This window comes from Mytilus galloprovincialis, chromosome 4, assembly GCF_965363235.1.
Source record: "Mytilus galloprovincialis chromosome 4, xbMytGall1.hap1.1, whole genome shotgun sequence".
NCBI classification, from domain to species: Eukaryota; Metazoa; Mollusca; class Bivalvia; order Mytilida; family Mytilidae; genus Mytilus; species Mytilus galloprovincialis.
Genome location: NC_134841.1, coordinates 29,834,145 through 29,891,463, shown reverse-complemented (window position 1 = coordinate 29,891,463; position 57,319 = coordinate 29,834,145). Strand labels below are relative to the sequence as shown.

Genomic DNA, 57,319 nt, shown 5'->3' with positions numbered 1-57,319 from the left:
GCGGCCTTCACGTGATTTTACTATTTTTAGAATAATTGCATAGTAACCAAATGCACTAGATTCAACCTTTACTAATTATGCATTATTTTTGACCTTGTCTTGATTAATGTCCTATAATAAGAACCCATGCAGCTTACACCTGATTCTCTATTTATAGAAAAATGTCAGAGTAACCTGTCCATATTAGTACGGTGACCAGACCCAATATTTTTTAGATTTAATCGTCAAACATACTATATGGCTATATTATATATCATTGGATTCGGAAAAATTAGTACTTTTGAAATATCGATGTCGTCAAAAAGAAATGTGGTGACAGTTTTGCTTAAAATAAGGTCAAAGATCAAATTCTGTTTTTCTTTTTTCTTCTTCCATACTTTTAAAATTTGAAGATATATACAGCAATTAAGTTTAAATTTCAGATACAGACATTTTTTTCAAATCAATTAACAATGAATTACCTCGAAAAAGTAAAAAAAAAAAGAATTAGGAAATCGATTTATTCTGGAAATTGGCGTTTTTCAAACACTTGATCTGTTATACACATATTCTGTTAAAGTTACAGAAGTTATCTTGCTGGTTGACATTCAACGTCAGCAATAAAGGATAACTATTATTATTTAAACTGAAGCCTACTATCATGAAGGCGTATTTTGCCTAAGCTCATTCATGTAATTCATTAAAACTAAAAAGCACTCAATACCTCGAAAACAGTTGCAATCAAAAATCCAATCAAAGAGATTCACACAACAGAATTATGCCAGAAGTATCTTTTGGTTCATCTGTCAAGGAACATGATTTGAAATGTCTACATAATTCTGAACTTTCCAGGAGCAAAGCTCCGGACATGTAGGGTGTTGATGTGAACAAACACATGACTATTGAACATGGAGATTTTCCTTTCAATGAAAACACAAGATCCTGTAAGAATTCTGCTGACATATGTCCTTTACAATACACGGAGTGTAATGAATCATTTAACTATTGCCAGTCGTATTGTTAAATTGACGTAATAGGGGGTTTAGCAATGTGTTATGCGGTCCAAATTTTTAGTTTGAAACGAAGTACGTAAAACGTGCTGTTCCAGTGCCGCCTCACAGAGAGGTAATCTGACTAAACTTACATCTTTACTAGCGGCAAGCTTGACGCGCATTGGATAATAATTATAATAGAATGGTTTTAAAGAGATTTTTCTGATCATAGAGCTTTGAAATTATTTTTTTATGAACAAGCAAGGGCTTTATCTTTGGCAATATTATCGAAACTCTAAAAACCACTGAAGTAGTCGTGCGTGTCCTTCAAAGTCTGATTGTTTACCTACTCCAAACAGAGACAAAGTTGTGTCGCATCCGGTAGGGCATGTACAGCAGTTAGTAGTTTACAAGTTGTTGGGGAAAACAGACACATAGTTAGTGAATTGGTGAAAATCTCCGTCCATCCTTTACACTACTAATGCTTCCCATCTGCACCCACAACTGGCTTGAATGTGTCATATATTTATAGTAGTGAACACGAACACACAGAACAAACACATTTGTGTTAGAGGTCTGTATGCTTGTTCTTTCGCCTTTTCCCATTTCTTTAAACTTCGTGTCAAAGTTTAAGGCATTGAGTATCAGCCTAGGTCTCCTTTTGAGTGCTAAGCAAGTTACTACAGCCATTAATAGTGTTGGTATAAATAACTTTGACAATTTCGGAATTTACAAACGTTCTGGCTTTGTAAAGCTCACATCAGGTGGAATCATAAGGGATTTGTCAAAGTTTTGCAGTCAGGAATACTTCTCCCCTCAATAATCTTATACACTTTGTGGAAGCTGTAGTCTTTGTGCAGCGTTCCCTATCGGGAGACTTTATAGAGTTGTTCATGTCGTAGCGGTCAAAAACATCTGCTACTGCACATGTGTGCGTTATAGAAATTCATCAGAACATATGTTTTAATAGTCAGCTGCAAGGTCACCGAATGTTTTACCTTTCTTAATATCAATACATTGAACCAATACCATACCATCTATGATGTAATTTGAAAGTGATGGTACAAAGAAGGGTATGGAAAGTGCACCAGAGACTCAGATTCTAATTGCTTCGCCAAATCAGATTTGAATGATTTTCTCATGGTGCCGTCATCTTGAAAAAAGGAATTTGGAATGGAACCTACAGGGTGCGACAGAACATGTTCTATGGTAAAATCATCTCTACATTTTGCCAAAATCAGTGCACGTCTATTTACAAGTTATTGATTTATTTGAGCTAACAGTATTTCCTCCGATTTATATCTAATGTTTGTTTTTGTGGTCATGTTGTAAAACGTTTTTAGTTTTGACTGATATTGGACTATAAAGACTTCTTGCCTGGATCTAAAGAAAGATCACTAGTGATAAAAATGTTAGACATTTTCAAGCCTTCCTATACAGCTGTGAGCAAAGAATCTCGAATATCTCGTGTAGCATGCATTCTAGAAGAGATGTTAATAAGACACGGAGGATGGGATTCTACATCAAAGGGAGCAGTCATGGATCATTCAGATGGTCCACAATGGCAATAACATGTTCATCTCTTTTCATTGCTTTTAGCTCTGTTTCCCCTTGTGATAATGCATTATTTGCAGCAATTCCAGCCCTTTTCAGCGTTACACAATTAAGAGATTCTTAGAAATGTCTAGAAAGGGTCCATCTAACAAGCGCAAACTTTTGATTTGTTATGCCTACAGTGCCACCTGATCCCCTTGAGGCTTCTAGAACGGTCTTTCTGTTGCCATGTCTTTCCTTGAATCGTTGAAATGTCCAGGAGTCTGTCTGAAAGCAAAGTAGCCATCTATTAAATTCTCAGAAAGTTGAAGCATATCGAGTATGTAAACTTGCATACACCTTCAATAATTGGTACGGTTGGTTACAAAAACATGAGGTTACATTTGAGATGACGATCTCAAGGAAGTGACAAATTTCCCTCTCGTTCTACTCTAACATTTGACAGCAAATGTCTACTGCTTCAAGGAACACATCCTAGTATTTGAATGTAGTTGATACAGCACATTTCCTTTGCTTATATGTATCTATAATAGACTGTATATGATCTAGCTCCGTCGTATGAGCGTTAAAACTTATATCTGGCTTGAATTGCTGAAATAATGCTTCTGATATAAATGAATTTGATATTATTGATTAATTAAGGTATTAAATATCATATAAATGTGAATTATTTTACATTTTGCGTTAAAAAAAAATTATGAAATTAAATAGAAACGTACTCTATTCATTGCAAACTATTCGTAGTGTTAATCTTTTCCATAAACTCTTAAATAACGTATTAATTTTGCTAAACTTTATTTGAAATCATTAAAATAAGGTGTAACAACAATGTATATAATAACAGAAATCATATCACGGATGTTATTTTACAACTTAGACCTCAAAACTTTTCTATGTCGATTTTGTGTTCAAGTTAACTAACGTATTTCAAAGCCCATTTTACAAAAATTGCACCGTACGATTTTTTGACGACAAGTCAAAATGTTAAGATTGACCTTTCAACTACCAATACTGTGATTTATAGCCGTATAGTCCGAATGACAATTAAACTCCTTAAATAAGCGACTTTTCCTTACTCGGTCACCGTACTATATGAACTTGATTGATTCTTATCATGTTATTTATAAGGAGCGCCTAAATAAATATCTTATTAACAGAATTTGTAGTGTCAGAAGTTATATTAATTTATTTATGGCATCTTAAACTGTAAATGCATACTATACGCTGTTATACCCCAATATAAAAAATAGAGGCTAATAGGGTGGTAAAGTATAAAGAAATTTAAACAAAATAATTAAACAAAAATAAAGAATACAGACCAATGACATGATAATGGGAAGAATACAGAAATTCGCGACTTCCATCGAAACACTCTTTAAGCAACAGTTGCTATTAGCTCATTGGTGAAGGTCGAAAATGCTTCATTTTACATATTTTTTAAAGCAACTTCTAAATATAATGCATTTGGTTTCGCTCATTGTTGAAGGCCGTAAATGCTTCACTTTTCATATTTTTTAAACAAATTCTAACTAAATATAATGCATTTGATTTTTCTCATTGTTGAAGGACCGTAAATGCTTCACTTTTCAAATTTTGCTGTGTCCATATCAACGGCAGCCATTTCGACCTTTTTCAAAAGAAATGTCAAAAACATTTCACTTAAGTCTAATATTCTGTCAGAACATGCTACTTTTACGTTGTTCCCCCAAAGGTTTCACTTTTTTTTGCTGCATGCAAACTCCAAGCAGCCTTCACTTGATTTTCAGAATTTTGAGATTGAAAAATCCCGATGTGTCCGAGTATTTAAGAACAATCCCGAAACAACCGAATGAACTTTCGTCAGGCTTTATTATATATCAATCATATCAATATACTAAATAAATAAATGATTGGGAATACGTTAAAGTAATAAAAAGTCAAGAGAATTTCAGAACGCAATTTGGTTCCGAACAATATCTATCACGCTTTGTGCATGCAGACTCCACGCGGCCTTAACGTGATTTTACTATTTTTAGAATAATTGCATAGTAACCAAATGCACTAGATTCAACCTTTACTAATTATGCAACATTTTCGAATAATTCTCTAGAAAATATTTCAATAGGTTCTAAAATTTATATTGTAAATATACACACTGCAGTTATTAATAGATAAATAAAAAAATAACTTGTACCCTTTAATACATCCAATCACAGCGTTCTTAAGTTGACTTCCTACGCCCTGTCTTGGGTACACAAAAGGCCAACCTAATGCTGGGAAAATGTAATACTACCGTTTTCCCTATACATCAAACATCATGAAATTGAATATTTTGTCCAGAACTATACGAATGAAAATTATAATAGATCCAAATTTTATTCAGATTGTACTATAAAGAAACCAAAGTTTTTTTTTCCGATTTATTTACATAAACTTATTAAATCAGCTGCAGCATTACTATTATATGTAGACCTTCATTACATAAAACAATGGAAATAACATTGTATATTGATATAAACGATAAAACTTGTAAATAAATAAATAAATAGTCTGATTTATTTTCTGTATTAAACTTAAAAAGGGGCATAACAATGTAGCTACGAGATATAAAAAAAAATATTAGAATATGATTTCTTTTTAGTTCATTTACTAATTAGAATGACATAGTGAAATAGCCATTCGCTTTAAGCAGCCAGTTTTGTCAAAATAAGCTACGGCTGATAGATTTTACACTTGCAAGTGAATTATTTCACCTCATTGAATCCGTATTCATATAACTTTTAATTTAGCGCCCTGGATATAGATGTGTTTGACACAATCAAGGCGTGTTCAGCTATAAAAAGGAAAAGAATGTCAACATTGAAAGTGAAATACCGGTAGTTGGTTGACTGCATGATTCGATTTACACAGATAACACATTCTTATATGTAGGAAAAACGATGATTACTAAGTAACATTTTTAACCTCTAATTTAGAATCAAACATACCTAGAAAATCCCATTGCACGTGTTTGCTATCTACTTATATCTATATTTATGTTGATATCGGGTTACATAACATTTGACAGTCTTCGAAGATCACCTCGATTGTTAATTGGATGGCGACCAACTGAAATCATAAGAAATGCTAATTAATACATATTATGGAGTAAATAGATATAGGAAGATGTGGTATGAGTGCCAATGAGACAACTCTCCATCCAAATAACAATTTATAAAAGTAAACCATTATAGGTCAATGTACGGCCTTCAACACGGAGCCTTGGATTACACCGAATAACAAGCTATAAAGGGCCCAAAAAATACTAGTGTAAACCCATTCAAACGGGAAAACCAAAGTTCTAATCTATATAAAAAAAACAAGAAACGAGAAACACGTATAAATTACATAAACAAACGACAACTACTGTACATCAGATTCCTGACTTAGGACAGGTGCAAACATTTGCAGCGGGATTAAATGTTTTAATGAAGCCAAACCTTCTCCCTTTTTCTGAAACAATAGTATAACACCACAACATAGAAACACACACGATAAAATATCAATTTGAAATATGAGAATCGGTGAACATGTATGTGACAGCTAATACTCCTTTAAAGAAATGCTGTGATACGATATTTGTAATATGTTAAAGAGACGGCATGGTAAAACTTGTTTAATATATAATGATAGTCAAATAACGTCGCTTCAGAAACACGGTAACGTCACAAGTATTGACATAGCAATACTGTGAAAGTGTTCGGAGCCATGAGCAGTGGGGGAAATGGCAACTGGTGGAAACGATAAAAACGTTCTATCAAAAAGATGTAGCACAGGTTATAAAGATCGTCTTTTACAGAGAAGGTTTCATGAAAGGAGCGTGTCCGCCGAATTGGTTAGAAAGGAAAGCACAAAATCTGTGTGCAACTTGTCTGACACTATACTTAACGGGTTCGAAGTCTTATGGCGACAGAATTTATTGTGTGATCTTGTTTTAACCTCACAGACAAAATCTTTCCCGGTTCACAAAATTCTGTTAGTCACGTGTTCGGATTATTTCTATGATTTATTTGTCGAGAGGAATTATTCAACACTGGAAATAGATTTTTCTGATATTAAACCAGACGTTCTTGGAGGAATTCTAGAATGTATGTACACAGGAAAAGTCCATTTAACAGACTGTAATACCGAAAGTGTTTTGTCGGCTGCTTCAAAGCTAGGATTTTTTATAGTAAAAGATGTCTGTGAAGAGTTTCTCGTATCCACAGTTACTCTGAAGAACTGTCTACGAATGTTAAACATTGGCTTTAAATTTAACTTAAACAGCCTATGCGACGCAAGCCTTGAAATCTCAGCTAAAAGTTTTAAATTAATCTCCAGAAGATCGAGATATAAGGAAATACCAGTCGACCAAATGATACAGCTGCTTAAGGTATCCGATAGAAATTTTAATTTACTGTATATATATGAAAACGAAATAAAACAACACGAATACAATGCTTTTGCCCTGTTGGTACATCACTACGTATTAATATACTGAATATTTTTTAAACCCGAAAAAGGAAATTGGTCAACTAGAAATGTATCAAACACGGTTCTATGAAAAAGGAAAGTCCAAATTCACGAGCAAAAGATGGTTAAATACACAGCATACTTTAACAGTTCTAATAAGTTGCATTAAGGTTTTTGCATAAAATACCCTTTTCATTTTTCAAAAAAAAAAACCAGTTTGTTTTAAGTTTCAAGATAAAATAAAGGGTTATAAATTATTAAAAAGAAAAAAAAAGTCCTTATCTACGTGTAAGAAAAGGCTCAACTAAATCTCACATTTTTTTGAACACTTTAACTCATGATATCGCTTGATCATGAAATACTAATAATCCTACTGGCTCACAGACGGATCAGCGTTTTTTTTTAGAGAGAAAAAAGGGGGAGGGGTTAAAAAGTCACAAAATTGTTTGCATATATTTTTGTTGTTTCATGTATTAAAACAGATATTTTACATTTTCTGTTTTAGAGAGATGACTTGGCCGCCGATGATGAGTTGGATGTGTTTAGATCCATGCTTATATGGATTGACCATGAACGTGTAGAAAGATTGGAACATGCAGCCAATCTAATGACTGCGATCCGACTTCCTCTTCTCCCAGCTTCTGTTATTGTAGATTCTGTTGAGTCTGTAGAATATCTAATGAATATACCAGAATGTCAAACTCTTGTTAAAGAAGCCCTTCACTATCACTGTATGCCCGCTAGGCAGAGTGTTCTACAGGTTCGTAATTATTGTAACTTACCAGTGGCGGATCCAGGGGGGGGGGGGGGGTGTTCCGGGGGTGTGCACCCCCCTTTATTTTTGCCGATCAATGCATTTGTATCGGGACATATGTTTTGCACCCCCCCCCCCCCCTTTGCCCTGGGTTAGCACCCCCCCTTTCGAAAATTCCTGCATCCGCCCCTGCTTACCGGGAAAATGTTCAAACCTTCATGCAACATCTGATCGTCATATCACTTATACTAGTTAGAACGTTGCAGATATCTTCGTTTACCCCTGTACACAATACAATTATTTTTGTTTTCTTAAAAAAATTACGAAGACAAAATATTTCTATGGAATCAAATTTTGACATTTAAAGCAATTTATTTTTGACCCAACTTGACTCATATTCCCATGAATTTGATGGCTTGAAGACCTCTTACTTTTGTAATTTCAGCATCCAAATTGTGAAACTGATCATACCCTGCTCTTTTGGATTGTATCTTGGAGTATAAATGCTTATCTCGACGGTATTTAGATACTTTTCAACAAGTTTGCAATGTTCATTAAATTTCATTAATATTCCAAATACTACCAAGAATAAAAATAACACTTTATCAATTTAAAATTTCACCAGGAACACTTAATTCAAAATTTCACCAGGAACACTTAATTCAAAATTTCACCAGGAACACTAAATCCGAAATTTCACCAATCTTGAACGCTAAATCCCAAATTTTCAAAAACCTAGAAAGAAGCAAACACGTGAAGAGTTATATTACCCAAAGGTATCTAAAAAAATCACCCAAGGTCAACTATGTCATGGGGGAGACAAATACGTATGCTTTGAATTTCCAAAATGACTGTACCTGTATGTTTTAGAGTGTGTACTTTTATAAACATATGAAAAATTGACACATAGCTAAGTTTATATATATATTTGAATCATAAAAATTTTGTTTAGCTATATATGTAAAATTAATCAATGTTGCGGAAACTACCATAAAGAAGAGCAATTAACTCCATTCTCCTTCCTCCTAAAACAATAAAGAACTAAGATTAAAAAAATTAATCTTTCAGTCAGCAAGAACTTTGCCACGTAAATCTGTTCACCAGCCATGCTTACTGATTTCTGGTGGAGCTCCGAGATTAATGAGGGAATCAGTCAGTGATGAAATCTACAAATATAACTTCTTCGAGGAACGGTGGGAGACAGTCAGTACCATACCAGGACAGCGACACCATCATGCTGGTATGACATTTTTTTTTTTCATTATTAGCTTAATTTGACAAAATTGAACCATACTGGCTACTAATCGTTCTTATACAAGTAATCTTTCAGTCAGCACGTACTTTGCGACGTAAATCTGTTGAACATCCATGCTTTACATTGATAAATCCCTTCTATGAAATTCGTATTCATGTGAACTTTTATTTAACCCTTTACCTAAAGATAAATAACGCATGAAGTGTGTGTTTGGTTATTCAAAGGAAAAGAATATTATCATTGAAGGTGAAACAAAGGTACCGTAAATTATTAAGCAGTCAGTATGGTTCAATTTTTTGAAATTAATCTAATAAACATTGATGATGAATTATTCACTTGCAATTTAAAACGTTACACATAATGTTCCTACATGTAAGAAGGGATTTTTCAATTTTAGGCAAAATATGAATTGGTTCTGCCATTCACATGCACCTGATAGCCCGCACGTAGATAATATAATATTAAATTAAACAGACCTAGAAAAATCCAATTGCACGAGTTCTATTTATATCTTTATTTATGTTTATATTGCTTATATGGCCATCGGAGGTCTTTTGAGGTCAACTCGATAGTTAATTAGATGGCGTTAAGACTAAAATACACACGAAACGAAGCTACATAATATCGAGCCCATGCCCTGTAAACTGTTTATTTTGGACTTCTCAAGTTATGATTTGGACAAATGTTTTACATGGTTATTAATCAAATATGAGAATTTTAGTCAAATGAGTGGACACGAATTTGACAGCTAGTGCCCCTTTCTACCTTTTTGTTTATGAGACGCATATCGATTTTCTTTTTTGAAATATTTATTTTTTATGGTTCGGGCTCTTCAGTATCGTTGAAAGCGGGTTGGCAATTTGTTCCTATTCTCGACTATACTTTATCTAAGTCGAATCGCGTAGTTTCTCTTGTATATAAAGTTTTTTTTAACAAAAAAACAGTGACGGGAAAACATTTGAAAATATTGACTGGGAGTGTTATTCAGTAATTTTCTTTTTTTTAGTTGCTGTACTGGGTGGCTTCTTGTATGTTGCGGGTGGAGAAAGAACAAACGATCACAAATCTCCAGAAAATAGTGTCTACAGATATGATCCTCGAACTAACACATGGCTTGCTGTTGCCAGTATGAAATACAAACGACAAAGTTTTCAACTGGTGGCTCTGAACGGACTGCTTTATGCTATAGGTAAATATAACGGATTGTTATAAACGGACTGCTTTATGCTATAGGTGAATCCAACGGGTGGTTATAAACAGACTGCTTTATGCTATAGATAAATATAATGGATTGTTATAAACGGACTGCTTTATGCTATAGGTGAATCCAACGGGTGGTTATAAACAGACTGCTTTATGCTATAGATAAATATAATGGATTGTTATAAACGGACTGCTTTATGCTATAGGTGAATCCAACGGGTGGTTATAAACAGACTGCTTTATGCTATAGGTAAATACAACGGGGGGTTATAAAAAGACGAAGTTATGCAATAGGTAAATACAACGGGTGGCTCTGAATGGACTGCTTTATGTTAAAGCTAAATAGAACTGGTTGGTATAAACGGACAGCTTTATGTTATAGGTAAACACAACGGGTGGCTCTTGGCGGACTGCTTTATGTTATAGGTAAATACAACGGGTGGCTCTTGACGGACTGATTCATGCTATAGGTAAATACAACGGGTGGTTATGAACGTACTGCTATATGCTATAATAAAAGATAAATACAACGAGTGGCTCTAGACGGACTGATTCATGCTATAGGTAAATACAACGGGTGGTTATGAACGTACTACTTTATGTTATAGATAAATACAACGGGTGGCTCTTGACGGACTGCTTTATGTTATAGATAAATACAACGGGTGGCTCTTGACGGACTGCTTTATGTTATAGGTAAATACAACGGGTAGTTATGAACGTACTGCTATATGCTATAATAAAAGATAAATACAACAAGTGGCTCTAGACGGACTGATTCATGCTATAGGTAAATACAACGAGTGGCTCTAGACGGACTGATTCATGCTATAGGTAAATACAACGGGTGGTTATGAACGTACTGCTTTATGTTATAGATAAATACAACGGGTGGATCTAGACGGACTGCTTTATGCTATAGGTAAAAACATCGATTGATTCTGGACGGACTGGACTGCTTTATGCTATACGTTCATACAACGGGTGGCTCTGAACGGACTGATGTATGCTATACGTTAATACAACGGGTAACTCTGAACGGACTGATGTATGCTATAGGTTAATACAACTGTTGGCTCTGAACGGACTTATGTATGCTATAGGTTAATACAACTGTTGACTCTGAACGGACTGATGTATACTATAGGTTAATACAACGGGTGGCTCTGAACGGACTTATGTATGCTATAGGTTAATACAACAGTTGGCTCTGAACGGATTTATGTATGCTATAGGTTAATACAACAGTTGGCTCTGAACGGACTGATGTATACTATAGGTTAATACAACGGGTGGCTCTGAATGGACTTATGTATGCTATAGGTTAATACAACTGTTGACTCTGAACGGACTTATGTATGCTATAGGTTAATACAACTGTTGACTCTGAACGGACTGATGTATGCTATAGGTTAATACAACGGGTGGCTCTGAACGGACTTTTGTATGCTATAGGTTAATACAACTGTTGGCTCTGAACGGACTGATGTATGCTATAGGTTAATACAACTGTTGGCTCTGAACGGACTTTTGTATGCTATAGGTTAATACAACGGGTGGCTCTGAACGAACTTTTGTATGCTATAGGTTAATACAACTGTTGACTCTGAACGGACTGATGTATGCAATAGGTTAATACAACTGTTGACTCTGAACGGACTGATGTATGCTATAGGTTAATACAACTGTTGACTCTGAACGGACTGATGTATGCTATAGGTTAATACAACTGTTGGCTCTGAACGGACTTTTGTATGCTATAGGTTAATACAACGGGTGGCTCTGAACGGACTTATGTATGCTATAGGTCAATACAACTGTTGACTCTGAACGGACTGATGTATGCTATACGTTAATACAACGGGTGGCTCTGAACGGACTGATGTATGCTATACGTTAATACAATTGGTGGCTCTGAACGGACTGATGTATGCTATAGGTTAATACAACTGTTGGCTCTGAACGGACTGATGTATGCTATAGGTTAATACAACGGGTGGCTCTGAACGGACTTTTGTATGCTATAGGTTAATACAACTGTTGACTCTGAACGGACTGATGTATGCTATAGGTTAATACAACGGGTGGCTCTGAACGGACTTTTGTATGCTATAGGTTAATACAACTGTTGGCTCTGAACGGACTTATGTATGCTATAGGTTAATACAACGGGTGGCTCTGAACGAACTTTTGTATGCTATAGGTTAATACAACTGTTGACTCTGAACGGACTGATGTATGCTATAGGTTAATACAACGGGTGGCTCTGAACGGACTTTTGTATGCTATAGGTTAATACAACTGTTGGCTCTGAACGGACTGATGTATGCTATAGGTTAATACAACTGTTGGCTCTGAACGGACTTTTGTATGCTATAGGTTAATACAACTGTTGACTCTGAACGGACTGATGTATGCTATAGGTTAATACAACTGTTGACTACAACTGTTGACTCTGAACGGACTGATGTATGCTATAGGTCAATACAACTGTTGACTCTGAACGGACTGATGTATGCTATAGGTTAATACAACTGTTGGCTCTGAACGGACTTATGTATGCTATAGGTTAATACAACTGTTGGCTCTGAACGGACTTATGTACTAGTATGCTATAGGTTAATACAACTGTTGGCTCTGAACGGACTGATGTATGCTATAGGTTAATATAACGGGTGACTCTGAACGGACTTATGTATGCTTTAGCTTAATACAACTGTTGGCTCTGAACGGACTTATGTATGCTATAGATTAATACAACTGTTGGCTCTGAACGGACTGATGTATGCTATAGGTTAATACAACTGTTGGCTCTGAACGGACTGATGTATACTATAGGTTAATACAACGGGTGGCTCTGAATGGACTGATGTATACTATAGGTTAATACAACGGGTGGCTCTGAACGGACTGATGTATGCTATAGGTTAATACAACTGTTGACTCTGAACGGACTGATGTATGCTATAGGTTAATACAACAGTTGGCTCTGAACGGACTGATGTATGCTATAGGTTAATACAACTGTTGGCTCTGAACGGACTTATGTATGCTATAGGTTAATACAACTGTTGGCTCTGAACAAACTGGTTAAATATTATAGGCAGATATATATTCACTGTGTTCTCTAAACTAACTGCTTTATGCAATCTCCTCCGTTTGAAACATTGAGTTGGTTATCTCGGTTTACTGATCGTTTGAAACATTGAGTTGGTTATCTCGGTTAACTGATCGTTTGAAACATTGAGTTGGTTATCTCGGTATACTGATCGTTTGAAGAATTGAGTTGGTTATCTCGGTATACTGATCGTTTGAAACATTGAGTTGGTTATCTCGGTTTACTGATCGTTTGAAACATTGAGTTGGTTATCTCGGTTTACTGATCGTTTGAAACATTGAGTTGGTTATCTCGGTATACTGATCGTTTGAAGAATTGAGTTGGTTATCTCGGTATACTGATCGTTTGAAACATTGAGTTGGTTATCTCGGTTTACTGATCGTTTGAAACATTGAGTTGGTTATCTCGGTTTACTGATCGTTTGAAACATTGAGTTGTTTATCTCGGTTTACTGATCGTTTGAAACATTGAGTTGGTTATCTCGGTATACTGATCGTTTGAAGAATTGAGTTGGTTATCTCGGTATACTGATCGTTTGAAACATTGAGTTGGTTATCTCGGTATACTGATCGTTTGAAACATTGAGTTGGTTATCTCGGTATACTGATCGTTTGAAACATTGAGTTGGTTATCTCGGTATACTGATCGTTTGAAGAATTGAGTTGGTTATCTCGGTATACTGATCGTTTGAAGAATTGAGTTGGTTATCTCGGTATACTGATCGTCTGAAACATTGAGTTGGTTATCTCGGTATACTGATCGTCTGAAACATTGAGTTGGTTATCTCGGTATACTGATCGTTTGAAACATTGAGTTGGTTATCTCGGTATAATGATCGTTTGAAACATTGAGTTGGTTATATAGGTATACTGATCGTTTGAAACATTGAGTTGGTTATCTCGGTATACTGATCGTTTGAAACATTGAGTTGGTTATCTCGGTATACTGATCGTGATCGTTTGAAACATTGAGTTGGTTATCTAGGTATACTGATCGTTTGAATCATTGAGTTGGTTATCTCGGTATTCTGATCGTTTGATACATTGAGTTGGTTATCTCGGTATACTGATTGCTTACTAGTTACTATCACGGTATTCTTAACACACCCACATATATAGATACAAATGTATTGATATTATTTATGTTTTATAATATAATTTTGTCAGATATCAAATTTTTGTTGAAATTCTTAAAATTCGAAATTATGTCTTGTGCTCCGAAAATTAAAATTGAATAGCATGATACTTAACTTACCCAAACATTTTGGGGGAATTGGCTCTGCTCATGGTTGAAGTCCGTACGGTGACCTATAGTTGTTAATTTCTGTGTCATTTTGGTATCGTGGAGAGTTGTCTCACTGGCAATCAAACCACATCTTCTTTTTTTATATTCCGGCCAATACCCATAGTTGTTTTGTTTTTTTTTTTAATTATGAATGATAATATTGCGTAAGACAGCATTGCTATGAGACTGATTTCTTGTGTTCAGATTCGGTCCTTTTGTGTTCTCTAATTTTGCTGTCTTACGCAATATTATCATTCATAATTAAAAAAAAACAACTATGGGTGGTATTTAATTTAGATGTACCATGTTTTACAGGTGGAAGGATGGACAAGGATGAATCTCTTGATAAAGTTGAAAGATACAACCCAAACACAGATAAATGGGAAGAAGTGGCCCCACTTTGTAGTCCTAAAAGATGTGTAGCGGCAGCAGTATTGAATGGACGTATTTATGTCGTGGGTGGTTCAGGTTTGTGTTTTTTTTTTACTCAAATTAAAACTAACAATACTTTTATACAGTTCATGGATGGTCATCACTCATACAAAGTGTGTCAAATCGTTATGTTGTTTAAAAATGGGTAAATATTTTGGTTTATGAACCTATATAAGCGATAGCACGTACTCAAATTCAAACATGATTATCAAAGAGGAATTTGTCTGCGAGATGACTTTTCGTCTTGCCATTATGACCTTCCAGCGTTTTGAAAAAGGAGAGAAGTTACCGGAGTTTCTTAATTTAGGGGAGTGCGGGGCAATTTAAAAAAAAAAAAAACACGAGACAGCAGCTGTACCATAGCAAACAAACATAAAATAAATTAAATTATAAAACTATTGGTTACGGTATGAGACAAATATCTAAATTGTGCATTATTCAAAGGAGTATAAAAAAGGTTAATACATAATATTTTATAATAATACAAGTCTTTTTAAATAAAATTGAGAATGGAAATGAGGAATGTGTCATAGAGACAACAACCCGACCATAGAACAGACAACAGCAGAAGGTCACCGATAAGTCTTCAATAGGTCTTCAATGCAACGAGAAACTTCCGCACCCGGATAACCAACTCAATGTTTCAAACGATCAGTATACCTAGATAACCAACTCAATTCTTCAAACGATCAGTATACCGAGATAACCAACTCAATGTTTCAAACGATCAGTATACCGAGATAACCAACTCAATGTTTCAAACGATCAGTAAACCGAGATAACCAACTCAATGTTTCAAACGATCAGTAAACCGAGATAACCAACTCAATGTTTCAAACGATCAGTAAACCGAGATAACCAACTCAATGTTTCAAACGATCAGTAAACCGAGATAACCAACTCAATGTTTCAAACGACCAGTAAACCGAGATAACCAACTCAATGTTTCAAACGATCAGTAAACCGAGATAACCAACTCAATGTTTCAAACGATCAGTATACCGAGATAACCAACTCAATGTTTCAAACGATCAGTAAACCGAGATAACCAACTCAATGTTTCAAACCGAGGAGATTGCATAAAGCAGTTAGTTTAGAGAACACAGTGAATATATATTTGCCTATAATATTTAACCAGTCCGTTCAGAGTCAACAGTTGTATTAATCTATAGCATTCATAAGTCCGTTCAGAGTCAACAGTTGTATTAATCTATAGCATACATAAGTCCGTTCAGAGCCAACAGTTGTATTAACCTATAGCATATATAAGTCCGTTCAGAGCCAACAGTTGTATTAACCTATAGCATACAAAAGTCCGTTCAGAGCCAACAGCTGTATTAACCTATAGCATACATAAGTCCGTTCAGAGCCAACAGCTGTATTAACCTATAGCATACATAAGTCCGTTCAGAGCCAACAGTTGTATTAACCTATAGCATACATCAGTCCGTTCAGAGTCAACAGTTGTATTAACCTATAGCATACAAAAGTCCGTTCAGAGCCAACAGTTGTATTAACCTATAGCATACATAAGTCCGTTCAGAGCCAACAGTTGTATTAACCTATAGCATATATAAGTCCGTTCAGAGTCACCCGTTGTATTAACCTATAGCATACATCAGTCCGTTCAGAGCCAACAGTTGTATTAACCTATAGCATACATAAGTCCGTTCAGAGCCAACAGCTGTATTAACCTATAGCATACATAAGTCCGTTCAGAGCCAACAGTTGTATTAACCTATAGCATACATCAGTCCGTTCAGAGTCAACAGTTGTATTAACCTATAGCATACAAAAGTCCGTTCAGAGCCAACAGTTGTATTAACCTATAGCATACATAAGTCCGTTCAGAGCCAACAGTTGTATTAACCTATAGCATACATCAGTCCGTTCAGAGCCAACTGTTGTATTAACCTATAGCATACAAAAGTCCGTTCAGAGCCACCCGTTGTATTAACCTATAGCATACATCAGTCCGTTCAGAGTCAACAGTTGTATTAACCTATAGCATACATAAGTCCGTTCAGAGCCACCCGTTGTATTAACCTATAGCATACATAAGTCCGTTCAGAGCCACCCGTTGTATTAACCTATAGTATACATCAGTCCGTTCAGAGTCAACAGTTGTATTAACCTATAGCATACATAAGTCCGTTCAGAGCCACCCGTTGTATTAACCGATAGCATAAAGCAGTCCGTTCAGAGTCAACAGTTGTATTAACCTATAGCATACATAAGTCCGTTCAGAGCCACCCGTTGTATTAACCTATAGCATACATCAGTCCGTTCAGAGCCAACAGTTGTATTAACCTATAGCATACATAAGTCCGTTCAGAGCCAACAGTTGTATTAACCTATAGCATACATCAGTCCGTTCAGAGCCAACAGTTGTATTAACGTAAAGCATACAAAAGTCCGTTCAGAGCCACCCGTTGTATTAACCGATAGCATAAAGCAGTCCGTTCAGAGTCAACAGTTGTATTAACCTATAGCATACATAAGTCCGTTCAGAGCCACCCGTTGTATTAACCTATAGCATACATAAGTCTGTTCAGAGCCAACAGTTGTATTAACCTATAGCATACATCAGTCCGTTCAGAGCCAACAGTTGTATTAACGTATAGCATACAAAAGTCCGTTCAGAGCCACCCGTTGTATTGACCTATAGCATAAAGCAGTCCGTTCAGAGTCAACAGTTGTATTAACCTATAGCATACATAAGTCCGTTCAGAGCCACCCGTTGTATTAACCTATAGCATACATAAGTCCGTTCAGAGCCAACAGTTGTATTAACCTATAGCATACATAAGTCCGTTCAGAGCCACCCGTTGTATTAACCTATAGCATACATCAGTCCGTTCAGAGCCAACAGTTGTATTAACCTATAGCATACATAAGTCCGTTCAGAGCCAACAGTTGTATTAACCTATAGCATACATCAGTCCGTTCAGAGCCAACAGTTGTATTAACGTAAAGCATACAAAAGTCCGTTCAGAGCCACCCGTTGTATTAACCGATAGCATAAAGCAGTCCGTTCAGAGTCAACAGTTGTATTAACCTATAGCATACATAAGTCCGTTCAGAGCCACCCGTTGTATTAACCTATAGCATACATAAGTCCGTTCAGAGCCAACAGTTGTATTAACCTATAGCATACATCAGTCCGTTCAGAGCCAACAGTTGTATTAACGTATAGCATACAAAAGTCCGTTCAGAGTCAACAGTTGTATTGACCTATAGCATACATAAGTCCGTTCAGAGCCACCCGTTGTATTAACCTATAGCATACAAAAGTCCGTTCAGAGCCAACAGTTGTATTAACCTATAGCATACATCAGTCCGTTCAGAGTCAACAGTTGTATTAACCTATAGCATACATCAGTCCGTTCAGAGCCAACAGTTGTATTAACCTATAGCATAAAGCAGTCCAGCCCGTCCAGAGTCACCCGATGTATTAACCTATAGCATAAAGCAGTCCGTCTAGATCCACTAAAAATATCTATACCAGTTCAGTGATAATGGACGTCATACTAAACTCCGAATTATACACAAGAAACTAAAATATATAATTATAACTGTAAATTCAGATATTTTTGCGTGTATTTATTATTGCGATTTTGTCATTTTTGACTTCAATGCGATTTCAATATTTACGATTTTGAGAAAAATCCTGTTTTATTCATACAAAATATTTCAAAATGCTTTTATAACTTTGTCTCGCATTTTTCGCAAGAATAAAAACCTCACATTAATTTCTGAATCTACATTTATTGTTGTAGGAGATAAGATGGTATCAAGTAAGGTTGAACAGTATCATCCTGCAGAAAACAAATGGCAAACAAGGAAACCGTTGACAATACCAAGATTCTTCTCCCAGTTGGTTCAAGTGAAAGGTTCTCTATTGGTCATTGGTGGTGCCACTATAAATTCTGAAGGTACCATTTCCTGTGTCGAAGCAGTGGAGAAATACTCCCCAACAGCCGACAAGTGGACGTTCGTCTGCAACATATTAACACCTCGTGCTGAATTCGGATGCTGTATGCTAGATGACGTCATATACGTCGTTGGTGGCTATAACTGGAACACTGGAGAAAGATTGACATCTGTAGAAAGCCTGAATCTTGACACCATGATATGGACATCAGTTACCAATATCAGCCGACCTTTAACTGGAATAGCGTGTAGCACTCTAACTTTATATTTTGATCGTTCCGATAGAGAAACTTTTCTGATGCGAAAATCAAGATCTCCAAGGAGCACAATAACGGATTGAAAGTGCCATTTTCATATACATAAAAAAAACCACGAATATATTTCAAACATGAACATTCTATACAGAGAAACAAATTAAACAGATCGAACAATGTTCTTATTTTTTTGTTCACATTATCTTGAATAAACTTATAGATTCCAGGTTTGAAACTTTATATTTGCGCCAGACGCGCGTTTCGACTACAAAAGACTCATAAAAAAATGGTAAGGGCCAAATAAAGTACGAAGTTGAAGATCATTGAGAAACAAAATTCCTAAAAGTTTTGCCAAATACAGTTTTAAAAGGTAATATATTCCTGAGGTTGAAAAGCCTTAGTATTTAAAAAATTCAAACTCTTGAACTGAATTTTAATGTGCGTATTGTTATGCGTTTACTTTTCTGCATTGGCTAGAGGCATAGGGGAGGGTTGAGATTTCACAAACATGTCTAACTCCGCCGCATTTTTGCGCCTGTCCCAAGTCAGGAGCCTCTTGCCTTTGTTAGTCTTGTATTATTTTAACTTTTAGTTTCTTGTGTACAATTTGGAGTTTAGTATGGTGTTCATTATCACTGAACCAGTATACATTTTTTTGGGGGCCAGCTGAAGGACGCCTCCGGGTGCGAGAATTTCTCGTTGCATTGAAGACCTGTTGGTGACCTTCTGCTGTTGTCTGCTCTATGGTCGGGTTGTTGTCTCTTTGGCACATTCCCCATTTCCATTCTCAGTTTTATTTGTAAAAAGTTCATTCATAAATATGACCATATCAATGTAATCCATGTCAAGACAGAAGTGCTTACTACTGGGCTGGATATACCTTCGAGGAATAAAAACTCCACCAGCAGTGGCCAACTTCTATACAGTAAATATAAACCAACTCCAATACATTAAACAATAACTATTTTCTAAAAAGTGATCAATAACCAACTTCTGTATAGTAAACATAAACCTATAGTAAACAATAACCAACATCCAGACAGTAAACACAAACCAACTTATTTATCGTGAACAATAAACAACTATATAGTAATTAGTAACCAACTTCTAGAGTACTGTCGGGTATTTTCGACCAGAGGCAGTTTTTCGACCACCTTACATTTCGGGAACGATTTCATGCACGCGATGTGTTGTTTCCAACTTATATAAAGTAAATAATAAATGACTTATACAGTAAACAATAACCAACTTCAATACATATACAAGAAAATAACTAACTTCTATATATATAGTAAAAAATAACCATCTTTTTTACAGTACATATAAACCACATTCTGTATGGTAAAAAATAACTAACTTCTATATAGTAAAAAATAACTAACTTCTATATAGTAAACAATAACCAAATTGTATATAGTTAACAACAACCAACTTCTTTATAATAAAACAATAACCATCTTTTATATAGTTAACAATGACTAACTTCTATATAGTAGACAATGACCAACTTCTATAAAGAAATAATAAACCAACATCTATATAGTCAACACAAACCAACTTCGTAAAAGTGAACAATAATCAACTTCGTAATAGTAAACAATAACCAAATTCTATATAGTAAAAAATAACAAACTTCGTAAAAGTAAACAGTTACCAACTTCTTAATGGCAAACAATAAGCAATTCATAATAGTAAACAAGAACAAACTTCATAATAGTAAACACTAACCAACTTCGTAATAGTGAACAATCACCAGCTTCGTAATAGTGAACAATCACCAACTTCGTAATAGTGAACAATCACCAGCTTCGTAATAGTAAACAATCACCGGCTTCGTAATAGTGAACAATAGCAAACTTCGTAATTGTTAACAATAACCAACATCTATATAGTAAATGGGTCTCGGTGGCCGAGTGATCTAAGTAGTTAACGTTACTACTGTAATCATTAGCCAGTCAACACTGAAGTTGTGAGTTCGAACCGCGTGCAGCAACATTTTTATTTATCTGTGTACGTTATCTTATTTGGTGGCATTTTGTCCAAGGTTATTGTTGTCTTTCTGATATTGTTTTATATCTTAGCCCCTTTTTATAATTTATTTTGTGGTAATATTGTGTCATAATTCGGTTCATTGTATGTTCATTTGTTTTTGATAATATGTCTTTTTGATGAGTTGAGGAGGCTCGAGGGTACAAAAAAATCAGCAAAATTTCAAACATTTTTTTTTCATTACAAATTTTCTTTAATACACTATTAGTTGTTACTTTATAATATGGTACAAAAATCAATCAAAACATCAATTTGTTTTGGCCCCAGATGGCTTTTAAAATGTTAATATCATTGAAAAAAGCTCCAAATTACCTGCCCTTTAAAAAAAATGCCATTTTTTGCATTACAATAGAAAAACATTTTTAACTCATCGGTGACCTATATTTTTTTAATTATCTTTTTCAAATAAACTGTAAAACTGTACTTTAACTAAACTATTGTAAAATTTAAGTGATTTCAGTAATTTAGTTCTTCCTTTTTTTTTCTTCGATATTACTGTTTTCACTCCTATTAGTTCTACAGAAAAAAGTACCTTAACAAAAATGCATGCTTCATTAATTTCGAAGGCAGATTATGAGCTTAAATGAACGGTGACCTCATATTTTAATTATATTTTTCCATTAAGTATAGGGTAAAGTTTATTTATAGAAAAAAATAAGGAAATTCTATATTAAAAAAAAATGATTATACCCGCGAGCCCTCTTAAGCCATTTCCATTGATACAAATGTATTTGGTAGTGTGTCTTTTGATGTTACACTATTGTTTCGGGTTAGGGAAGGTTGGTACCTATTAAAACGTTTAGACCCGTTGCATTTGTTTGTACCGGTATTAAGTCAGGAACCTGATTTTCGGTGGTTGTCTTTTGTTTGGTGTGGTTCATAATTATTCTCGTTTCTCATTTTTTTTATATAGATTAGACCATTTGTTTTTCTATTTGAATTGTTTTACAATTAGTAATATTGGGGCCCTTTATACTATATCTATCTATATCCAAGTCAATTAAACAACGTAATCGTTTTATTCCATATTCCGAGAGAAATGTATATCATGATCATGAAAATTATTTACCAAAACATTTCTCTCGGAATATGAAATAAAACGATTACAGTCCTTTGTTGGCCTTAGTGATTATCCGTTTTTCAAAAGTCAATAAAACCACACATTTACTCACCAAAAGACAGTAATTGTATAATTTTGTTTAATTATCACGGTAGGTATAGTGTCCGGCTAGGATCGTGGTTTTTCGAGTGATTTGATCGGTTTTTTTTTCGAGTGTGACCACTTTTTTTCGAGTGAATATGATCAAAAATGTAAACAAACAGACTTCTTTTCAAACAAGACGTGATATAGAAGCTTGAGCATGATATACAAGGCTGTACATGATATGTTAGTATTTGAGATCATTCTGACATTGCTTTCGTTAAAAAAGTTAAATTTAGCCTTAAAATGCTTTTATTCCGAAATACCGAATAAAGCCATTTTCTTACACATACCAATGCAAATCTCGGCGGAAATACATACATTGAATCTATATATCATTAGATATACAGACACTTTACAAAAAAATATTGTTATTGCATTGAAAACGACATTTTGAGACTAAATTCAGTTTTTCATGTCCGGGTTTTTTCGAGAGCAGTCCGGGCTTTTTCGAGTGTGTCCTTTTTTCATCGAGTGATTATATTTATTTTCTTATTGCTAAAAAAATATGTGTTTGCGTTTAAAAACTATAAAATAAAGTCTCAAATTAAGTACTTTCAAGGCATATGGTGTATCAACACTTGCATTTTGTAAACAAGTATCGTTCATTTGTATATATTCTTTTTCTCACATCTTATGAATTGCATGTACAGTATATATCCGTGATGTCAACAATCTAATATATGGTTCCGGACCATATAAGTATTTGGACCTCAAAAGGATAACTATTACTGAACAGCAAAATATCGACTTGGAATCAAATTGGGATTTACAAGTACCCGGCCACGTCCACTTTTATTTTTATCCATCTGATGAGTTAAGCCTTTTTCAACCGATTCTTATAGTTCGTTTGTATGTTGTACTGTTATACCACTGTCCAATGGTTAGGGGAGGGTTGGGATCCCGCTAACATGTTTAACCCGCCACATTATGTATGTATGTGCCTGTCCCAAATCAGGAGCCTGTAATTCAGTGGTTGTCGTTTGTGTATGTGGTACATATTTGTTTTTCGTTAATTTTTATATACATAAGGCCGTTAGTTTTCTCGGTTTGAATTGTTTTACATTGTCATTTAGGGGCCTTTTATAGCTGAATATGCGGTATGAGCTTTTCTCATTGTTGAAGGTCATACGGTTGCCTATACTTGTTAATTTTTGTGTCATTTTGGTCTCATTGGCAATCATACCACATCTTCTTTTTTATATTGGAAGATAACTTTCAAAAATGTCTTCAAAAATGTCTTAATGAACTGTTAAACAAAAAAGTTCAACTGTTTTACTAACTGACAAAAAAAGTCGACATGGCAAAGAGTCTAATAATTGATACTAGAGTCGGACAGAAAACAGATACACTCATATTAAGACAATTAATTGAAAGACAATGGGTTTCAACTTGTAACTTGTGCTGTTTAGGGTAGCCTTTGAACTATACAATTAATGCGATTTCATGTAACCGTCATTGTTATAGATAAGAATATTGTGTCGTTTCTGATGTATACCTATATGGTCCCAATACTCATATGATCCCGCGGTTTGTTTATAACCAAATGAGTATTATACTCGTCTGTTGTACAGTAGTAACTGTTGTCATTTGTTTATGAAATTGATAATACGTGTGTTTTTTATAAATATTCGACTGTTAGTATTCCCGTTTGAATGGTTTTTGAACTAGTGATTGTGGGTGCCCTTTATAGCTTGTTGTTCGGTGTGAGCCAAGGCCCCGTGTTGAAGGCCGTACATTGACCTATAATGGTTTACTTTTATTAATTGTTATTGGATAAAGAGTTGTCTCATTGGCACTCTTACCACATCTTCCTTTATCTTACCTCCTATACATTTCTAGGAATGTGATTGGTTAAAAGCGCCCTCGTGGAGACCGTGTATATTTCATATAAGGTTAGTAGGGAGGCGGGGCTTATCTCATACACGGTTAGTAGTGGTGTTACGTCCCTTTATATTCCATATAAGGTAGTAGGGAGGCGGGGCTTATTTCATACACGGTTAGAAGTGGTGTTGCGACCCTTTATAAAAACAAAACGGTACTGAGAAAAAATCGTAAAGGTTTCAACAGACGAAGAAACTGATGATTAAGATAAATTCATAAAACACATTTAAACCTAACATATTGTTATTGTTGGTATCTGTTTTTGTATGATCGATGGAAGTAGTTTCTTAATGCTAACAGTATTGAAGACTTGCTCATTTTTATAGGTCACTAGTTTAAATTTCACACGTTAAGATAGTCGGTAAGATAAATTCGTTACATAGTGTCCTAGTGACCCAATACGGTATATATGGGGTCAGTAAAATCCATATGGGGATTCGAGCTTCGCTCATATATAGACCGGTAAAATCCATATGGGGATTCGAGCTTCGCTCTCACCCCATATGAAATTTACTGACCCCATATATATACCGTATTAGGTCACTAGCACACTATGTAAATAATATTATCACATATTTGTTACGAAAACGTTGGGTTTTGCATATGCAATAACCTCAAAATTGCCCGGGGCAAAAAAGACGATATTCATATTGTGCCCTGATTCCAAATGACGTCACGTCAATGCGTCCTTAACGACACTTTTGTGATACAAAATTTAAAATTTTACCTGTTATGTTTCATTAAATTGTAATAATTGAACTTTGTGTCTCTATTCTGCAGAACTTAGATATGTGATAAATAGATTATAACATGTCTTTTCCATATTGGCCCTGGTATCATCCCTCGACCCATATCGGCCCTCGGCTAAAGCCTCGAGGCCGATATGGGAGTCTCGGGATGATACCAGGGCCAATATGGAAAAGGCCATGTTATAATCTATACATATTGTATAGGATGAGATATATGTTTGTATACATCTTAGATATTTCATTAACTATTTGTCTTGTATCTTGTATTATTTATTTTATTGTTTAAGAAATGGAAACCAAAAATTACTAAATGTTACATCTGTGAGGAGAAGTCTGATTAACTGTAAAATCAAAAGTAGCATTAAATGACCTTAAAATGAATATGAGTTCCCTGCATTATGTTCTGACACCGTTTTGTTAAGTATCAAGTAATTTCTAAATGAACACTTGAAAGCAGTTGTATAACGCTCTCAAAACAGAAAATTTGCATTAAATTGAAAAAAGATTCATTTTGATATGTTTTGATGACTTATTGTGAATATATGATATTGTCCTTCACTTAATTACAGTTATAAACTAGAAAAAAGTCATTTATTAAAGTCTATAATACCTTTTTTCTTATTCAAATTTTCTGTAAAAAAACCCGGACCATTTGTCTAAAAACCCGGACGATTTCACACTTGCTCTCGAAAAAACCCGGACAATAACAAACACTGATTATTTTGATTAAATACAAGGAAATTGTGCGTCTTTGTTGATCAAAACATATTTAGTATTCAATATAAGATTGGTAGTAATGTTAAAACCTGTTATAATTACGAAATATCCGTTAATTGAACTTATTGCATGTTTTATCACTCGAAAAAGCCCGAACTAAACTCGAAAAAAATTGACCAAATCACTCGAAAAACCACGATCATAGCCGGACACTATACCTACCGTGATTATAGGAAAACGAATAAGAATAAGAAAATATAACAGATAATACATTTAAATACATACTTATTTTAATATATACCGATCGTTCGACTATACTCGCTTAATTTATAGAATGTAAGTAGAATGTTATAGGATAAAGATTAAATGAAAGTCATGTTTATATAGGAATTATAACTTTAAATGATTTTCTGAAAATAAGAGGGTGACGTCAAAACATGTCTGTATGATATAAATAGAACATAGGAAGTAATGGATCGCGAGCTAGCAGGTAATTTGAATAAGTTGTTTTTAAAAAGGAAGACATGTTGAACATTTTGATTGTTTTTCACATCTAGACAATGGTCAATAGAGAATTAAAGGTATGTTTTTCACCTGATTGTCTATTATATTACTTTAACACATTCACAATAACATGATAACTCCTATTTTAGATGTAAACAAATTTATATTTATTGAATGACAGGAATGATTTGCTCGTATATTTTTTTATTGTTTAAAATTGTTCTTAAGAAATTGTCAATGTTTATCAGAAAACTGTCTTCTCTTCTTTAAATTTAGTTTATATTAATTTGTTAATTACATTGGGATGTTCATTTCTGTCATATTTAATGTATATTTGTTATCAATAAGACCTCTTGTAACACATTAAAAATGTGTCTGAGTGTTTTCCTAATAAATCTTGAAATCTTGAAAATCTTGAAATCTTATGTGTCAAGCGTTTCAAACATTTTAAGTAGCCACCGAACTTTATCATTGTAACAAATTGTCCAAGTTCATGAATCAACAAATTTGTTTTTATTTATTGACCTTGTCTGAAATTTAATTCAACAACAATTTATTCATTAGACTTCCACTTTTGTGACGGTAGTGATACGATTGATCCCTATTTGATCCTATTTCTTCAATGCCATTTTTATATCGCCTGCGACGAAAATGGCGAAAATCGAGACTTGGGATTACTTTTCCAGCGAGTGTGACGGCGTCACCAGTTTTCTGCACAAGTTAGTTTGATATGAACTACCTGTGAAAGCTCATTGATATTTACTAAGTAGTTGCATTACTATGAGTACATATCCGTCTGACGATTATTTTGAGTCCCTGTCCGTAGGAAATGGTCCAGTGACTTTGAAGCAATTAGCCATTTTCAATGTTAAGTTTTCTGCTTAAGTTAGTTTGATATGATATATAGGCTACTTGTGATATGTAAATGGAACAACACCTCGATTTGGGCAAAAACTACAGTTAACAACAAATACAAAAATGCTATCAATAACAGTTAACATAGTAGGTTGAAAACAGTTAACAGTTTAAATTTATCTCAGATAACAGGGTGTTGCCCCTCTGAGTCTCTTTAAACAATCAGCAACGATATTTCTCTTAACTGTCTGCACATCTCAGTTTGTAGACCATTTCAGAACCTGCCTTCTAGATCATGTGTCAACAATTTATTTTTAAAGGACCATGTACATGAGACATGATATAACAAGGATAAAAAAAAAAAAGAAAAAAAAAAAAAACACTTTAAGGTGGTACATACCACTACAGGGAGATAAATCACGCTCAATTGATAAGGAATAACTAGTATTAAGCCTCTCAATCATTAAAATTAGCGTTTGTCAAACTGCTATATTTCCAATGAAATTTTTCTAATACAGTGTGTGGTTCAAGTTTTTTGTAATTTTGTCCTTGAAAAAACGTATATGAAAGCGCTCAAACATAGATTTGTTGCAATTTTATCATATATGTTAACCTATTTATTTGTGATTTAAAATATGCTCCTCTCACCCATAAATTATTATGTTTATATATTCACAAATTCCTTAGCCATTTTCATGTAAAGCTTAAGAAAGACATATATACTATTAGGATAAGAAAAGGTTTATATATCCAAAATTGTCAACACACAAAGCTCTTACTTGTGAGGGCTCAACCCGAACTGAAACAATTTTTTATGGTTGACACTTTTTGGTATCCACCTACTACTCTAATGATTACAATTGTTTTATTATAAGAAACAAACAGCAAATGAACTTTTAAGTCATTGAAGATGTACTTGGCCTCAATGTATTTTTGCTAATTTTAAAGATACCATATATATAGCTCCTGTAAGTTTGATGTTTACTTGATTACTCACGACAGATCAATTCTGTAGTGACTATTCGATTGTAGATACATAATACAATACCATTTGCCAATAAAGAAATACGAAGTAGAGAAAAACAACTACAGCAAAACACTACACAGAAAAACTAAGATTGGTAACACGGACCCACCAAGACCAGAGATGAACTCAAGTCCTTAAGAAGGATAAGCAATTTCGTCTAAAACAGTGGAACCCGTCGTATTAATCTTTGTATGTAAAATACGTTCATAAGTCGCAATCGAGCAGACTTGCATAAACTTTGTCTTTGGTGTCCGTCCCCCCCCCCCCCCCCAAGCCGATTGAGATAGATATAGTCAACATAACTGTCAATCTTTTAGTTCTTAAGCAGCTGTTTTGGTTTTACGATTTATGATTTGTCCTTTCTAAACAAGATATTTGTATTTGCATGGAATCAAACGAATGGATGACAACTGTCATATTCCTGACTTGGTATAGTCATTTTCTTAAGTAGACAATGGTGGATAAGTATACGTTTATTTTTTTGTAAATAAATTCGTTTCATCTGAGCTTTTTGTTTTGGACAACGGATAATGCTGATAAAATAGTGAGTGCTCTGACTTATTTGATAGTATTATATAATTCACTTCACCTAAAAAACTGAGTACAGTTATCGTATTAAGCTGTGGCAGGAATTTAAAACTGTTGATTGTGGTTCTTCATAAAACTACAGTATGTTTCAATGATACTGCTTTTCTAAAAACTTAATCCTATTGTAGATCACATGATATAAAAGAATATGTCTGGATACTATGCTGACAATGCATATAACAGAAGAATGGGGAGAGCTGGGTTGCCAAAAGGTAGCATGCCAATATCACGGGAAGGAGTATTCCTCACACCGAGAACATATACCAGTAACTCCTATACAAGACTGGACCGGGAACTCTCACAGTTTTCAAGTTTCTCTGGATTGCTGAACAGTTATAGATCAAGCGACAGTGACAGTGGCTTTGGTTCATCATTCTCGTCATCCTTCAGTTCACCTCGTCAAAACCCATCACATTCAGACGCTGGCACATCTTTCAGTTCACCTCGTCAAAACCTATCACATTCAGACGGTGGCACATCTTTCAGTTCACCTCGTCAAAATACATCAGTCGATTCACCATCAAGATTTACAGCTCATCTAAGGGACCGTTCTATTGATAGTGGTATCGGGTCGTCATTTTCTAGTCCTTTCAATTCACCACAGAGAACTCCTGATCGAAATGATGTATCTTGGGTAAGAAGTTTTTCTGCATTTTACCAAAATCCAATCAGTTTACATTAGTACACTGTTACAGTACTAAATCCATCATACATTATTGACCAGTTAAAAATTCTAGAAACTTAATTGTACATTTATCTTACCCTGTTTGCAGTTGTTTATAATTAGTTCAACAAAACAATATAAAAACGTAGAATATCATGCTTATCTTCTCTAATAGCAAAGTGTGAAGGATTCATCCATTATGTTTGAAGGATTTGAGAACAATTTCTTTGATTTGATAATCCCCAAAAAAGATATTATCCTTTAAATACACCTTTTTCTTTTCATGTTTTTAGTCTGATGAATACAATAAATGGACACAACTGAAGATACACGAGGAGGATGAGAAAATTGCATCTAAACACGAACAACAATGGCAAGTTATGAACCTGACTGATGAGATATTGATGAGAGAACTTCAACAATTACAGGTAAAGCTTCAACTTTTATCTGGGTGCGAATCCTCATTTCTCAAATATGAATGAGGTGGCGTAAAGTAAAAACCAATCATTCAACGCAAGGGGACGTTTTATCAATTATTATGTCATTTTTTTTATACTTGGTTTCCTATCTTGAAATTCTTGAACCTCCGTTAACTATCTACGGGAAAGTTGAAGGATAAACATGCTTGTGAAGTAAGACTTCAAAATCTGCTGCAAACCGTAGGTATACACGTTAGAGATTTCAATAATTTAATTCATTGGGTAGTTCAGAGACAAATAATACATTTAATGTATAAATTTTCTCTGGGTAGTTGTATTTTGTTTAATGTTTAATGCGAATTAGAATCCCTTCGCTGTGACAACGACTTAGGCTTATCAGTTAAGGCATCAAATGGTTAAAAGTTCTCCAAGTATTTATCTCTCTCTCTCTTTCTATGAATATCAGCTCTTAATTTTCCTAATATCCCGAAACTTTGAAAAATTGAAACTTTGAAACTTTTTATTTCACTAAAGGCCTCACATGAGGCATAATAGTACAATAAATTTAACAAACAATAGTAATGCATGAACTAACATATATACATATTAAGTAGGTGTATGCAGATGAAAGAGTAATACATTGTATCCATATATTATCATTTAAATACAGACATAACAATCTTGCAAAATTTTGCCACCCCAACAAGTACATACTTATCTTGACTATTCATTAAATTTGACAGGCTTACAGTATTTTTGTTTATATATATATGATAAGGTATAAACTTGAGTCTTTCTTGAGTAAAAAAAAAATACAATTAAATATATAATGAAATTCATCACCAAGTTCTTGCTTATTACAAAGATCACAAATTCTTTCAGCTCTATTGATACTAAAAAAATCTACCAGCTTCAATTGGCAATTTATGGCTACCGCATCTAAATTTAATAAGATTATACAGCAAGTCAGGTGGAAGTACAGTGAGGTAATTCTCAAATTTAAAATCAGATTTATAATTACGGTAATTAATACACTTCGGTGAGTCATATACTTGTAATTTCCAACCTTCTACAAATTTTTCATGAAGAACTTGCTTTACATTTTTAGACAGGCTTATATTTCTTAATACAGATTGGTCATACCAATAATTTCCATTACCACATTCAATTAAAATATCTTTTGTATATAATAACCATTTAGAATGGTACACATCATCTTCATTCAGTTTATGCAACATATCATACAATGTTCGAGATATTTTCTCTTTTTTGCCATTTAAAATTCGCTGCCAAAAACGAATCATTCTAGCTTTAATACATATAGACATGGGTGTTCTACCAAGTTCGCCATATAAAATATAGTTTGGCGTACATTTTTTAACCTTTAATATATACTTGCAAAATTCTAAATGCAAAGACTCAATAATGTCATTATTTTCATAACCCCATACTTCTGCACCATATAACAAAATAGATGCCACCATTGCATCAAATAATTGCAACAAAATATTGGCAAACTAAGCTTTCTCGCTTTACATAAAACATAGAACATAGCTTTTCTAGCTTGTTGTACAAGTCTAGCCTTAATTTTGTGAAAAGTACCTTTTCTAGAAAAAAAAAGTACCCAAATATAGAAAATCATCTAACACAGCTATTGGTTCATTGTTATAGAAAAATTGAGTGTTTTCACATTGCCTGTTTTTTGAAAATATCACAATATTGGTTTTGGCTACATTAACACTAAGCTTCCATGTTTCACAATACAAATACATGGCATTTAATGCAGATTGTAATTCAGTAGCAGACTCAGCAAATATAACAGCATCATCAGCATATAATAACAAATACAATTTAAAGAAAACTTTAATATCATCATTATCAAATAATAAATGAGACATATTACATATATCAGAGAGACCATTATAAGCATGTGACAAAAAATCTGTCAAATCATTTAGAAAAATTGAGAACAATAAAGGTGAGACATTCTCACCTTGTCGAACTCCTACATTGGAGGCAAAAAATTCTGAAAAGTTGTTACCAGATCTAACACAAGACTTAGCATTTTTATACAAGTTTTGTACAATAACAAGCATTTTACCTTCAATACCATTACGTAACAGTTTTTGCAATAACAATACCCTGTTTACAGAATCAAAAGCTTTTCGATAGTCTACAAAAGCACAGTACAGTTTTTTCCTTCTAAATAAATACATATCAATAAGGCATTTTAAGTTAAAAATATGGTCAACAGTACCATAACCTTTCCGAAAACCGGCTTGCTCTTCACATAATAAACCCAAACATTCAAGGTAATTGAATAATCTGTTATTAAGAATACATGTAAATAGTTTGCCATAACAACTAAGTATAGTGATACCTCTATAATTGTCCGCATTTGCGGTGGTCACCTTTGTTTTTGTATATTGGACATATAAAACCTTGAGACCAAGAATCTGGTACAATACCACTTTCAAAAACAATATTAAAAATCTTGACATAAACAGGCAATAATTTGACAGCTCCATGTTTCAAAAATTCATTTAGTATCATATCATTACTACAAGCTTTATCATTCTTTAATGTTTTTATAGCATCTACAACATCTTTTTCACCTTTATGCTCATGAATAACGGTATTATATTCTGTAACATTATCTGGTAAAACAATATCAATATCATTTACATCATTGTTTAAATTTTTAAAATGATCAAAAAATACATTCATAACTCCTTTTTGCTGGGTAGCTTTACCTTTTTCACAACCTTTATTTAGTAGTGACCAATATGATTTAGGATCTGAGGTACGCAGACCTCTGAGTTTACCTATAAACGCCTTTTGAAATTCACAAAATTGCTTTTTCAGTATATTCTTATATTCCTTGCTTTTACGTACCAAATCATTGTTATTAACAACAGAACGTACTCTATAATGGTATTTTTTTTGCTTTACGATAAGCTTTGCGTTTTGTATAACATTCACTGTTAAAATATTTTTTACAATGATTATATTTTTTACAACCATGTTTCTTGACATTGCTAGTAGTTTTAATCAACATATCAGCACATTCAGCAGCATTCTTAATAATACTATTACAATTTTCAACTATATCATGAATTATTACAATGTTTGTATTTTTGGGATCAATGTCTGCCAGTCTAACTAAAAGTTCATCTATCTTGTTAACATCTAGGTTTTCTTGGAATACTGCAGCCCGGTCTCTATACCATTTAGGTTTGATATGTGATTCATTATCACTTTTTTCTCCACACTGAACACAGTCAGATCTACCAGTAGTATCAGCACACTGAGCGATATCACAATAACATGAGTATACTTATTCAGTAGCAAACGTCTCGTATATCATAGGAGAAAAGTATTTACGTTAGAAAACTAAAACAAACCATTACATTATCATTCTTTATTGACAGGTGGAAGAAATAGAGAAATGGACAGAATTCAAAATGAAGACAGAAAAAGAAAAAGAAGATATATTTCGAAGGAATCAGAATGAAGATTTACATAGCCGAAAAAAGAAATTTTCTCTGAATCTCGTTGAATTACAGGTAAGATCTGATACATATGATATAAAGTTGCAAAACTTATAAGTATTTATGACAACCGTTTATTTTTTCTTTATCATTACATTACACATAAGTTAAAGGACATGAAGTACCAGAGCTTGCAATCGAAGCTGCTTTAATCAATCTGGAGTTTGCTCCTTGAAAAATTGATAACATTGTATTTAATCAGCCAAAATCAGGATTTATTGCAAAATATTTTTTTCTGTTTTAGCAAGAGGAAATGGAGAAGTGGACTATTTGGCTAAGTAAAGTTGAATATGAAGCAGAAGAACGAAAGAAACGTCAAAAACATGCTAGTGAAATGAATACGCCTTCCTCTGAATTTCAGCAGTTTTGTCAGGTATAAACTTATGGATAGGTGTTTTGAATATTACAGCTTTGGATAGACCAGTTTGCTGTTTGCATTGTCGTTTTATTTGAAAAAATCACAAAAATACTTAACTCAAAAGATTCAAAGCGAAAAGTCCCTAATCAGATGGCAATATCAAATGTATCAAACGAATGGATAACCACTGTCATTTCTATCGTATAGATTGGCGATTGTAATGTGAGTTAATTGAGGCTAATGATATTTAAGAGTATTTCTACTCGTAGCAAAAATACTAGTAAATAAATTTATGATTTATGAGAACGTGTAATAATAAATAATTTATATATTAACCGAGGTTGCAATAAGATTTTTATTATGATGCAGAGATAGGGGCGGATCCAGCTATTTTAAAAGGGATGGGGTGGGGTGGGGGGTTCCAACTATATGTCCCCATTCAAATGCATTGATCGGCAAAAAAGGGGGCTTCCAACCCTCGGACCCCCAGCTGGATCCGCCAATTAGAGACCCAAAGATGAAATGTGGACTTGATGGCGAAATTGTACAGATCTAGACACGACAAATAACCAAGAAAATATTGCACCCGGAATAATGACGATTGTTAATCCACAGGTACATATGGGTGTTTTTGATAGTTGTATGATCTCCATACTTTTTCTCCTTTTTTATCGACCCCTTGTTGGTGTATTTAACGGATAAATTGGTTCCTACCCTTTCTGTATTTTTTCACAAGTCAGCTGAATAGATACATGCATACTGTATGTTTTGTCTTATTCATTTACATTGTAGTCTTTCTCATTGAACAGAAAAGTTCATATATTATATAGACACCTGTACATTGTTGCAAACTATATACTCATTTTTTATGGTTATATTTGTCGTTCGTTTGCTGTTGAATTGACGCAATTTTATAAAAAATGAGTCAATCGTCTTAAAACTTCAAAACCCGAAGTGAATTGAGAACATACGAAGAACTAATTATATATACCAGTACTTTATTGTACTTTCAAAAAAATCAGACAATTAAAAAGTAAAATCACAAAAATACTGAACTCAGAGAAAAATGTAATCGGAAAGTCCATACTCACATGGTAAAATCAAATGACAACACATCAAAAACGAATGGACAAAAACTGTCATATTCCTGACTTGGTACAGGCATTTTCAAATGTAGAAAATGGTGGATTAAACCTGGTTTTATAGCGCTAATAGACCAGCTTAAAAACAAATTAAAGATTAGATATAAAACATCTAACTTAGTACAACAGTAGTTTACCGATGTTTAGATGTCATAAATCCATAATGAAAATACAAATCTAGGTATAAACTGAAGGAATCGCACGACCCCAAAAGGAGCGATACGTAGTGTGTCTATAGGATAAAAAGCACCCACTGCTATGCAACCACCATACGAATTCATACTCCATAAAACAAATCACAATCATTTATCTAATGATACAGAGAACAACAGATGAAACATGGACAGGATGGCGGAATCCAACGGACCAAGAGAAGACAGACGAAATGCCGAATAATCAAGTCCCTTACAGCTTTTGTTATCAGCAGAATCTTGTGTACGGGACACCGACCAATGTTAATTTAGAGGTATATACAGTGTTTTGTAGTAGTTATATAGGTTTTACTTTTGAAAAAGTGACCCTATGCATCACCCCATGCGAATTAACATGACTTAGTCAAATGTCACATTCCAAAATATGAATCAGTAGTTATAATTACAGTTCATGCGACTCTTTTGGTATCTAAAGAACAAGATTTACATCGATAAAACATGTGATTAGTTGTATAGGTCAACCAATCGGTACGGTGGCCAATAAACTTATGTGGTGTCTTCTGAAACAGAATAAAGCGATTGCAGACATATTCCTGTTACAACATTACTCTTCGACAACTACAAGTTCGCAAAATGTAAAACAAGCATCAATCATCTACGATAGTAGAGGGGCATTATGTTTTCTGGTCTGTGGCTCCGTTCGTTCGTTCGTTCGTTCGTTCGTTCGTCCGTCCGTCCGTTCGTTCGTTCGTTCGTCCCGCTTCAGGTTAAAGTTTTTAGTCGAGGTAGTTTTTGATGAAGTTGAAGTCCAATCAACTTGAAACTTAGTATATATGTTCCTTATTATATGATCTTTCTAATTTTAATGTCAAATTAGAGTTCTGACCCCAATTGCACGGTCCACTGAACATAGAAAATGATAGTGCGAGTGGGGCATCCGTGTACTGGGGACACATTCTTGTTTTTCATAATCTGAACCTTATTTTAATTCGTATTGACTTTTTTGGAGTTGTCGATGAAAGCAACATATTTAGTATTTCAGTTCACATCATTGAGAAAAGCACATACATAAATGTTTTGAATTATAGCAAAATGGATCAATGAATCAATTTAGTTGTACGTTGTTACACACATTTGTTCAATGATACAGGCACCAAAAGATGAAACGTGGACAAAATGGCGGAATCCGACAAATCTAGAAACGCCAAATGTCATGCCAAGTCACCAAGGCCCTTTCAGTTATCAAGAAAATACTGTGGCCGGGACAACGACGAATGTCAATTTACAGGTAATTATAAAGTGTTTTTCAGTTATTTATTATTGATTTCTGAGGTAAAAACTAGTCTACATAGAACAGGGTTTCCTTGAAAAAATCAATACTCAGTCAAAATTCGAAATGAGGCCACAATGCGTAAGACCACAGGTCATGCGACTATACTGGTATCTAAAGATTTACGACCATAGATCTCGATTATAAGTCTTTGGTGAGTTGATACATTGACAAATCGTATCGGTCATGAAGTACGGTATGGTGCCCATAATACTTCTTAACTATGCATCTTCAACAGGAATCGTTAAACACATGTGATTGCAAACAATTTTTTGTTTAAACACTTATTAAGAAGTTCACAAAAAGTAAAGCAAGCAACAATATTAACTATCCAATCAATATTCGATAAATTTAATTTTTCAAAATAGTAGGTCCCATTAATGACGAATGAACAAAGTGTTTACATGATACAAAGTGCTATAACATATTAATTAATTGTATGTTGCTACAAACATTTGTATTATGATACAGACACCGACAGATGAAATGTGGACTAGATGGCGGAATACAACGGACTTGGACACAACAAATGTAATTCCAAATAACCAAGGCCCTTATAGTTATCAGAATTATACTGTACCCGGGACAATGACGAATCCACAGGTACATATCATTTGCTTATAAATGAATTACCAGGCTAATAACAGTCTTCAGCTTCAGTGTATAGACTATAAAAAAGTCAACGTGTTCCTAAAATTTAGTTAAATGTATAGGTTATAGTCCATTGAGTGGGTAAGTTATTCAAAGGGTGGATAAGTTATTCAAAGAATGGTGATAAGGTAAAGTAAGTATACAAATCTTCTTCATACATATTTTGAAAAAAAGTATTCCTGAAGGTGAATTTGTAAAATATAGAGACCAAGACGGTGTAAAGGACATTATGATTACACACATATTTTTAACTCATTATTGGGCAATATTTTTCAGACTTAACACGTTAGTTCTCCAAAGATAACTTGTGCATGACATATTATCAAAAAACTTTTTTGTGGGGATTAAAAGGGATGCATTTTTTTTACAAATGAAATGTTTAGCTAGTTATAATTAAAATTAGGTTTCACCCACCTGTTAATGTTTTTCAGCAGAAAATGTCTGTACCATGTGACTTTTTTTTTCTATTTGTTTGGTGTGTTTTAGATTTTGAATTTGCCATTTGGTTAAAGACGTTCCGTTTCGAATTTCCCTTAGAGATCGGCATTTTGTTATTTTACTTGTTCATGCTATTTAAATTGCAACTGCACCGTGACTGGATAAATAATTTACAATAGTATTTCAAATTTTTTTTATTTCTTTTATTAGTATTGTCGAACAGATAAGGCCACGATATTTGAACAAATTTCCATTTCTAAATGGGGTTTGGGAAAATTGTTTTTACACACACGGATTTTAACGTGTTAATCATATGATATTTAAATAGGAATTAGTAAATTTAATATGGACTAAGTGGAGAACAAACGATGAGACCGACACAACAATTATAAAGGAAGTGGAACAGGTATTACAACTGTTTAGTCCCAGGAATAGATTACCTTAGTCGTATTTGGCACAACTTTTTGGAATTTTGGATCCTCAATGCTCTTCAACATTGTACTTGTTTGGCTTTATTACTATTTTGATATGAACGTCACTGATCAGTCTTATGTAGACGAAGCGCGCGTCCGGCGTACTAAATTATAATCCTGGTACTTTTGATAACTATTACAGAGAAAGAGAAAGTCTTGCTGTATAGACTAAAAAGTCAAATCACGAAAATATCGAAAATTCAAAACGGAAAGTCCCTCATCAAATGGCAAAATCAAAGCTCAAACATCAGACGAATGGATAACAATTGTCATATTACTGCCTTGGTACAGAATAAACGAATGTATAAGCAGGGATATCTTTAAAAATAATTCGTTGCTAATAAAAGTTCAATAAAACAATATATGTATAATATAAAACAAGAATAATAGTTTTCACATCATCATAAGGACCATTTTTATTTTCATAATGTTTATTGAATGATTATAACTGTATAAGATCAAGTCTGATTCTCATTTTTTTTTATAAATATTTATATTCTAAATAGACATCAGAAAATGATATATGGACTAGATGGCTGAATACAAACGACCATGAAATAACAGAACAGAATCGCCAGTGTTTTAGTAACCAACAAACTTTATCTGGAAAAATGACAAATCTAAATTTGCAGGTACATATAAATAAAGGCATTGGAAGTAAACCGCTGTTTAATATTGATAAGTCGATTAAGCGAAAATAAATCCGGGCTACAAACCAAAACTGAGGGAACCAATCAGCTATACAAAAGAACGGAACAACACAAACACTTACTGCTACAAAATCTAACGCCAGCATGGTGAAAGGAACGGATTATTAGATAGCAACTGCCTTATTCAAAAATGTAGTTTTTTTATACTCGATAAATCAAAGTGATGCATTTTCATGTTTCTCGTTCATCAAAATATATTGTCAATCTGTTTGTCTGAGTGTATTTAATAATAATTCAATAAAACGCTATTAAAAAGAAACTCAAAATGCGGAGTAAGTAGTCATTATATATTTTTTAAAGATTAAGTAATACAATAAATTTTTAATTAGTTGTGTTGTTTATTATTATTCTTAGAGATTAAGAAGGAATTGTATCAAATTTGTTTTTTTTAAGGATCAGTGTGGAAATCAAGCCTTACTAGAACAAATGCCAGAATCTACATTGATGTCACAACATCATGAATCAAAACAAGGATTTCAGAATATAACAAACAAAGGTTCAGAGTATCAGGAAACAATGCGATTCATACATACGGGAATAGAAAACTTTGATCTTCAGTCCAATACCGAAGATGAAAACGTGGACAATACTTTAAATAAAACTACACTTGACAGTAGTCCTCATTCAGATTTTACAAATGATAATTATGTACAAAATCTTAAACCGTCCACGTCTTACCAAGTTGGTTCGTCACACTATTTGGCAGATACACATAGACCCAAACCTGTACAGAAGAAAAAGAGTAGGACGACTAATAATGATGCTTCCTCTTCATACTTAAAGGCAAGAAGGAAAAGCAATGATCATGGAAAAGAAATCCGATTTTCTCATCCCGTAAGTATTAGTTTGTATAACTCACAAACTGTTATCAAAAAGATTTCTTTAAAAGACTCATTTGTCCAAGGTTAGCAGCTTTAGTTTTACATTTGCATTTCGATGCTTTCGATTTAATAAAAAAATTTGGTATGATTGCCAATGAGACAACAGTTACTCCCCACAAGAGACCAAAAATGACACAGGCATTAACGCGTATAGCTTGTTTAATTTTATTTGTAGATCCAAGAGAAGAAAACTTGAATGTTTATTTGTCAAGTCAATTTTACATGAAGATATAAAGACGATATATAAAAAAATATGCATCTTATTTTTGAGGGAAAATAAAACTCTTCATATATTGCATGTGAATAATATGGACTTCGTCATATCATATATCACAATATATTAATATGGCGATTTTTTGGGGGAATATACCCAACAATTTTTATGTAAACGTTATTCCTACAAAGCTTCAAATTTAAATCAGCTTTGCAGAGCCATTATTTTCTCAAATGCATAAATAAAATAAAAATGGATTGCTATTGAATTTCGGAGAAAAACGAGTGTACGTGTTCGCTACCTTTATTAACTATCAAATTGAATAAACAATATGTTTTTATTTTAAGGAACATAGTTTAAAATTACATACGTCTGCAATCAACGAAAGACAATTTAAAAGCTCGAGGCATAAGGCTCTGAATGACAGAAAAGATATGACAAAAACAAAATCAAAGATAGCAAGCTATACCATGAAAGGGTATACTGGAATAGTAGTAGATGTTGAAAACATCGAAATGATTCGACCATTAAGTGTACAGGGGTTTTGTATCGCACAATGGAATGACACAATTGTTGTTGCAAAGATGATTGATGTACGTAAAGTCTCAGAAAGGACAACAACAAAATTTCAAGATGAAATATTGTTATCAAGTGCAATAGAACATTCAAATATTGTAAAATTTCTAGGTGCTTCCATCATTCATCCAAACTTGTGCATACTCACCGAATTCATGCAGACAAATTTATACGAAGCACTTCATATTAAGGAAAATATTAAATTTCTTGAATGGGAGAAGGTCAAACTTATGCAACAGGTTGCTTCGGGACTTGAATATCTTCACAAAAAAGACATAGCACACTGTAATCTAAAGACCCTTAATGTTCTCCTTCACTATACGCCAGGTTCGTCTTTAGTGGCGAAATTAAGGGACTTCAGTCATAGCGTAAAGATGTTGAACGAAACAGAAGAAAAGTATATGCGTGCTGACCAGAAATCACGTTATTCTGCGCCAGAAGTATTGTGTGAGGACTATGTTAACATGAAGTTTCTTAAAATGGCAGACGTCTATTCATTTTCATTGATAATATTTGAAGTGATTTTTGAACAGGAGCCTTTCCAAACATTGGATATTTCAGAAGCCGAAAAACAGATTCGCGAATCAGGTTTGACACCTACAATACCAAGAAATGTATGTGTCAACAAAACCTTACTGAGTTTTATTGTGTCTGGATGGAATAGAGACCCTACTCAGCGTCCGACTATTAGACATTTTGCAAACTATTGTCTTGGGATGGATAATATATACACAAAGTCTAACACCCAGGACAAAGATATCACCATTTATTTTTATTTTTGTCTATGCTTTATCGGATTTTTATGTTTGGATGAGTTCATATTTGATATTATGTCAACATGCAGTATAGTAATGTTATTTATGTTTGTTCTCTCGTGCATTATATTGTTTAGATCAAGTAGTGTCAAACTTACGAACACAAGATGCTAGTCTTGAATGCACTGGCTCAAAGACATACAAACATAGTATATGTTTTAGGAATACAATACTTTTTATTTGTATTTACGAAGTGATATCTGTAATAAATGATTAGTAAATAGTTATCAAATGTACCAGAATTGTAAATTGTGGTGTAAAATAATACCGTATTTATGATTCATGCATTTATTTATTATACGTTTCTTGGAAATGATAAATAAGTAAATTACTGAAAACAATATTTCATTTGCATGTTCAACAATCAACATACAGTACTTAAAACATAATTATGGGTGAACAAATTGGAGAAGAATCTAGTACATAGTCTTATATGCAAAACTTAGCAGGAGTAGATTCTAGATTCTCGGTTTATTTCTGATATTTATTCTTACATAATTGATTTTTATAACCCTATATGCTAATATTGCCTATGTAAATTAAAATTGTTTGCATGCACATTGAACGACAAATTTATGTGACGTATAAAATTTTCTGACGTCATACACACAAATCAATGAATGTGTTTGTAGATAGATGTTTTTGTGTTCTGTTAAATTGTTCGTTTCAAAATTGTTATACGATGATGACTGATGTACCCATATTTTGACTATTTTATTTATTGTGTCTGTTTAGTTTAAGCATCAATGTAAATATAACGGAATTTGATGAGATTGTCATCAAAGTGAGAGGGTTACCGCTATAAAACCAGGTTTAATCCACCATTTTTTACATTTGAAAATGCCTGTACCAAGTCAGGAATATGACAGTTCTTGTCCATTCGTTTTTGATGCGTTTTGTTATTTGATTTTGCCATGTGATTATGGACTTTCCGAATTGACTTTCCTCTAAGTTCAGTATTTTTGTGATCTTACTTTTCTCTATTGATTTCATCATATTATTGTACAAGGCTATAGAGCTGTTAGCTTAGTAGTGTTCCTTGAGATTTGTGATGCTTTTCTGTGCGGCAGTACTTAATCAATAGCTGTTGCTACTTTAGCATTTTTCCTGAAGTAGCAAATAATTTTACCGTTCAGGTAATCGATGCTGGTGCTACCTTAATTTGTTCTCCATAGAGGAAAAGTGCTTGGTATGCTGAAGTTGCTTACTGACAACATATTTGTTGAATTTGGAGGTAGACCTTTTCAACAAAGTGACGGCTTTTCTATGGAAACGAACTGTGTCCCTCTTCTTGCCAGCCTTATCTTTTTTCAGATGTGCCGGAGTTCTTTCAGCCACTTGTGAACAACCAAAAAAAAAGAGAAGCCAGATCAATTAATTTCACATTCAGATTTATTTATGATGTTCTTTCCATTAACAATCCAAACATTTTCTGATTGGGTTTTAGAAATTAAGAAACAACAGACACCACTTCCTCTGCATTAGTTTTAGCCTTATACCTCGAATTTGACATAAGCTGTCATCTCAGTCATAGGCACTTGTCTCAGATTTCTATATACCTTAATATAACAAGTGTTATTTTAAGGTATATATATATATAAGTCTATAAAAAGGACCAACCAGCAAGTTTACTACGTACCGGATCGTCTATTATAGGCGATACTATGCAGATAAGGAAAAAATTACATCAGTCTAAAAATTTGCACAACGGTACTGATATAAGATGTTATTATACGAAAATGTTGTTATTAAATCGTGTAACACGATTTAATAACAACATTTTCTTTAGACTGATATATACGAAAATGTTGTTATTAAATCGTGTAACACGATTTAATAACAACATTTTCGTATAATAACATCTTATATCAGTACCGTTGTACAAATTTTTAGACTGATAAATACGAAAATGTTGTTATTAAATCGTGTAACACGATTTAATAACAACATTTTCGTATAATAACATCTTATATCAGTACCGTTGTGCAAATTTTTAGACTGATATATATATATATATATATATATATATATATATATATATATATATATATATATATACATATATAAAATATAAGACAGGTGCCTGCGATCTCAGTACCAGGATCTATGACTAATAGGGGAAATCTTTGGTGGTATTACACCTAACATGGGAAAATGCGAATGCACCTTTGACCTTGTGAGTACTCTTCAAACAAACTCATTTATCTTATTAACATTTCTATCATAAATAAGTGAAAGTTACCTCAAAATTTTATCAATTAGCCAAAAAAGTTAACACTATAGCTATTAATGTATCAAATTAAAATCAGAAAAATACTAAACTCCGAGAAAAAAAACGGAAAGTACCTAATCAAATGGCAAAATCAAAAGCTCAAACACGTCAAACGAATGGATAACAACTGTCATAAACCATGACTTGGTACAGGCATTTTCTTATGTAGAAAATGGTGAATTGAACCTGGTTTTAGCTAGCCAAACCCCTCACTTTTATGACAGTCGCATCAAATTCCATTATATTGACAACAATGCGTGAACTTATAAAGACAAAAAGGTACATTAGAGGTATCTTCCATCCGTAAGTCATCTTTTGTATCATATTTCAACTGTTTCTAGGCAGATGAGATAAATATTTGATAATTTATAGGTCCACACATATATCATCTATCATGATGCGGCTTGATTTGGATTTTTCAAAGAAATTTTGATCGAATCGCTGTAGATGTCGCCTTACACTATACTAGATTTTTCTTAAACTATTTAACCGATTATTACTAAATAATACTATAATGCTTGAAATAATTAGTATTACAAAGGAAAATCAAAACATTCAGTGTATTCAACAAAAAAGTATTCCTCTTCATGCAATCATTTTATTTTTTAGGATTACATACCGGTATTATGTAGTCATCGGTCTTTTTTAAAAACTGTTTAAGATGACGTTAATTAAGTTTGTGGTTAGTTGGTTGTCTCATTGACGTACCCCACAATTTTCTTTTTTATATAGCTACAATATAAAAAAGAATATGTGGTATGATTGCCAATGAGAAAACTCTCCACAACCTAAACTAGTTTTCAAATATTGCCTGGTGGAAATTGTTACCTGACCAATTGATCCAAATCATAACAGACATTGTAATTGATCAATTTGTCACATGAGCCACAAATGGCAATAATTATTGGACGGAGCAATCACATAACTCTTGAATTTCGTCAAGTTACCCATTTGTTGTACTCTAACCTTTGATTGATAAATGAAAGAAATGTACTAACCTAACTTAGTTATTGTTGTATATATGTTAGTGGGTTATTCAATGAACGTTTTTCATTTGCAATTACTTACATTATATAATATAATCCAGTTTGAGTTTGTCACGTCACTCCGCTAGTGTGGGCACATAGAACCATTGTCCGTAATTTTTATCGTCACAGCAAAAACCCATATACCGTCTTAAACAAACAGTATCAAATAATAAAAAGAAAACATACGAACATGCCTAATATTATCCTTCTTCTCTGAAACACTAAAATAATCTTAACATTATAACTTTGCAGGGGTGATCAGATTAATGATCTTGTTCGATGTAAAATGGTATTTGATTCGGTATTCTTTACAGGCTTTCTGTATATTCTAGCAATTAGAATACTTCCAACTGTATAGTATATCTGTATATTCTTGTTTTCAATTTTTGGTTGATGTTTTAGCATTTCATTATTTTTAGAAAGAATTATTAAGCATCGAATACAATTTAAATGTCTACTCGAAGATGATCTGTAAGATTCAACTTTCTTTGTTCAAATAAAATTAGCAGTATTGATAATATGATAAAAAAACTTGTATGAGTTGTCTCATATTTACTCTGAACCAAGCATGTTCTAGATTTCGATCAAATATTAAAAATCCTCAACTTTTCTTTAATGATATAAATTTTCTTAATATGCTTTATTGTACACCCTATGTAGTTTGTCCCTGACAATTATATAGTCAAGGAATTGAAGATGCTGCGATTAGACGTACATATGTTAATCCGATTGCAAGAGTCTTTAGTCAATAAATACAGTGGTTATAATCAATTGAAGACCAAGTAAGTAAATTTCTTCCAATTTTGATACCAGTCTATACAGCCACATCCAGGAACTGTATATGTTGACATCGCTATGTTAAGTATATTACACATCCTGAGTACTACAAATTCATAAAATTATTCTAGCATAAATGCGCAATTGTATCTTAATTTTGAGTATTTAAATTTTTGTTTACATCTTTTTGAAGTTCACCAAAACGTTTCAACAATCAAATTCTTAAATTGGTGGTCATTGGCATTATTTCAAGGGAGAATGTATGAATTTGAATACCTTTATACCTTAATAGTATATATTATAGATTGTTTATATTGCAAAGCTTTCATATGAAACAGTTGCTGGTAGTCTTGAACCCTCATTTATATATGCACATATAAACCAAACATAGATCCATCTGATGAGTTAAGCCATTTTCAATTAATTTTTATAGTTAGTTCTTGTGTTGTACTGTTATACCACTGTCCCAGGTTAGGGGGAGGGTTGGGATCCCGCTAACATGTTTAACCCCGCCACATTATTTATATGTGCCTGTCCCAAGTCAGGAGCCTGTAATTCAGTGGTTGTCGTTTGTTTATGTGTTACATATTTGTTTTTCGTTCTTTTTTTTTTACATAAATAAGGCCGTTAGTTTTCTCGTTTGAATTGTTTTACATTGTCTTATCGGGGCCTTTTATAGCTGACTATGCGGTATGGGTTTTGCTCATTGTTGAAGGCCGTACGGTGACCTATAGTTGTTAATGTCTGTGTCATTTTGGTCTTTTGTGGATAGTTGTCTCATTGGCAATAATACCACATCTTCTTTTTTATATACAAATAATAATATATGTTTATATCTAGAATATGAGAAACAAGACTAAAATATACCATGTGCAAATTATATGTTCATCAACACGAGTTTATCGTCTTTATGGTGATATATTAAATGACATTGTATTTGATATATGGTAAATCATCCAACTGTCCCAATACAATGCAAGATGTAAAATTAACATTTGTATGGGAAGTAGGATTTACTGAAGAGAGAAGATGCATGCAAAGCAGAAAACACTTAATCGGTTAACACACCCAAATTTTCTGCTCTTGTTGTTTTACTAAATTTTTTTACTGCTGGAGATATAGATCATAGTTTTGAAGATCCCAAATAGATGAAATAAATTATAAAATATTTCATTTTCCGTGTCTTAATGTAGCCATTAGAAGGAACAGTCTTTAATGAGAGAAAGAAGGTGAACCATTAAAAAAAAATGACAAACGGTATCAGTGCATACTGAGATTAATATAATGCTACAAATCAGATTTCTCAAAATAATCAATCCTTGGAACACCATGTCCGAACTATTGACCTAATGTAGTTTGCTACTATTGATCTGAGGTGAATGGAACCTACTGATGTCAAATCATGCTCCAAGCTTTTAGATAAAGATGTACGATCAAAACCTAAAATCTATATTTTTTTTTTATTAGAGCGTCACTGATGAGTCTTTTGTAGACGTAAAGCGCGTCTGGCGTAAATTCAAAATTTAATCCTGTTATCTATGATGAGTTTATTTCCTAACTAATTTGATGAATAGAAGCATTTATGAACACTTGCCTTTTTCTTCAGCAGTAGATATTATAGGATTTTGTCTAGGTGGTTCCATCTTGACTACTATTTGCATCGTAAAAGTGAATTCAGATTGTTCTGCATCAGAAATACTGATAACTGGAGCTATAATACTATAAAAGTCAAAAAGTGTATTTAAAGGAATTTCATACAATAGCCCAAAGATCTTTATTTGAACAGAAACTTCAAAATATCACAAAAGTGTTCCCTTCAGTAGCAGATCTTATCTACAAGTTACTCACCATGAATGCACCGACTGTAGACCATTCCACAACACAAGAAAGGCTTCATATCATAGCATTTTTTTTTAATGAAAAGGGATTATTGGCTTACGTCAGAAATTGCAAGGCTGGTAGACCAACTAGTATTTATGATGTTTTTGATGAATCTGGAGTCTTTGAGGAAGTGACTGCTGCTGATGATCGTCGCCATAATGTTTCATACCTTTCACAATATATTTCAATAGTTCTACATAGAAATGAATGCCAGAAGGAACACAGATCCGCCATAGGATCTAGTTAGGCTACAATTCCATATACTAGGGCATCATTAATTTTTGCGTGTTGTTTTCAATGTTTTAATGGAAAGATTCTGGTTTAATACATAATGACGGCAATACGAAGGGCTTACACCGATGAACATTATTGTGTTGCTCATGATCAACTAAAATATTTTAAGAAGATAACATTATAACTTGAAAGAACTAGCAGCTGTTGGTTTTTGATGATAATCCCAGTCTGTTCATTAGGATTCCTTTAATCAACTGGAGTAAGAGGCAAGAAATCCATTGCACTGACATGTTCTACATTTGGTGCGAATGATCATGACATAAGTATGTCATCAATCACGCATGCTGTGATTATACAAACTCAGTGTGATATTCTTCCTTGTGATGCCATCAAGTCTTTTTTTGCGTGGAATAATAACAACTATTGTGAATGAGTCAGTTCTTGAAACATCAAACTTATTTAGACACGCAACAGCTTTTGTAAAAGTCTACCAAACAATGCAAACATATTGATGAAATTTACAGATTGGGGTATCGATCAAAGACGGTTTATTTTAAAAATTGAATTTAGATATGCTGATACTTGCACGCTGTGCCAAAGGTCAGGCTGGACAAAACTAGCCGAGCGTATATTGTCTATTTTGAATCTTGCACTCTAGAACTGTGATTTAGAAAGATCGATTAAGCAGATGCGTGGCATTCTTCAGAACTCTTTTATAAAAAAGGATATTAAAATAGAAAAAGATTCAACAAAATGACCCTGTACAATATACAATAAGAAATAATACCTTGAGATTGTCTGTTAAGGAAAAACCCTTTGCAAGCAGTAGATCCAGTCTGGCTTCCTGGCCCAGCTGTGAACAACACGGATCAGGATCTTTATCTATGATATGAGAAAGGGAAATACCAGGAAACTGAGGAAGATAGACTATCATTGAAGTCTAAGAAAATTTACCAAGTTGTTGAAGTGACAACAGATGAAACAGAAAAATAATAACTGCTATTAAGAAGAATCAAAACAACTTGAAAAAGAAGATGTTGAACAAAAGTTTGCTTAAAATAAGTTATCAGCTTCACAACATGCAAGATCCACAATTGTTTGTGTTGAAATGCAATAAACCAAGAGTGTTATACTTCAAACATTTTTTCACAGGTAGACAGAAATTCCTTTGGTTATTCTTATCATACATTTTTAATATACATGTAGGTCACCCATTACACCAACACGTCATATTTTGAAGGAAGTGATAATGCCAAGAGACGATCTTACTTGTAGAAACACAGTTGATTTACCATACTTTAGTAGTTTATACTATTGATGAAAGACATTTGTAGTCAATGCGGTTTTGAAGAAAGCCTTATTTGTTTGGACCGAAGAAAGGGACAAAAATACTGTTCTTCCTCTCTGCGATGAAACTAGACAGGCTTGAAAAACTTCAATTATTGAAAGACCCTTTAGGAAAAAACAATAGAAAAATGTTAAATATCTTTGAACAATAGTTTGTGCCATTTATTGGGCCTATCTAGCCTACATATCTTTTTTGGGGTGAAATAGGAAACACACACTTTATTTATTTTTGCCGAATAGTTTTGAAAAAGCCGTACAACACATTCAAAGATAGTATCAATTGATACACGATATAATATAACAAAAGCACAAAAGAGTATATAGATACCAATATCTCCTTTATATCCGTCATAGTTTAGTCTGTCTATTTCCACTTTCAAAAACTTAGATCAAACATTTAATTGATCGAAACATGTTTATTTGCTGAATTATTATCGTTTATAATGTCAATTTTAGCGAAGAATCAGATCGAAAATAAAGATAAAGTGATCTTTTTAAATTTATTTGTTAAATAACATGAAGCACACATCAGGCAAAGATTGGTATGCTAAAAAAATGAAACGAGTGGTACTTGTTCTTTTTTTATTATCTTCCTTTGTATACAGTGTGAAATTTCTGTTTGATGTGAAAATTTAAATCACAAATAACCGAACTCCGAGGAAAATTCTAAACGAAAATTCCCTAAGCAAATGGCAAAATCAAAAGCTCAAACGAATGGATACCAACTGTCATATTCCTGACTTGGAACAGGAATTTTCTTATGTAGAAAATTGTGGATTAAACCTGGTCTTTTTTTGAAGTACACGTTATATTGTATTTGTCTTAATCATCGGGTAGTCCTGGAGATCCTTTTACGGTGTCTACCCCAAGCATTAAGTGTCCCTAAGGCCTTATACTCGAGTTTCTATTAAAAAACGGAGTTCAAATGTTCAAAATATAACGTAAGGCTACGTCAACAGGCCATGAATATGTGTAATACAACCATAATTCTACCAATCAATATAAAACTTTGCTTATTTATGTGTTTATGGTTATAGCGAGGCTTTATGTTTCTGTCTCGGCATATAGTTCAAATTCTACTCAGTAGTTATGCTAAGAGTTCAAACAACTAAAACATAGAATTAATTACTCCTCTTAGAGCACGACAGTTTATCCAATATTTGTCTACTACAAGACCTAATAAAAAGTAAACGTATTCCAAAAGATATAAAACAGATGAAGTTTGTCTACATTGAATGCTTGAAGGTGTCAAGTCATCACAGTTTAAGACATTATATTCATACCATTTGCCATCTTACCAGACTTTAAGGCAAATTTCATTTTAAAGTAATGTCTTTTCAAAGCACCTTGGTGATCTGGACTATAAAATGAGTCAAACATGTCAAAATAATTAACGTTATATTCTGGAATCCCAAAGGTAGAAATAAGAGCAATTGATATTTAAATACAAATATATATGATTGGAAAATAGTTTCCAAAAGTGCATCCATGTTCATAACTCCATAATAAGATTTTGGTTCTTAGAGTATCAGAGGACAATAGGGAATATAGCAGTGATTTGCTCGTTTCTACTTGAAAAACCATTTGACCTGGTCTCGTGTTTGCCTGTAGTGTTGAATGTTATGGGTTTGATTCACAGCTGTGCCAAACCAAACTATAAGACAATTTTTGTCGCTATTCCATCAGGTATTAATATGTAATAACAAGACGAAAGACTGGTTGGTTTGGGGTTAGAATGATATGTCCGGATAGGGTGACAGGTCTTCAAGTGGATTGTTTCCGTTTGCCCTAACTTTTAAGACCGGTCCACCGTGTAGATCTAGTTAAAACAGGGTTTATCGATCTATGTATCAAATTAACACGTTATCGTCTTTAAAAAAGACGTGCAACTTTGATATACAGGAGAGTTTTTCGAAAAGACTTTAATAGGTAAAACTGAAAAAAACAAACGTTATTACTTCTAAATTTATTAACGCTATCATGGTTTGATTGACCGTTTTGACAAATCTGTGTTATATACGAACAAAGAAATGGTACTACCATGATTTATAACAAACCGTCCTAAAATTGTACCTTGAAAGTTTGAAATATAAAAAATCTAATTAAAATGTAGATCTCTGATTTTGTTATATTTCATGAGAGCCAGATTGAAATATAACAAGAAAGTTGACCCGAAATGGATTTGTCAATTTTCGAAGTTGTAGGTCCTTTTTGTTTATATAGTCTTCAACTGTTTCGGTTCTTATACATATTAATTTCATAAATACTTTATGAAAATTTTAAATAGTTTTAGAGCTTGGTATATGGTATCGACACCGATTTACGTGTATAACTGAACATCTCGAGTCCCTCAGTTTGTCTAAATAGTAATCAAAGGTACCAGGATTATAATTTTATACGCCAGACGCGAGTTTCGTCTTCATAAGACTTATCAGTGATGCTCAGATCTAAATAGTTATAAGACCAAGTAAGTAATTGTTTTGTCAAGGAAATGGTGGTTATATATATATGAATGCCACTTCCACAATTTCTTCAGACATTAGATGAACAAAATAGATGAATTTAAAGTGAAGAACTGTGAAACCTGTTGAATTCGTACTTTATACCTGGTTTCAGGAAAATATACTCTTTATCTAACATCATATTTTAAATAGTTAAAGAGCTTGGTGTATGGTAACGACACCGATTTACGTGTATAACTGAACATCTCGAGTCCCCCAGTTTGTCTAAATAGTAATAAAAGGTACCAGGATTATAATTTTATACGCCAGACGCGCGTTTCGTCTTCATAAGACTTATCAGTGATGCTCAGATCTAAATAGTTATAAGACCAAGCAAGTAATTGTTTTGTCAAGGAAATGGTGGTTATATATATATGAATGCCACTTCCACAATTTCATCAAACATTAATGTACTCTAAAAAATATTCATTAGGTGGATCTTCAATAATCAATATTTATAAAAGGTATTGTGATAAACAAATAACATATGTTTCAACTATACGTGTGTAATAGCAAATCAATTACAATAACTACATATCAAAATCATTGAAAAAAGACAATTGGTTTTGCATCTTTAAGTCATCTAAATTAAGTGGTAAGAACTTAAGCAGTTAAATGTTGGCATAATGGCAAACTATTTGGTTGACAAATGGAAAAAAAAAACATCGTAAAAATTCTGGTCAAACTTGATTTTGGTCATTGTCTTAAGTCGATGATTGATATATTTTAAGCCATGAGTGCTAAAACAATTGCACTTTACATGATGAATCAATACTTGATTTAAGTTAAAATTGCAGCCGTATGACATAAAATTATGATTGATTATTTACAAAAAATGCATTAACACGAATAGCCAGAAACTCCTCAGAAATAATCAATCGCAAAAAGAAAATTGCGGTTAATTTGGACAATGTTATATGATATGCCAACAGAAATATGTCTTGAAAATTCTTCAGCATAGTTTATCGGGTTAGTATGTGCATATTACATAGGCTTTTTTATATATCATACACAATAATAATTCCTCCAAAGCGAGAAACTGAAGATTCAATTCTTTCGGATAAATAAAGAGCTACTTAAAATAAATGAATTTAAAGTGAAGAACTGTGAAACCTGTTGAATTCGTACTTTATACCTGGTTTTAGGAAAATATACTCTTTATCTAACATCAAGAGTACATCTTCTTTGCATAACCATTTAATTCATGTGTTATCCTGGTAAATTCTGTGTTTTACCATTAGAGCTTTAAATTGATTTGATAAAACAAATGAATGTAGAAGTGCACAACTTGACACAAGTTGGATTAGATCTGAACAACATAATCCCGATTAGACGTTGCTGCGTATTTATTCATCCTATACAGTTCAATGACCATCCTCCTTGAGCATGGGTTTTATTACAACAGGATAACAGAGATCAAGTTGATCTTACTAAAACTTTAGGAATTTTTGGTCCTCAATACTCTTCAACTTCGTATTTTATTTGGTCATTTTAACTTAATTGGATTCGAGCGTCACTGATGAGTCTTTTGTAGACGATACTCGTGTCTGGCGCAAATGCAAAATTTCAATCCTGGTATCTATGATGCGTTAATTCTACATGTAAGTTAACCATTGCGGTTTTTCTACCTCTGGATTAAATTACCTTAGCTGTATTTGGGAAAACCTTTAGGAATTTTAGTCCTTAATTCTCTTCAACTTCGAACTTTATTTGGCCCTTTTAACTTTTTTGAATTCGAGCGTCACTGATGAGTCTTTTGAAGACGAAACGCGCGTCTGGGGCGTAAATACTAAATTTAATTCTGGTAACTATGATGAGTTGATTTACATAAAACAGGACACACAAGAAACGAACCTTCAAAGTACTCACAAAGATGAAAAAGCTGTGTTCTTTAAAGCTCTTATAATTGCCATTGTATATTGGTTATGATAAATGAACGCATCGTGGTGTGCAACATTGAATGCGTTTTCCTTTGTAAAGGTCGAAAGCTGGGTAAGCAAATACAGACACAGTTGATAATATACTGATGTTATTAATCAATACCAGGTTTGTTAACAATAAATATAATTTGAGGTTAGGTCCTAACATTTTGTGTGCCCTTTAAAATGTCTCCATCAAGTCGTGTGGAAAGTTCAAATTGAACATTTTTTTTTAATACTTTGTCGTTTGAAAGACTCTTTCTGTTCAACAGGGCAATATATTTTTAACGATCAAAACATGCAAATTAACGTGAGCTAATCATAATTATCTGCATTTGACGGAAATATCTTTTTTAAGACAAAGTATGAAACCTATTGTTTACCCTACAGTTCAAATTAGTACGTGTATCGATCTTACTGGATTTAAAGACTTCCTTGGAAACGAAATGTAACGAGAGAAGTGTGATGCTAATCTTTTCCTTAACACTACAGAAGAGACACTGTCTGTCTTCGTGATTGTCTATTTAATAAAGCCAAAATAATAGAACTCTTCAACAAACATGTTAATTCTATAATGCAGATGAAAACATAAAAACTGTAACGTGTAAAGTGTTTGACAACTGTCTGTCAATAGATTTTTAGTATTTTGTCATTTTTACGTCTCAGATTAAGTATATAAGTGTTATGGAGAATTTTAATGTTTACGTTGATGATACAAATACATCACTATTTGAACATACACAATTTAATAGTAAAACATACTCTTTTATATTCAATAAAATAATGTTTGTTTATGATATCTTTAATTACATTTGTTAAATAATTCCCGCCCTGAATGTATATGAAGCTCAACAATACAGCTTTCCGATCAGTTAATATTCAGTATCAATCCTTGAAACACCTTCTACATCTGTCTTTCTAGCTTAAAATGGAATTATCAATCAAACATATCAACCTTCTAAGTTTACACGTTAGGTCGTTTAAAAAAAATATGTATGAAATAAAACCCACTCTTTCCTTAAAACCACTGTAAGATATGACAATCTCGTGCATGTAACAAGGTCGCATATCATATAATGTCAAATTTGATCTCATCTTCTTCATTTTACTAGTACCATTTGAGTAGTTATTTTGAGGATTTGATTATGTATCTGTTTCCTTATTTGTTGATGAAACACACATATACATGTCAATACTAGATAAATCATTGCGTATTACAATTCAAATAATGAGATATATTGTGCAATCTGTTTAAGTTTCCCTTATCATCTTAAGTTTTGTTTCATTATTGGATATGAGTAATTATATCTCTGATATTCTTATAGTATCACTCAACATCGCTAATACAACGACACTATTTATATATTTTTTTTAATATTTTTTTTTAATTTCAAAATGTTCAATTCAGTTAGTTATATATAGTTATCAAATGTACCAGGATTATAATTAAATACGCCAGACGCGCGTTTCGTCTGTACAAGACTCATCAGTGACGCTCAGATCAACATAGTTTTAAAACCAAACAAGAACAAAGTTAAAGAGCATTGAGGACCCAAAATTCTAAAAAGTTGTGCCAAATACGACTGACTGACTGACATCTGACTGCTGTAACAAAAAAATAAAAAAAGAAATTTGTGCATTTAAATTATATGAAAAAATATGCATAGTTCAAAGATTTTTAAGTTGTATTCTGATTTTAGATTTTTCTCTCATCTAGAAAATCCAGAAAAATGAAATTACAAATAAAATATATGGTTTCAACTCTTCGCACAAAGTTGGCCTTATATGGGGGGAGGGTACTTTTGGTCATTAAGATTTTCAATTGTTTCGAATTTTGATAATCTTTGGCTTTCAAATATTTGGCTCTAAGCGTTCCCTATTAAAGTAAATATTTTCATACGCATGGAATTAATTTAACATGTTGTTTAACTTTTTTGTCTGAGAGGTAGACAGGATCATGTTTATTTGTTGTTGCTAGATGTACTACTGGAAAAACATCCAGTTGATTGGAATATTTAGAAAATAATGGTATGTATCATTTGCTACTGACATTTTTAAGTGATAAATTTGTTTGCTGCATGAGGTTCTTTATTTTTGTATATATGAGTTTATATTATCATAAAGAAGCAAATTTGCATGCACATTTACATATTCTGCTGTTAGAAACATGACCGAAAATGCTGATTGATTGTTATTAATAGTTACTGAAACTGTATTAAGTATTATAAGGATGTGTACCACCTTCAATGTTCATGAATGTTCAAAAACGAAAATGTTGACCCAATATCAGAAGTAACAAAATCTGAACAACCATAAGAAAAGACAAGCCAAGTGAGATTTTGAATACAGAGCAACAAATATTGACCGAGGCCTTCATTAAAAACTTGCCAACCGTAAGAAAAGACAAGATAAACGAGGTATATAAACAAAGGAATCCGAGGTGAATGTGGGTTCTTTTGTCCATAAAACTATTACAGATAAACTCAATTTTATTTTAGAACAAGATTTTGGAAAACAATTGAGATTACAGATCTGTTCAACCCAAAGAATTTGAAGAACTACATTTAGGAGAAAAAGGTCACATCTATAATACAGACATCATAGGCCTATGCTAGACAAAAAAAAAGGATATACTTGAAGCCATTAATAGAAACAAAAACAAAAACTCTGAATTTCCAAACAATGTATAAGAAAATTTAGGACATATAATGAAAAAAATGTCATGGCTGAAAAGGTCAATCATTCGAGCCGTAAAACTTGTGCAACTACTTTACTACAGAATGGTAAGCCATTAACAGAGGTTGTACAGTAGTGATGTTGGAAAAAAAAATTGGATGAGTATATCATTGGTCTGTTCCTTTATTAAAACAAGAAGAAGAAGAAGACCATTTCTAGTTTAATGATACTAGAATCATCTGAATACCTTATAAAATAGAAGATGTGGTATAATTGCAAATGAGACAACTCTCCACAAGAGGTCATGACAGTTTTTGATATATGATGGACATATTGATGAAATTATTGACATGAATTAGCAATCAATCTAGCAATCAAATGCAGTCAGAAAAACCCATTGTCACTGTTTTGTAAGGCCAAAATAAAAAAATATGTGTGTTTCCCCTCGCCCGGACCAAGTTAAAAAAAAGCTCCCGTGTCAAAAATTGTTTGTCTTAAAAAAATCGGGATTTTTTGTTATTCTCCAAAATCTTTCGTTTCCGTTCCAAATTTAGTCCCAATTTTACCGGAAGTCTTCTCGGAACTTTTTGGAGTTTTCTATCAATTTAGCGGTATGTATCGAGGATAAACTGTCTGCTTGAAAGATGAGCGACAAGATCGCAGTGTCGTCTTCTGTGCGGATCAAGAACAAGGACACATCAAAAGTATTGCTGATCGTGGTTAATGGTCTATACAGCTTATCTTAAAGGTGCACGTGAAGCGAAGTGCTGTACGACCTTATTACATTACTACTGATGATAACCACAACATCGACAAAAAAAGATGAAGTAACAGTTTTTGTGTCCGATAAGATGGCGGACGGGGTGACTTTTGAGACCGATTCTAATGAAGAAATATGAGTTGTGTATGAGTTTGACAAGAGATTAAAATACGTCTAATTTGACATTATAAGGGATGACAATAACACTATTCAGACAAATAGTAAAAGTAATACACAAAAAGCTTTTGACGTCCTCATGAGACAAGCTACTACTTAGGCAAACTCGATGGAACAGCACCAAGATTTACTGGGTAAATATGTTAAAATTTTTGAAGGTAAGAATTTCGGACCATTTATAACTGACTATGCGGTATGGGGTTTGCTCATTGTTGAAGACCGTACAGTGACCTATAGTTTTTTCGGTATTATTTGGTCTTTTGTGAATAGTTATTTCATTGGCAATCAAACCCAATATAATTAAAAACCGATCTCTCATCGCTCCTGTTTTCTGATGTTTCTCGTGGGAAATCTAACGAACCCCGCATGATATGCAAATGAGTTAACGACCTATTAATAAGCCAATCAAAAAAGTTTATGGATTATTTGGATTGACGATTTCTTCATGAATAAAATGAGTTACATCCCTTTACCTCATAATAGACTTTTAAGATCGTCGAAGAATCATTTTCATTGGTCAAAACACACCTACAAGGTCACTCACATGTGACCTCAAAGCGGGTTTCGTCAG

The 57,319-nt window shown here is 33.3% G+C and overlaps 2 protein-coding genes across 5 annotated transcripts; both read left to right on the top strand.

Annotated features, from left to right (window-relative positions):
• The first annotated feature begins 6,211 nt into the window (after positions 1–6,211).
• On the top strand, positions 6,212–19,456 carry LOC143071833 (kelch-like protein 26). The gene is made up of 6 exons (XM_076246437.1): positions 6,212–6,915; positions 7,501–7,755; positions 8,818–8,989; positions 10,011–10,193; positions 14,925–15,077; positions 18,821–19,456. Exons 1-6 carry the CDS (start codon positions 6,268–6,270, stop codon positions 19,312–19,314), a joined length of 1,905 nt encoding a protein of 634 aa, XP_076102552.1. The 5' UTR covers positions 6,212–6,267; the 3' UTR covers positions 19,315–19,456.
• A 6,743-nt stretch (positions 19,457–26,199) lies between these two features.
• On the top strand, positions 26,200–41,412 carry LOC143071832 (uncharacterized). 4 transcript variants are annotated; one of them, XM_076246433.1, is made up of 11 exons: positions 26,200–26,318; positions 28,931–29,436; positions 29,760–29,894; positions 33,317–33,451; positions 33,681–33,809; positions 35,259–35,402; positions 36,239–36,376; positions 36,890–37,021; positions 38,487–38,612; positions 39,084–39,524; positions 40,133–41,412. In XM_076246433.1, the coding sequence occupies exons 2-11, from the start codon at positions 28,951–28,953 to the stop codon at positions 41,288–41,290; spliced, it is 3,024 nt and encodes a 1,007-aa protein (XP_076102548.1). In that variant the 5' UTR covers positions 26,200–26,318; positions 28,931–28,950; the 3' UTR covers positions 41,291–41,412. The 4 variants fall into 4 exon arrangements, with proteins under 4 accessions (XP_076102548.1, XP_076102547.1, XP_076102549.1 ...); XM_076246432.1 differs by having other exon boundaries at positions 26,290–26,409; XM_076246434.1 differs by lacking the exon at positions 38,487–38,612 and having other exon boundaries at positions 26,290–26,409.
• Positions 41,413–57,319: the final 15,907 nt, after the last annotated feature.

Bases quoted from the DNA above. Each gene is read 5' to 3' on its own strand.
- LOC143071833 (XM_076246437.1), top strand. From the start codon at position 6,268: ATGGCAACTGGTGGAAACGATAAAAACGTTCTATCAAAAAGATGTAGC. The intron at 7,756-8,817 runs GTTCGTAATTAT...TTAATCTTTCAG, and splicing joins CTAGGCAGAGTGTTCTACAG to TCAGCAAGAACTTTGCCACG. The intron at 8,990-10,010 runs GTATGACATTTT...TCTTTTTTTTAG, and splicing joins ACAGCGACACCATCATGCTG to TTGCTGTACTGGGTGGCTTC.
- LOC143071832 (XM_076246433.1), top strand. From the start codon at position 28,951: ATGTCTGGATACTATGCTGACAATGCATATAACAGAAGAATGGGGAGA. The intron at 29,437-29,759 runs GTAAGAAGTTTT...TCATGTTTTTAG, and splicing joins ATCGAAATGATGTATCTTGG to TCTGATGAATACAATAAATG. The intron at 33,452-33,680 runs GTAAGATCTGAT...TTTCTGTTTTAG, and splicing joins TGAATCTCGTTGAATTACAG to CAAGAGGAAATGGAGAAGTG.